A 72,089-nucleotide genomic window follows, 5' to 3' on the forward strand; every position below is an offset into this window, starting at 1 on the left:
TAGCTAAAACCCCAAGAAAGTTTAGGCGACTAAATTTTAGTCGCCAAAACATAAAAAAAATCATGGGCGACTAAACATTAGTAGCTGAAGTTTCACTATTAGCGACTAAGAATATTGCCGCCGTAGATATTGCATTTTTTAGCGACAAAAACATTAGTAGCTAATAGTTGAGTTAAAATATTTAATGAAAGGTTTCGGCGACTAAAGTTTTAGTCGGCAATGTATTCTATCAGCGACTAAGAATTATTTCGTCGCCAATACCTGTCTTTTTGGCTACTAACATGTTAGTCGGTATTTTGTGATACTTATGGCGACTAAATGAATTTTAGTCGCTAATGCTTTCGGCGACTATGTATGGCCGACAAATCCAACGACCAAATTATTTAGTCGGGAAATACTTTCGGCGACTAAAATATGTACTTTTGGCGACGAATGTTTTAGTCGCCAAAAGTGTATTTTCTTGTAGTGTAACTTGCCAAACAACACCTAAGTGTATCATAAGAAATTCAACTAAAAACAACACCAGTATTACAAATTGATATACCTGGTCAGGATATATAAGACACGAAATACAAACATGAATAAAAAAAATAATCTAAATTAAGCTTACAAGAACACAAAAAATTTACGTTCACATTAAAATAGGGCTATACTCACGTTGCTGTTTCAATATGATCAAAAGAGTTGCAATACAACATAAAAAAGTTTGCAATTCAACTATGATAGGACAAGATTGTGAAATACTAGAATAGGAGATTACATCCACGATAAAGTAATTAGTGTTCATGAGTTATTAGGATTTACACGACACAATATTAATGTACTGAAATCAATTGAAAAATTATTTAGTGTAGTATGTGACAATGTCACACACTGCATCCACGTTATACAACACTAGCATTCCTAAATCAATTAAAAAATTATTTAATGCGACAACGCTACATCTATACCATCTATTGATGTTTGAGCCTACACAAATTTGGTATAGAACTCGTATCAATGAAGGGTGTGGATATAATGTGTGGCATGTTATGTCATTAAACCATATATGAGTATTTGCAATATTGCAGACATTTCACCAACTAATTTGCTTGTCCTCAAACCCTATCATGTGATTATAAAACACAACAGTCCTTGTAATCCATGGTGTATCCAAACAACTTGATTGTTGACAGCAACGACATTAGGTACATGTTTCACTACTTTGCCTACATGTGATATATATAATCTTCATTAATTATTTCTTAATTTTATGTTCACACCTATCACAGTAGCTTGAGACACAAGACAGAAATATTCCTAAATTGTTTGAGTTTCAAACAAGCCATCTTTGCTTCCAAATTAAGCATACTATAGTGTTTTTGTCAAAAATGTGTAGGGTATTAAAATAAGGTATCACTGTGCCTTTCGGTGTGCAAATAATTTTTTAATTGAAGCTTGTCTATGGATGATGTCTTCATTAGGATTTTTTTTTTTTAAAAGAAAAAAAAAGGTGATTTATATACAAAATGATATGATTATATTGGGACTTATCATTTTAAAATAAAATGTCTATTAAATTAATTACAAAACAACATTATTGTCACAAAAGTTTCTTATTTATTAATATCATTGAAGTGGGGTGGAAAAAAAAGTAAAAAGAAAAAAATTATATTTAATTTCTATAATTTCAAAATGCATTAGTTTGTAAAATTTATTAGTTCATCTTATATTTTTCCCTTTATTTATCCTCTGACGTGACACACCCATAATTATCAGTACAAGTCTCATATTTTTATTAATAATTAATTATATGTCACATTAAGTGATAACTAAAATCCAATAAAAAAATATATAATAAATAAAAGATGTTATGAAAATCATGGTGGTGGGTTTAAGGATAATTATATATATATAAGTAGTGTTTTTTTTTTTTTTAAGTGGCATATTTTAAAATTTTACTTTTTTTTATAAAAAAAAAAATCACATTGTTATCATGCATTTTTCATTACATATAAAGTTTTACATAAATTCAATTTCAATTATAATAACCAATTTTTTTATGAATTCTATTTGAGAAATACTTGTTTTTCATATATTTTTCATCGTGTATTCAGTTTTGTCATTGTCAGATTTCTTTTATATAGTTGATATTTTAATTTAATTATTATGATATTTAAAAAAAAATTATCTTGATATACAAATAAATAAGACAAAATATGATTAATTATATACATTGCACTGATTAAATTTATTTTCTTTTATATTTTATATTTTTTGTTTATCTTATTAATATTTTAATATTAATTTATATTTAATTTTTTATTTGACATAAAATTATTTATTAAAAAATATTTATATTTAATTTAAATTTTATATACCTATATACAATATGTATGAAAAATTCAAAAAGAATATTAAAGAAAAAATCAATACTCTACATAATTAATTTATGTATTTTCTTCTTAATCCAATCACAACATATTTGTATTTAATCTTTTAAATAAATTTTGGGTAGTTCTATTTCTACATATTTTTATTTTTCAAATAAATATAAAAATAAAAATAAAATTAAATAATTAGAATCACTTTTAGTTTTATATTAGTAATTCTCTTTCTAATTTAAATATTATTTTTAATATCAAATTGAGTGTTTATTTTATTATCTTATAATTTAATATATATCATATAAAATCATTATATGCTAATTACACTTTTATAGCACAATAGAACTAAACTTATCAAAATAAACAAATAATTTAACTAAATTTATTATATTTCAACTAACACTTTTATAGAACGATAATGTTAGGATTATTAAAATAAATAATTTAAATTTAAATTTTATTTAAAATTAAAATTAAAATTATTCTTTTGTAATAATATAATACACCATGAGTTACAACCAAGTTATAATTTGTATATTATAGAATTTTTTGTTATTTTTATTTTTTGAAAAAAAATATTTTGATACAAGTGGAATTCATGATTTTTGGTAAATTTGATTAACACAATTGAGGATTTGATTTCAGGTTGAGAATACACATTTTTTTTTTATAAATTTGAAAGAAATTATTTTTATGAGCTTTTTACATAAAATCACACATGGTGACAAAAAATTTCATCAACTATTAACAAATCTGTTTATATTTTTAAACATAAAGTATTAAGATTCAAAATAAATTTTTCATTTTAAAAATAAATTTTCGTGCGTCACACGAATCACCTACTAGTTTAATACCCATTTTGAAAACACTTTTAACCTATTTTGGGTCACATCACCTCTCACATGAAACAGTAAAAAAATTAAAAAAGTCAAAAAACTAACTTTTAACTATTTTTCTAAAACATCATAATATATACAACAATTGTACACACAAAATGGACACAAAATAATTTTGGTAGTATTAGAAGGCAGAGTTCATCATAAAAAAATACAATTTCACTTTAAATTACTATTCCCATATTTTATGTATGCTTCATTGATTCTATGATTGATTTTATATTCGTAAACTTATTAATATATATATAGAAAAATGTTTAGAAATTCTAAATTATGAGCTCTAAAAGAGCTCTAGAGAGTGGGTTTCATCTATTGATGTGATGTTTTGACCTTAAGTTTTGTTTTTTTTTTTTTTTTTTTTGAATTTCCACCTGATTAATACTTAATTATAAATCTAAAATTAGAGAAGAATTATTGTTGATATATATAATGATAATAAAACCAAAGATTCTATTCTACCAAAAAGAGGAATGAAGAAGCCAAGAATGAAAAATCATATACAAATCTCCATACAGCACACAGGTCACCTACTAGTAGTGTAATACAATATATACAACAATTCTACACACAAAATGGACACAATAATTTTGATAGTATTAGATGGCAGAGTTCATCATACAAAATACAATTTCACTTAAATTGCCCTTCCTATATTTTATGTATGGTTCATTGATTCTATGATTGATTTTATATTCCTAAACTTATTAATATATATATCTATATATATAATGACAATAAAACCGAAGATTCCACCGAAATGAGGAATGAAGAAGCCAAGAATGAAAAAACAAATACAATTCTTTATACAGCATGGTTATGCTTAGCAGTTGTTGTGATGGTGATGGGGTCTTCATCCTCATTCAAGTTTCAACTACTCCTGTTCTTATTTTTATAAAACAATATCTTTTTGTTCTTTAATTTGTGGACCCATTTCTACCACTTATTCCCGACACGACATCAACACCTCACATAAGATAAGACAATGTTTAGTAATAACCATCTCTCTCTCATATCTTGTGAGAGATTATTTAAGAAAAAAAATTATTTTTACATAAAATATTTACAAAAAAAATTGATAAGAATAATGTGATAATGTCATTATTACAAATAAATTTATTTTCAACGATATTTATTTTAAAATGAAATATTCATAATAAGTCACATCATTATATATGAAATTTATGTCTAATTTTTTTTATCTGTATAACATTACTGTATATTTAAATGAATAAGTGTGGCTAAAGGCAAAAAAGTACACCTCTTGAAACCACTTGATCATGACTATTGTCGCCACAGCATTAGTCTGGTAATTAATGCCAAATTCAAGATAATCATTATAAAATGAAGTATTAGACCCAATAAATTTAAAATTATTCATTCTCCTTGACTGACACCGTATTACGTCAAACACTTATATTGTGTTTGGTTAGGAGATTTGAGGATGGATTTGGAAAGGGAAAGAGAAAAGTTAGGTGAAATATAAATAAAATAAATCTATATTTCACCTAGTTTCACACACCTTTTTCCTTTCCTTTTCCACATCTCTTCCTAAATTCTCCAACCAAACACAATATTAAGGGTTACTCATCTGTGTGGAATTCATAAAAATGAATAGCTTAAATGTGTTTGGAGCATGATCTCGTCAACGCCATTGATAGTACTAAATGATTATTCCACTAAATTAATTCAATAATCAATAATGACATTATGATAATATTTTAATATTTTTTTGACATATATATGTGCATTTCACTAAAATTATTTTTAAAACGTTTTGCTAATAAGTGATTTTAGGGCATAAGGAAAAAGAAAGAATATGAGATATTTTTTACTAATAATAAAATATTTTTTATTTGCTTTGAAATATTTTTAACTTCCACTTATTTCTAAAATATTTTTCACTTTAATACTAAACAACGCATCAAGGGCATTCTCTAGCATTCAGGGACTTAAAAATTACTACGTTGTTATACTTGTGTCTTTTTTTGTTGTGTTAACTTCATTAATACTTACAATAATCTAAATGTATTGTATCATTTGAGTTCAACTTGATTTTATAAAAATTAAAATGTAGTTTGAAACTCTTTCAAGATAGAATTAAAGGTGTGGAAAAAAAAACCAGTCAAACCGATAAATTGATTTAATCCAGTTCAATCCATCAGTTTGGTCGAGTTTTTTGGTTCTAGTTTTGAAATTGTGGACCATTCAAATCGGTGCGGCTTCCGATTCCAAGGCTTTGGTAACAGTTACAAACCGAACTAGATAGTAATATATTTGTTTATTATTTTTTTATATTTATATATATATAAATTAAAATATAATTTTTTTAAAAATAAAATTTGAGCATTAGTCATCATGGTGAAATTGATAAACTCTAACTAACTAAACCAAACTAATTATTGTTAATTTGTTTACTAACGTAAAATTCGTATCATATTTATTGTTATATAAAATTCTTAAAATCATAAAATTGAACCGGACCGATTTTTATGATTTAGTTTGGTTTGATTCTATAGATTAATAGTTCAATTATGATTCAATTTGTTTAGAATCATGAGAATCGATTCAATTTTTAATTTATTCTAAAACTAAATTAATCCGAACTGTATACACCTAAATAGAATTCACAAACTTCATGGCCTTAAAATACTCAAAAACTAATTGTAAAAATTTGTGGTGAAGGTAGGGTTGTGATTGTTTGTAGTAGTTGCCAACCAGGATTTAGCCAAAAAAATTCAGAACTGTGAACAACCAATACTTTGGACTTAATAGGATTGGGGATAACAGAAGCTTCCTCAAGTGACTAGATTCTTTGAGTAACTAGAGCTTGCGGAAATGAATGTGTATGACATGTCAACTTCAAAATGATGTAATGGCCCATCTCTCTCTCTCTCTCTCCATATATATTTTTAGGGAAATTACATAAAGATAAGAGAAGGGAAAAAAATTACTTGCACTCTCATATGTACAATCTTTCATTTATATTATATCATGTTACTTGCTCTCCCATATATACAGTCTTTCATTTATATTCTATCACAAACATACTTACAATTTTATATATTGATAATTTTTTTCCTTCTTCCATCTGTATATATTTTTTTTATATTTATTTATTTCTACACTTGAAATATTGAATCAATATTAAGAGTTATCATTTGGTCAGAAAATTTATGACTCGGTCAGCTTAACGAGCTTTTATCCGGCCAAGCTTGTACCTTAGATGGGCCTGAATAAAGCTTGGGCTAGGCTTGATCTACTGTTTGAAGCTTGAGCCATTGGCTTATAATAGGCGGCTCCCGGTCCCATCAAAAAAATATGAAACAAAAAGGGGGAAAAAATGAAAATAAAATCCAAAAAGGGTAGGAAATAACCCTAAATCTTGGATTGTCAAAAAGAAAAAAAATTAAGAAGAAGCATGGTGGCGGTGAATTATTCGTTAGAATTCAACCCAACTCACAACTGAAAGAATTACTCGTTAGGGTTCAACTCAATAATCCATCCACATAAATTTGTTCTTTTGAACTCTAATTTATAAAAATAAAAAATATGTTTTTACAATAAAAATGTCCTATATTTTTTTTAATAAAGATATTTTGAATATCTCCTACAACTGATTGTGAAATGCGAAGAATAAGATTGATGAACGTCTTAATAATTTGGGTGAGAGTGAGGGAATTATTCATATTGTTGCCCCCACGCCTAAAATTGATATATGAGGAGAGAAAATTGAGGCGATGATGATAATGACCTTTGCAGCTCCAAACGCATTAGTTGGAGATAAAAAAGAGTTTTGGAAAATGTGCTTTTGGAGTGTTATTGGTCTGTCATCAAGTCCCATGATTGCGAGCCTTGGTTTGACAAACAAATTGCTACCACCACCACACTAGTCCAGCATTTGTGTCCCTCTCTTTCATTTTCAAAATCCTTTTCTACATCATTTATTGACCCCCTCCTCTATATATAAGTTTTCAATTATTCAAGTATTGATATTGCTTCTCCTTGTTAAATTAATGGATACATGTATGTATAGATATATTTAACTCAAAATTAATTGATATTAGTTGAAGGATGTTTAGATTATGTTAATTTATTTTGAGTGGTTTGTAGAGGTGATACGTGATAAGTTTATCACTTTCTCGTAATGTAATCCAGTCACGTGTAAATGACAAATAGAGGAGCGACAAGAAAAATAAACTCAATTGAAGATTTTACTCATTGAAAACCAGTCAAGATTCTTCTTTACAAAGTCAGAATTATTAAAGATATACAATTCAAAACTAATCTATACTATATATTAAGCAAAAGGGGATTTTTAACCTCAAGTCTTGTGAGAGCTCCAATCTCTCAATCTAAATTTTTTGATTTTAAAAAAAAAAAACCTTAGCATTTATTAACTTCTCCCAACCCTCAAGTCTTACCTTCATAATAACACTTTAATGCATTAAGAACAAATATAAAAAAAATTCTTTGAAATCCAACACAAATGAATTCCTTGAAAAGTCTCAACACATATGATTATTATCCCTCATAATAACACTTTAATGCATTAAAAACAAGCGTAAAAAAAAATCTTGAAAAGTCCAACACATATGATTATTATCAAAATATTAAACTTTAATATAATATAAAAAAGAAAAAAAAAAAAAAAAGACATTTAAAAATCGCAATTCACATATATAGATAATTATAAACACAATCCGTGCATAGCACGGGTGATATGTTAGTTAGTGTTAAGTAGAATAGCATTCAGACTTCTAAGCTTGGATAGCTTATAAAGAAAATATCGACATGTTTGATAAGATTACCTCAGCATCAACAGCTAACTCAGTCTCAAGTTCTACACTAGCTTACTCTGCTTCAGCTTAAGATAGTTAGTTAGTAGTTAGAGTTTGTTAACTCAAGATTAGTTAGTAGTTAGAGTTTGTTATAGTTTGTTAGGAGGTTGTTACATCATCTGTATAAATATATACTGTATCTGATCATAAAGAAACAACAATGAGAGATTCAATTGTTCATCAATGTTTTTATCACTCCCTAATAATTTCCATTTTATTCTATTTGATTTTTGTTTTAATTTTTTAAAATTTATATCATATATGCATTGAGTATTATGGTGAGAATGATTTTGTGCAAACACGATGCTAATTTTACAAGGGTCATGCTATGGGTTAAGGTAATAAAAATGTCAAAACAGTTATTATTTTATTGTATTTTCAGATATTTATACTTTTTACACATTTTTATACCCTTTTTACATGTACATGGAGCCTAATAATTACTCATTGAATGGTTGTCATCTTCTTATTGGATTAAGTTTATTTCATATTTACATCTCCACATGAAAGAACTTGATAAGTTCATAGAACCTACCATAAGTCTCATTTTGATAATTTTTTAAAACTTCTTGAGTAAAATATTTATATAAAAAATCAAGATAATCACATATGCTATATGTTTCAATCAAATTTGTATTACAAAAAATTGATAGTTATTCTTGAAATTATATTTTTTGTTTATTTTTTTAAAATAAATATGATTCAAACATATAGCTACTGATCTCCAATCATCTTTATTTTTTTATGAATATTTTACTCAACGAGTTCAAAAAAAATTGAATAGTTTAGATCACGAAAATTAATTTCACATTTAGTCTACAAAACCCAAACGCCCTCTCAAGTTGAGATGATAATTTGGCAAAAGCCAAATGCTTTTTTATTTATTTTTTATATGATTGAAAAAAACAGCTAATTTGATAGATTTAGAGAGAGTTCCCAAAACTTTTATAATCATTTTTTTTTTTTTAATCTCAAGAGCCTTTTTTAATGTTTCCATTGAGCTTTTATGTATATATGAGTCAACCACTAATTAAAATGAATTAGTTTGTTACTTCATAATTAAATTGAAAATACAACTTACACATTTGTTAGAAAGTTAACCACAAAGAATTTTAGGGTTTCTATATGTCACGATGCCAATAAACTTAGACATTGTCTACAAAGAAACTTTTGCGGATCAGAAAAAAAATATTGCCCACTCAGTAAAATTTGTAGATTAGCTAATTTTAGTGGAAAAAAAATATTCTGAAAGAAAAAGGAGAGTAAACTTGATTCCAAGCCAGTCCAATTCTCTAAGGAACTCCAACTTGTACAGAAGCTGACTGTAACTTCAATTAACTGAAACAGTTCATTTTTTTATTTATTTATTTTTTCAATATTATAAACCATATATAACTTCCAAGGCAAAGCCTTTATTTTTTTTTTCAAAAAAGAAAAAAATCCGGTAAGTAATGAGATTTGAATATAGAATTTATTGTTTGTTAAAGAGGAACGACTTTATTATTTATATTTTGAGCATGTCCACGTCTCTCACGTGTGATCAAATTTCCTTATATAAGAGGGCTAAAATATTTTCAAGTAGGTAGCATTAAACAACTTTATTATTTAACATGTGTGATCAAACTCGCTTGTATAAGAGGGGTTAAAAATATTTTCAAGTAGCTAATAATGAGATTTGAATACAAAACCTATCGCCTATTAGAAAGAGATAAATTTATTATTTAGATTTTCCAACAAGTTTTCTCACATGTATTTCTCGTTTAAGGAGGCTAAATACTTGCAATCTATTGCCTGCTAGAGAGACGTAACTTTGTTTGCAAGTAATTATAATTTTCAAATAGAGGTGAGAATGTGAAATTCAAAAGTAGAATTTATTAATTGCTTTGATACAATATTAAATGGATAAATTGCATTGATTGTTTTTACATTTTGCCTCTTGTATTATTTTAGTCTATATTATTTTAATTAGTTTGATTTTGATTATTAATTTTAAATTTTTTATAAATTTAGTCTAATTGATAATGTCGATTAAGATTTTTGAAAAAAAAAATTACTAAATTGATTAAGGTTAACTCACTAAATTAAATAAATTTATAATTTTATTTATAAAAGTATATGACACATACTGTTTATGTGTAAATTTTCTAAAAAAATAAAAATTATAATCTATTAAATCAAATTAAGACAAAATTATAATTTCAATATCAAAATCTTAAAATATAAAAACTATCATTGTAATTCGTATCATCATTCAATCTAGATGCTCAATCTAGATGCTACAGAAAATTGAATTTATTATTTATGTTCCCACCATTAAACAATAAATCAACTTTATGGTGTCTCCTTTCAACTTGGGTTGTGCTACATTTTCTTCCTTCCTTTATTTTTGTTTTTTGACTGAGCCAATAGGTGTTCGACAGTTGCAAATAGAGATGAATCGGCTTTTTCTTGAAATCAGAAGGAAATGTCATATCATGTAACTTTCTTTTGTAGACAAAATTAAAGTTGGTTAATTCCTAGGCTTGGAAAGCATACCTAGCTCATGGTAAACAATATAGGGAGAAAAAATTAAAATACTATGTCCTAGTCTAATCTAACTTTATCATCTTAGAAAGCAATGGTATAAAGCATGTTGACTCTTGATCAATGTTAATTGTTAGTCATTTTTTTTCCTTTAATTTCAACTCATATCCATGCCAATATCTTCTCTTTTTTTTTAGATAATAAAAAAAGTTAAGACAATATCACAAAACGGAATAAAAAGAGAGTTAACACATCGGGAGGGTCATTGTAGATCCCTAAGGCCCCGTTTGTTTTGGGCTATAGGGAGGGTATTGGGACTAGTAATACCAAGGTATTACTAAAGTCCCTGTTTGTTTGCAGAGAAAGGGTTGGGACTATTAGTCCCTTGGTATTGCTAATACCCTTGGAAGGGGGATTGGTAAGGAGGAGGTAGAGATGGTATTAGAAAATAGTGAGGGGATTAGAAATTTTTTTATTTTTTATATATTGGGAATTTTTTTTTAAATATAATGTTTAATTTTTTATATTTTTTTATTTGTTTTATTATTTTATATAAAAATAATTTAACAATTCCTCATTATTAATCCCCTCACTATCAATCCCCTCACTATTAATCCCCTCACTATCAATCCCCTCACTAACAATCCCCTCACTATTAATCCCCTCACTATCAATCCCCTCCATTCTATCTCCCAAAACAAACGGGCCCTAACTCTTCCCGTTGATCTGAACCAATATATTCGAAAGGCATGAAAAAGCAAGCACTAGATATTGGGTGATTACTTTACATACACATATTAAATTAAGTTTGTTACCATTTAATCACATAATGTATTTATTTATATAATGTTATACACTAGATCATCTTTATTGTTTTTAGATATAGGATGAGTTAGTCTACAAACGTGCTATTATGAATGTACACTTTAAAATGATATTGGGTTCTCTAGAAAAATTTTCATTCGTTGATGTTCTCATTTAAAAAAATAAAAGTGAGCTATTGTCTTATCGGTATGCTTATTCTTAGTACTTTTTTTGTGGTTTAATTCTATACATGAATTTAATTGCATGTGTAAATTATATACAAAATGATATGGCAAACTAATAGACTTAACATCACTTTAAAAAAAACTCATTAGGATGTTTTTAATATTAAATTTGTCACTGACACAATATTCTAGTGAATGATTTTATATGAAAATTATAGAAAAATAACATTTTCCATTACCTTTTGATCTTGGGTAATGTTATATAAGTAAAATTTCTTTTCATAAATTATATATATGTCATTTATATTCCTTTTATTTCAAGCCAAGATATCCAATATTGTGGCTAGGGTGTGCATAATGTGGTTCAGTGTGATTTGAAAGTAAAATTATAAGTCAAACCGTGAATAGTGGATTGACAAATAACCAAATTGCGGTTTGGACGGTTTTAATTTGCTAGTTGATTGAAGAATAATCTTAAATAATTATTAAGCATTTATATAATATATAACACTCATTTGCGTAATATTTTTTCACATATATAACACTAACTTAAAACAAATTTCTCATCTTAAATTTCTCTCACTGATTTTGATTTTAATATCCCATTAGAGGTTTAAAAAAATATATGTATTAACTATAATGGAGTGGAGCAGTTTCGAAAACAGATTACAAATTTCAAACTGCGGTTAGCGAATGAATCGATGCGGATTAATTGAGCGGTATTTTGCACAACCTTGTGGCTCAAAAAAAAAAAGAAAAAAAAATTCCCACTGTCATATGTCATTCTAAATATATTTTTGTACACAAATTTTATTTATAAATCATTTTCCTCTTATGATAAGACTATTACATGTAATGTAGGGTTTTTTTATTATTATTTTTCATACCTCTTCTCCTTTTCTGTGTTGCACCTTTTTTGATAGTTTTTGATTCATTTTCCCATTTGGTTGAACACAAATTGTTGGGCATGGATAAAAGAATTGAGGGATGGAGAAAAAAGAAAGGCTCACTATCATTGATGCAAGCATTATGTTCTCTCTTTCTGTATTACATTTCATAGCTTTAATTGTTTTTTGTCATCATTAGTCAATATTTTATAATAATGATATTAGCATAACAAATCATCACATTTATTTTAGTGGTTGTCAGGTTGGCATTCTTTTCTGAGCTTTCAATTTAAAAATAATTAACTTTCACGAGGACCATTTGCTTTTTCATGCACTCCATGACCCTCTTTCTTTCTTCTCATCCTTCCTAGCACTGCAATTCTCAAATATATATGTATATATTTTTAGAAGAAAATTCTAGCTAATTATGGAAAAATAGGATACCAAAAAATAAAAAGTGCATAGAAAGTGTACTGTATGGATGAAAGTTATTTTAAATATGATCTGCACCACAACCAAAATGAATTTGAGTTACAAAGGATACTTATATGCCAATTCTATGTATCTGACACTAATGATAAGTTTATATATATAAACGTATAAATTCAATCCAAAGAAGAAATTAAATCTATAAAATTATTATGTTATATCCGTTGTTTCTTTGGGATTGTAGTTCAATTGATCATATCAAACATTGAGAATTTGAGATAAAATCTTAACTTGATCTACTATAAGAAATTACACTTTTTGGCGATTAAACATTGAGAACTTGAAAGCTATTTTTAATGACTTCAATTTTTTGATTTTTGATTTGCACTTGTTCTCATGCTTTGTATGACAATATTATAAGAAAAAAAAAATAGTAAAGTCATAAAATTAGTATATTACTGTTTTCATTTTTTCTTTTTTTTTTTTGAAAGAAAAAATTAATGAAAAGTTTGCACAATTCATGTTTAGTTTTTGTTTTCTATCATTTTATTTTTTTCGTGCAAAAGAAATTTGTGATTGACTTCAATTTTTTTTTTTTTTTATTTGCTCTTGTTCTCATGCTTCGTATGACAATATTATAAGAAAAAAAAATTAGTAAAGCCATAAAATTTATTGTTTTCATTTTAGTTTTTCATTTTTTTCGAAAGAAAAAAACGAAAAGTGTGCAACAATTCATGTTTAGTTTTTGTTTTTATCATTTTATTTTTTGTGCAAAAGAAATTTTCACATATCCAAAAAAACGTCTTCAAAAACAGTTTGTTAAACAAGTTTTGCATATCTATTCTGTTTTTATATTCTTGTGATGCAAGAAATATGAATAGATTGTTTCATATAATCTCATCTAAAACTCTAAGAAATGAAATCCAATGTAAAAGTCAAAATTTTTGATAAATACAAACAAATATATAACAAAAACCCTAGATAATTAATTTGCCTAAGAATTGAGTTTGAAGCTTCTTTCTTCTTTTTTTTTTTTTTTTCTTTTTTTTTTGTGTCTAAAAAAATAGTATATGGTCCCAATGTCCCGAATCTTAATTATCAACCATATCCTAATTCAACAATGCTACGTAGCTCAAATTTTGTGACTCAAAAGTGGCTCAAATGGCCAAAACGATGTCGTTTTGAGTACAGAACAACATAAAAAAAGCCAAAACGACGTCGTTTTGACCATTTGAGCCACTTTTAAGCCACAAAATTTAAGTTACGAGACATTTTTCATCCTAATTTTGCCTTAGGAGGCTTTCACTATCTATAATAAGAAAAGTAAAAACTAGAAGGCAAAAGCTTCACTTTATGTGAATGTTGAATTGTATTTATTTTTAGGGGTTGTTGTAGTGTACAATCAATCATACTCAACACTTAAATTTCCAATACCGAACTACTATTTAGCATTGACTTATTCAGATCATGTAGCATCATGAGAAAATAAAAATAAAAAAATAAAAAATATCAGTTGCTAAATTTATTGGGCGGTGTTGTAGCTGTCGCACATAAGCTACAACTAGGGTTGTAAGCTATAAATATAAAAATTTTAAAAATTGAACTTTTTTTATTTTAAAAAAAATTATTGTAAAAAATATTAAGAGACTAATTTTTATTGTCATGAGAGTCATTACTAAAAGGTCGTTTCGAAAAGTAAAAAAAATATCTTGAGCGACAAAATTTGAATACTGTTGTTAATAATTGTAGTTTTAGCACAAAGATTTATTTATTGAGATGAAAATTTTGATCCCAAAATGATAGTATTTATTACTAAATGCTCAATTTTGTTGCTAAAAGTACAACAATGACACTTTTGATAACTAAAATATTTTGTTTTTAAAAAGTGATTTCGTTCTTAAATTTTTATTTTAAATTCTTTAATTTATTGTAATGGTATTTGGCACCTCAAAAGAAATTTCATGATCTAAAAATTGTAATGCAATTATCAAATTGATAATTTTAAGCTAAAAAATCAAATTCAATGAAGAACTAACTTACATGAATATAGTGAAAGAGAAAAGTTTGGTCTTGGCTATTAATGAATGTATTATTAGGTGCTATATTTAGGTGTCACTGAGGTGACATATTATGTTCGAGTTAATGTAGTAATCTAACTATTTTATCTATTAATATCCTATTGTTGCCCAAAAAAAAAAAAATTAATCAATTAAGCTAACTCAATCTGTTTCTCATATTCTCCTACTAATTAAAAAAATACATAAAATAAATAATTATATTGTATTTAGATCGTTGACTTGTAAATGAATATGTAGTCGGAAAAATGAAAGAGTGATATTTCCCCCCACCCCTTCATATATCTATCCACAAAATACAATGTCCAAACACATCCTTAATCATTCATGACCTAGATGTGTTTTATCAAAATGTTGTGTAGTCCAAACTTCTATATTATATTTGAATTTATGGATATGAGGAATGATTTTAACATCACTCATTTTAAGTAATATAGCCTTCAATTCTATTTGAGATCTTGATTTCAAGAATGGATTGGATTACTTTAGATTGATGGATTTAAAAATAATTTGAAAATTATATATTTAATTGAAATCCTTCCCATAAATGATCGTACTTATAGAAGGATTTTAACAAAAATACTTAACTCTCCTACAATTTTACAAAGTTTAATCTCATCGCTTCGTTTAAATTCACTATATTCAAATATGATTATAGAGGTTAAGTCAATTACATGTAGTTTTTTTTTTTTAATTTTTAATTTTTAAGAATCCATGTCATAGCCCAAACTCTTAAATTCATAATGGCCCAATGGGCCTACCTCTATAATGGATCATTCCAAGGGTCACGGGTGATTCTATTTGCATCCAAATAATAACTCAGTACACCTAATTAAAATTTTCAAATTTTAATTCCTATTATACCCTAATACACCTTAAACTCTAAAATTAAAAATTATTTTTTTCTTATGATACACCCAAACCACTTATATGTATTATTTATCTTTTTTTCCCCATGTTTCAATTATTTTTTCATCATTTTGTTCATCACTCCAAAACTCCAATCCACCCTACCAAAACTCACAATTATCATTAACATTATTATTTTTATCGGGTTGTTACTTGCAAATAAAAAAAAAGTTTAAACTAAATCAAATAATGGATAAGTATAATAATCAAAAATGTTTTTTTTTTTCAAGCAATCCATCCAATAAGTCTCTTTGGCACCCTCTTGCTCTTACCATTTGGCTTTGATGGCTTTTGATTTCTCACCTTGGTTATCTTCCCATCGAAGAATCCTTCTTTGCACAACTAGAAGTGCCAATTGAGAAACCCTTCCAAGGAATGACTTAGCATGCCACTGTTTTTTATACGGAGGAGAATTATCATCATCGGAATTGTATTGGAATTGAGAAAAAAAAAAATTGTTAAAAATGTTAATGATTATGTGAACAAAATGAATAGTTGTAATGAGAAATTATTAAAGGGTTTTAAAAAAAAAAAATTAAAAGTGGTATAATTAGAATTTTTTATTTGTTTATTATTTGGGTGTATCTTGAAGGGTAATTTATAAATAAAAAAATAAAAAATAAAAACATAAGATATATTAAGAGTAAATTATTATCTTAAATAATTTAATAAAATATACTAAAAAATTTGACGGTTTTTAGGTGCAAAAAAAATCTCCAAGGGTCACATTTAAGAATTGAGTTTGGTCTATAGTTATTTTGTTTTGGGCTCAGTCCAACATTGAATCACACCATACCAAGCATGCCCATTTATTTATCCTAATGATATGTTCGGATCAATCATGGGTTTATCAAAGGAATCGGAAAATAAAAAGGAAATATGAGAAATAAATTTGACAACTTTTACTTCATTTTCTTCTCACCTCCTTCTTCTTCTTCTCTTTTTGTTTTGGAAAAATTAGTGAAACATCATTCTCTAATTTTAAGTAGTAGGAGAGGTCTAATATATATATATATATATATTTTTATAAGTTAAGGTGCCTTGATAAAATTTTTCTATGAAATCAGAGAAATTTTTTTTGTGTTAGAGCGAAATTTCTCTATATCGAATTTTCTTTGTAAAAATGTTAACGGACTTCAACTACTATGAAAATATTATATATCTTTTATTTTATAAAATCTTAATATTAGATACCTTAAGAAAATCTCCTTTTTTTTCTTTCTATCAATAAATATGTTTACAAATTCGTAACTTATACGCAACATAAAATTCAAAATTTGAGAGTACTCCTCAATTATTACATGAGCATATTGATTTGGATGAAAGACAAAACTAACTCCATCCTGCTATTTTATTTTATATTTTGAACGATAACTCCATCGCAAGTACAATATTCACATAAAACAGTAATACAAAAAAATAAATAAATAAATAAATGAAAAAAATCAATCAATCTCTATTTTCAGAAATAGTTCTAACTACACTATTTGCCCCTTCTAGTTTGTTTAACCATTGTACAACTTTAAAAAAATAGGATATGAAAAATTTTATTATCAAATTACAATAATTATTTATTTATTTTTGTAAAAAGTGTGATTGCTAGCCACAACTTTGTTTTGAATTACTAAGTGCTACATTAAAATAGAAAATGTTTTTAGTTTTAACATTTTCATTAGCAAACAATGAACGTTTTGTAATAATATGTAATAAATTAATGTTAAACATTAATGAAAAACAAAAATAATATTATTTGTGTTAGCAAACATATTCTTAAAATTTTATCAGTGTGTTTGATTTTCATTTTCTGAATTCAATTTTCTAGAAATTGAATTTTTTGTTTTTCATATTTTTTTTATATTTAGTGAATATTTTTAAAATTTTAAGCAATTTTTTACTTTTTTGAATGTACCTTACTTAGATGTATCTAAATAGTAAAATATTTGTGAAAAAATATTTTAAAAAATTAATAAATACACAAAAATACGAAAAATGTATTGAATTTTTATTTTTTTAAATATATTTTTGGTATTTAGTGAATTTTAAAAAAAAATCACTAATATTATACTTTTTAAGTGTATTTATATTAGGTGTGTCTAAAAATGCGGAAATTACTCATAAATCCTATTTTGATAAATGTTACTCTAATTATTCCTGAGTGTTTTCCCTTAAACCATTTAGTCCTTTTTATTTTTAGTATGATATATATTTTTGATATATTGTATACAGAGTTTACATTTTTACCCCTATTGATATCATTTTGCAAGTCTCCCAATCTCTCCATCAATGGTAGCTCCGTCACCGGCATTCAAGTCCACTTCATTCTTCTACAAAACCGGCCTCATCTAGCACGATCTTCGAAATTTCAATCTCGCCAACACTTGCTTCGAGAAAGCCACAGATCTCACCTCTAGGATCAATATTGGGGCTGTAATAGACAACAAAGCGCGAAAACTCCTACTAGGTCTGAACATCGCGAGATCGAGAATGGCTTGGGAAATTTCAGATCGAAATCTGGCGATTACGTTGCTAAATCGAGCGAAAAGTTTACTCTTCGGATGTGCAGAGAACTACAAAGCTTTAGCTAACCAATACTTGATGTTTGGAAAAATTGTGCTGTCGAAGAATGAGGTTTGTGGTGTGAACAAAGGGTTGAAATTGATGAACGAGGCTTTAGATCTGTACGAGAAGGGGCTGAGGATCGTGAAGAGGCAAGACGAAACCCTAGTAGTTGATGTTGATGATGTTTTGCTGATGTAGTTGATGTAGATGATATTTGATGGTGTTCATGATGTTGATGATGTAGTTGATGTTAGATGCTATTTGATGATGTTCATGATGTTGATGATGTAGTTGATGTTTGATGATGTTCATGATGTTGATGATGCAGTTGATGTTTGAAGATTTTGATGATGTTCACGATGTAGTTGATGTTTGATGTTGTAGTTGATGTTGCTGATGTTGATGATGTTTTGATGATGTTGATTTTTTTATGATGTTTGATGATGTTGATGATGTAGTTAATGTTTGTTGATGTTGATGATGTAGCTAATGTTGGTGATGTAGTTGACATTGCTGATGTTCGAAAATGAGGGAAATCATAAAAAAGCCTATAGTAAACTTTTTGGGTAATTTTGTCATTACAATATCAGTAAAAACTTACATTTGCACTCTATAAAAAAAAATTACGTGTTAAATAAATGGGTATATACGTAATTAACATTCAAATATAACTTATTAGTCTACAAAATAAAAGGCAGGACCAAATGGTTTAACAAATTAAAATTTGGGATTTATTGGTGTTTTGCCCTCTAAAATTTTTAAAAATCACTTAAAATATTTAAAAAATGGAGATTTTTTTTAAGATCCCTGGTATTAAGATTTTATAGCATAAAAAATATCTAATATTTTCATAATGTCTAAGGTCTTTCAACATCGATTAAGAGAAAATTCGATCCGGAGAATTTCTCTCATGGGAATTTCTCTAGACTTCTTAGAGAATTTCTTTGCAGACAATATACATTCAATGCAATTGATCTACAAAATGTGGAACAACAAAATCTTCATAGCTAATCATCACTAAATGTATTATCGTAGAATAACAAAATTACACACAGTGGCAAAGATTTAGAGAAAATACAAACAGTGAACAACTAGAGAAAATTCACACGGTGGCCAAAATCCAGAGAAAATTCACACAATGGCCAAAATCTAGAGAAAATTCACACATAGCCAAAATCCAAAAAAAATTCACATAGTGACAAAATCCAAAGAAAATTCATATAGTGGCGAAATCCAAAGAAAATTCGCACACCAAAACTCACACAACCCAAGTATCAAATCAGGGTTACAGTGAACTTCGTATATATAACTCATAATAGCATCGCAAAAACTAGTTTGGTTCCAAATGGTGCCGTGTTTTTTAGCTAAGGTTTTGACCCATTCCTTCCATCTTCTTTGATGTTGTTTCTAGGCTCTGAAGAGGACTTTTGAGGGCCATTGTTGAAGATTGTGAAGAAAGATTTTAGACGAGAGAGGAGTGTTTGGAACATAGATTGCTTGGTTGATTAGCTTTGCGCAGGGTTTGAGAAACCTAGTGATTCTCATTGTGGATTTGGAGGAGTTTTTCTTGATTTGTAGACCAAAGTTTGATGTTTTTCTTCTTCATCCGCCATTGTTGAAGCTCAGTAGTGACACATAGTACACACACACACACACACACACAGAGAAATGTAAAAGGCACAATCGATCTGCATCATCAAAATAGGTATTTTACAACCTAAAATAACATTGAGGGACCTTAGGTATCAAAAAATATTATTGTGGACCTCTCATCCTATTAAAAGTCGGGTAGGGATCTTATACCAATTTTCTTTAAAAAAATTCAATGAAAATAAAAAATACACAAAACAAAAAAGTAAAATTTTCTGAAAAGTGAATTTTGAGAATAGAAACCAAACAGAGTGATTGTTATTTGTTTTGAGAATAGCATATACCAACACATTTGTTTTGTTTTGGGTAAATTAAATTAACCTCCTTTTAGTTTTAAAAAATAAAAATAAAATAAAACAAAACAAAACAAAAAGTCCCATTTTCGCATAATTATATTAAATTCTTTTAAGATTTTAATTTATATAATACTTCATTTTTATCAATAATTCATTTGTCACGTGGATGAAAATGAGATTGTCATCTTGTTTTATAGTGAAATGTATATTTTTGTGCCCTGGCTCTTTTTAACCATATTAGGGGTTGTATGATAAAAGTCAAAAAGTTACAAAATAAAAAATAAAAAAATTCAAAAATTCAAACCCCAATATTAAAGGGCTATATTATACACATCAATCAATCAATTTTTTACTTATAATTACTTATCAACTAGAAAAACATTCCCAAGCACATGAATCACCTTGTTTGGTTTTCTTTGATTTTTTTAAAATTAAATTTTTTGTTTTTCATATTTTTTCGTTTTAATAAATTTTTTTAAATATTTTAGGTAATTTTTTTACTTTTGTAGATACACCTAATATAAAAAGTATAATATTTGTGAAAAAAATCTTTTAAAAATTAACTAAATACAGAAAATATAAAAAAATACAAAAATTAAATATATTTTTATATTCTTGTGTATTTATTATATATATTTTTTCACAAATATTTTATTTTTTTAGGTGCATAGGTTAAGCGCATCTAAAAATTAAAACAAAAAATACTTAAAATATTAAAAAAATTACTAAAACTAAAAAAATAATGAAAAAAAAATCAATTTCAGAAAATTAATGAAAACCAAACAAGTCAATTAACATTTTTCACCTCATTAAAAAAAAAAAAAAAAAGTCACTAAAAAAACTAAGTTCCCAAACAAAGCCTTCCATTTGATTATATCAAAACTATATAATTGCTTGTAATTTCTCCAAATTTCAAGAAGGTCGGTGTAATTTATTTATTTATTTATGTTTTAAAAAACAGGTATTAACATTTTGGATAAATTACAAATACACTCCTTGAATTTTGTCAAAGATACATATTCCTTTCTCACGTTTTAGGAATTACAAATATCCCATTATTAAGATTTTTTTCAACTTTATAACATAAAAAATAAAATTATTTAAATACCCTCTAATACCAAAATAAAACTGTTATACTATTGTCATTCCATCCACTTATCACCAAATCCCTCTCTTTACACTACTACAATATTCTTCAATCCTTCTTGGCAACACATCAAACACTTCTAGACAATAAAAACGGTAGTGATGATCAAGGGTGAGAGAATGTGGTACAATGGTTGGGGTAAAGTGATGTCACTAAGAGCATCCATAATGGACACACTAACCTGTGTGTTAGTGTCAAGTGTTAAGTTTTGGCTAACTGAGGGTATTGTTTAGGGCTGCAATGGAGCTGTTAGTGTGTGTGTTAGTGGTGTGTGTTATCTGCAGCTAGCGTTTTAGCTAGCAAAGGAGTGCGTGTGTTTGTCTTACCGGTTGACCGGCCGGATGTTCGGCCGGCTGACCGGTCAACAGCAATATTTTTTTTTTTTTTAACTTGTTGGGATTTTTTTTTGGGACTTCAAATTTAATTTTGGACTTGAAATTTTTATTAAACTAAATTATTTATTTATTTTATTTATTATATACATATATATATATATATATATTTAACACATACCTTAACACACCCCGTAACACATCCATTGCACCACCACTCATTCTCTAAAATTAACAAACTCTTAATACATCTTAACAAACATTTTTGGGCCTCACTTTTATTACTTTTTATCATATAACACACACCTTAATATACTTTTTTAGCCATTCCATTGCGGATGCCTTAATTGAGAAAAAATAAGGAATAAGGAAGGTGATATAGGAAAAAGAAAATTGAAAATAAAAAGTGTAACTTTATAAAAGTTAATACATGTATTTTTTAAAAAAAATAGTATAAAAATTATTACTTACATTATACATTTTATTAATTTGACTTGATAGTTGATTAAGGAAGAAAATTATTTCTTATATGATTATTAATCTAAAAAAGGTGAGATGTCATACCTCAAGCACAAGATAGAATCTACATTTTTAATAAATTTGAAGATGTATTTGTAATGTAACCTAATATTTTTTTTTGGAGTAAAATATAAATATACTATTTGAGATTTATTTAAAATATGGATTTTCTTCTATAATTTTAAAAATTACACAATGTCAAAAATTTGTATTTAATATAATTAATTGAAAAAATAAAATTTCAAACTACTCTCTTACACAACAATAATATTAATTAAATCGTTAATTGAAATATATTTCTGACATTTATTAATAAAAGAAATCATTTGTTATTGTAACGACTCCGATCCATAATTAGCTACTAATCCGTATTTAATGATGCTAATGAGAGGATTAAAATAAATTGTGTGTTTATTCTGTATTTTGCATGATTTTGGCTTTCTATCTGTTACTTGTAGAAATATCTGTCTCGAATTTCGCTGCGATATGAAAGTTAAAAGCCTTATCGGCATTCGAAATCGAAATTGATTACATCAATATGTTATTTGGAATTTTTAGAACACTATGGCAAATTTTATTAAAAATTGGTCCAGAATGATTAAGTAGGTTGTGTTTGGTTAACCTAATGTTCCAATTAATGCATTATATCATCATAACTATATATTCAACACATTTAGCTCATTCCTCTCATTCCTTGAGTGCAAAATTCTGGAGATTCATTTTAGAGAGAGAGAGAGTGCAATCCTAGAGAGAGAAAGGTAGAGATTAAGGAGAAATAGAAGGCTATAGCTTGAATTGGTCAAAGATTATGCAAATATCTAGCTATTGAAGACTCTATGTAAGGATTTAAGACTTAATTATGAGTTCTAACCATCAAGTCGATCAATTCAAGAAGAATTTGTGATTATGTACAAGAATTGGACCAAAAATGATGAATTTAGAGTTAATTCATACATGCATGCTTAGTTTAGTTTAATTTCATCATTTTAAACATGATTCATATCATCCATGTTTGAAATATCTTGTTGATCACTTGAATTCATGTTTTGGGAAGGAATTTCTTACATGCATGGGACTTATGAACTCAAATTGCTAATTTCATGTGTTTTGGAGCAAAGAGATTGAAAAGTTTTGCATGCATGTCTATTCCTTTACAAATTGAACATGATTTCCAAGAATTTTCTCATGCATGTTTGAAATTCATCTTAATTATGGGAAATCATCAAGTTTGAAGTTGTTTTGGAGTATTTGATCATGTTTTGGGTGTATTTGATCATGTTTTGGGAAGCTCAAGATCAAGAAAATCCATGCATGTTGTGTTCATGAAACATCTTTAAAGTTTAAGTTGAAATTGTGAGCTTTTGGAAAACTCTTGGGCCATGATTTTATGAAATAATCCTTAATTCATCATGTTTTACAAGTTTACTATGTTATCTCAAGTTTTGGGGCCCAAGAGATGTGTTTTGAAGATTGGAATTCGAGTTTTGAACTTGGAGGTGCAATCTGGAAATTCCAAAATTTGCATCTACGCTCAAGCGTGGGAGTTTACGCTAGAGCGACCACTCTAAGTGCGTGCACTTCCGCTTGAGCGACCAGAAGTCCGCTCAAGCGTGAAATGCAAGCTCCTAGAAGTTTCATATCTTTGCAGATCGCTCGAGCAAAGGAATCCGCGCTCGAGCGACCATCCACATTTTGCATGTTCGCTCGAGCGAGGAAAGCTACGCTCGAGCGGGGACCTTATTTTCAGAAAATTTACCAAGTGTTTCAATTCATGTTTTAGCATCCTCATTGCATCTTAGGCATTCCTAAGACTTACTTAAGCCATGATAATAAGGTTATGGATTAGAAACACGTTAAGTAAAGAATGTACTAAGTTACGAGACTACAAGTGTATGTGTTTTAAGCAATGTGCCAAGAATGAACAAGAATCAACGTAACGGAAGCTAAGCCGGAATGGCCACATGAATGTGTAATGATAAAATATGCTTGTGTTATGTATTTTGTGGTTGTAGGTCAAGACTCGAGGGTTGATTGACCCTTTACAGGAAACCACTGTGAGTAACATTTCTGTAAAGATATGTTGCTATGAATTATGTTCCAAATGTAATATGTCAAGTTATGATTTTTGAAATGATATTGTTTACATGAATGAATGTCCTATGATTGAAATCTATTATGGCATCCATAGATAGTCCCAAGTCATGGGGGACGACATGTAATTGCGGGTCCATGACATACATGTGATTACGAGATCTTGTTAGCCACTTCATTGTGGTGATATGTGTTTAATCAGTATCCAGAACCGATTACTTTAGTCGGAAGATGTTATGTGATGTGTTTTATGGGATGTACCATTACTATGTTCAGATACGAGAATGATTATGTTATGATCTGTTTTACGCTTATGAAATGTTCGGATTTTGTTCACTAACCTCTTTATCTTAATGTTAATCACTGGGCTTTAGCTCACTGCGTGTATATATATGTATAGGTGAGCATTCTGGGGATCGAGCTTGAAGGCTTTGTCTGGACTTGTGTCCTGTTGTCAGCTAACCATTGCGCCTTACATGGAGGTTCCTGAAATGTCCTATGTTAAAGTTCTGCTGCTTCTGTATATGAGAGTTCTTAGTTTTGTTGGTTGTACTTGTGATGTTATTGCTAACTGTGTGGGTATAATGAGAAAATGATTTTTGGCTATGTATATAAAGTTTTAAATATTTTGTTTCATGTAAGTCTACACAGCTCATTGGACAGCTATATTTATGTATTTGCTTCCGTTAGCCCCTTAATTTTGTTAATCAATTCAGAGGCCTTCGGTAATCTAAGGATTACTGGGCGGTTACGATGCTAAACCTATAGGGGCGGGTTTAGGTTGTGACAGTTATATAATTATAAAAGGTAAATTACATGTACACCGCTTGAGGTTTACCTTTAATACAATTTCTCCCTTGACGTTTTAGAAATTACATTCCCCTCATTGAAGTATTTAATTACATTACAATTTACAAGTATTTAACTACATTACAATTTACCCCTTCTATCAACAAACTGTGAAAGTCAACTAATGCATTTTGCTGGCATCATCAATTATTTTTTTAAAATAACAATTTTACCCTTTTGAAGATTAAAAAAAAGAAAATCTCTTTCAGAATCTCTTTCTTTTCTCATAATACCTTATGTGGGGATATCTTTTTAGGCTGCCCACAGGGCTGAGGTGATTATCCGAAATGCCACGTGTATGAGTCGTGTTACCGAGGTTGTTATGATATTGTCGAGATATGGTGCGGTAATACCGGAATCTGAGATTGTCAGACAGATGACAAGAGTCCTAGGTAAGTTTAGGCTCTATATTTGGATAAAGATGATGCTCTTAAGAGGGATCATTCTTATATGGCTGAGAGTTCGAGATAAGTGTTATGCTTGAGTCCTATGAAGTGATACTTCTAGGAGACGAGAGCACTATTGACTATAAAAGTAAGATACCTCCGTGGGTTTAAGGTATACTTTTATTTGTGAGTTAAGTACTTGTGTTGATATCTTGTGAGATAAGTTACTGACTTGATCGTCGGAGTGCCCCAGATAGACAAGCCATTGCAGTATTTCTTACTCTCTTATGTGCAGGTGTTTAGTTTAATCTATTCTGCCGTGTGCTCTCTAACTAAGTTCTTTAGATTTCGACAGAGAGATACGTTTGGTTGTGAGGTCAGAAATCAACACCCGTATTATGTATTGCACAACACACTTTCAGATTGAACAACATTAAAAATGGAAAAGGCAGGCGAGAGAGAAAAAGAAAGAAATGAGAGGTCAACAATGAGACCCCACCGTCGGAGCTTGTAAGTGAAGGAAATGAAGCTTAAGTGACGAACTTGCTAGGCAAACCAAAATGATGAAATGATCACCGGATAGATTAAAATAGTGAGATGAAGGACTTTAGGACATATTGAAATGGTAAGATGAGGGACTTCGAGCAGATTGAAACGATGATATGATGGATTTCAAGATGTGGTTGTCTTTCTTGTTATAGCAGGAGACGTCTACGAGCTTGTAGATGACGACAACGGAGGTGTTGAGAGGGGGGGAGGGAAAGCTCTTTATGTAGAGTATTTACTTATCAATTGTGTTATTTTGCTTTGATTTTTTCTTCTGTTTGTGAAAGTTTGGTGGTTGACTTCGAGGCGTTCCTATTTTATTGTATGGGTTTTGATTTTGGTGGTCAGTGGTTTTGGTAGTTATAGTTGATCAAGGAAGTTAAGGTCCCATTTGTTTGGCCGCATGAGCGGTTGGACTGGAGTAGAATGGTTATCGATCCCACTCACAGCATGTTTGGTAATGATTTTGAAAGAGTTGATAGTGTGAGCGGCTTACTAATCCCCCTTAGTAAAGGGATTAGCTTAGCTGGGAAAAGCGTGGGATTAGGAAAGTAGTGAGGGGATTGGGTTTACCAGGTCGTCTACCCAGACATCCTCCCGGACGACCAGTTGACCGGAACAATTTTTTTTTTTTAGGCTAATTACATCCTATTAAAAGAACATTTTATATTTGTTTTTATATATTTTTTAATATATAAATTATTTTTTTTAGATTTTTTTAAAAAATAATTTAACAATCCCATCACTAACCATCTTCAACACTATATTATTCAAACAAACACACTTTCACCTAATTTCCTCACTAACAATCCATACAGTAACAATCTCTTCACTAACCGTCCCCTTACTAATAATCTCATATAATCTAATCTGCCAAACAAACGTGGCCTAAAGGTAACTAATTTGCATGCATATATATATATATATATTGATGAACTACTTTGAAAGATGTATGCATTTTACATATTTTATTAATTGCTTTAAAAAACTAATTGATTGTTGAATTTGTGTTGTAATGATTTTGTTTTTGTTTTTGTTTTTTCCCCTTGAATCAGTGAGGTTGTAATGGTTATGCTTGTTTGATTATTGGTAGTCTAGTAATGATGATTCTTGAATTATTACTGGTGCATTAATGGGGTTGTAGCGATGCTTGAATTATTATTGTTAACCTATAGTATTAGTTACTTATAATTATATACACAAAGTGACAGATGGAGAACTAGTATGAAAGTGAAGATAGGGGGGCGATGTAATGATGGGTTGCTCTTTTTGTTTAGTTATGGAACCTAAGTTTCCTGTCCCTTCTTGCACTATTGTTGCTCGTGATTGTCTGAACTTATTTCTCGATGAAAAGCAAAAATTAAAAAAAGTTCTAAGGAAGCAACGAGTATGCCTAACCACTGACATTTGGACATCAATTCAAAATTTAAATTATATATGTGTCATCGGTCATTGGATTGATAATGATTGGAACTTGCACAAAAGAATTCTTAGTTTTTGTATAGTTTCTAATCATAAGGGTGAGACAATTGGCAAACAATTAGATAAATGCTTGCAAGACTGGGGGATTGATAAGATTTTCACTATTACAATTGATAATGTAAGCTCTAATGATGGTGCTATTGCATTTTTGAAGAGAAGAACCAAAGATTGGCCTTCCACTATCTTAGCAAATGAGTTTTTGTATATGAGATGCTGTGCACACATAGTGAATTTAATTGTTTGTGATGGTTTAAAAGAACAAAATCACTCAATTGCCAAGATTCAAAAAGCTGTGAAATATGTAAAGTCATCTCCAGCTAGACTACAAACTTTTAAAAATTGTGTGGAGTATAAAAAGATTACTTGTAAAAGTTTGCTATGCATTGATGTTCCAACAAGGCGAAATTCCACCTATTTGATGTTGGAGGTAGTCGAGAAATTCCCAAAAGCTTTTAAGTGTTTAAAAGAGGAAGACCCATGATTCAAGTTATTTTTCATGGAGAATGATGATGAAAATGAGAATGCAAATGACAATGATGGTGGAAGAGGCAAAGGGAAAGGAAAAAGATTCATTTCATATCCTAAAGAAGAAGATTGGGAGGTAGCTAGAGTTTTTGTGAAATTTTTAAGACTTTTTTATCATGTGACTTTGCAACTTTTAGGATCTTTGCATGTGACATCTAATGTTTTTTTTTCATCAACTTGGATCGGTGCAATCTAAATTAGTTCAATTGAGTAAAAGTGGAGATGCAGTGTTAAGTACCATGGTTGATAAGATGAAATTGAAATACGACAAATATTGGGAGAATCTTGATAATATCAATTTCTTGTTATATGCTGCCGTTGTGTTAGACCCTCGCTACAAGTTGACATATCTTAAGTTTTTATTCAATAAAGTGAATGAAAATGACAAGGTAGAAATTTTAGTGGCGAGGGTGAAGGAAACATTGGAACGCTTGTTTGATCATTATGTTGAAAAGAATAATATTGGTAATGTTGCACCTTCATTTGCAAGTAGAGCTCCTTTAGTGATGGAAGTTGATGAAGATGAAGAGGAAGATTCCATGACACTCTTTGTCTCTCAATATATTAACCATTTAGAGTCGGAAAAAAAGTGTGGAGAACAAATCAGAGTTGGAAAAATATTTGGTTGATGATTGTGTAGGCCCAAGAGTTCCAAACTTTGATATTTTGAATTGGTGGAAAGTTAATGGCTATAAGTATAGGGTTCTTTCTCTAATAGCAAGAGATGTGTTGGCTGTCCCAGTTTCTATAGTGGCCTCTGAGTCAGCTTTTAGTACTAGTGGACATGTGCTTGATCCATTTAGGAGTTCTTTGAAGCCGAAGATGGTGGAGGCTCTAATTTGTATACAAAATTGGTTACAGTCTTCATCAATTCTAATCAATCTTAGAGAATGTATGGATGATGTTGAACAATATAAAGAAATTAAGTCAAGTAACTTTTTTGATTTGTGTTTATTTTAAATTAATTATTCAATATTAATTTAAGCTTTTATCTAATTTTGAATAACATTAAAAGTATTTTTTATTTTTCAGAATTTTTTACATTATCTATTACACAAGAAGCAACTATTGTTGAGGACTAATTTGTCTCCAAGTTAGTTTGGTTTTAAAGTTCTTGAGGTTATACTTCATTCTCACTCTTGAATATTATTTGTTGTATTGGTTATTTTTTTATTTTTTATAATGATTTTGATGATAGTTTTTTGTTATTTATTTATGTTTTCTTTGCTTATGTCTACAGATTAATGAAGTGTTTGGAGTTTGGTTGAAACAATTCTGAAGGATGGACGTTATTATGGAGTTTGATGAGTAGATTAACTTTTTGAACTTTTGGATTGTTTGTGAACTTTGATTAACTTTTGAACTTTTATAGAACTACATTGGATGTTGGACTTAGATGATTAACTTTTTGAACTTTTGAATTGTTTGTAAACTTTTATTAACTTTTGAACATTTTTTACAACTATGTTAGATGTTGGATTTTGGAGGCTCTCCAACAGGTTCCTCAATGTTGGATGATGTTATGTTTTTTAGTATTTATTGGCTTGTTAAATTGTTATTGTATAATTTGTTTGGATTGTTGGATTTTTAGTTTACTAGTTTGTTAATATTTAATGTTATATTAGATGAATATTTTAATTTTGACTATTTCAGTTAATTTATAAATTAGATATTTTTACTCTTTGATTCTAGTTTTGTAATTTGAATTATATTTTGTTATAAACTGCCAATCCGCCCGAATCGCCAAGGCAAATCAGACATTATTTGGCAATTGAACCGCTGATTTTTGGTAAGAAAATTGACAAATTCTAATGACATTTTTATCAATCCGCCACCCGCCATGCAGTTTCTATTTTTCTTTTAAACCTCAACGACCTGCCCTGCACACACCTCTAATGGTGGGTAGTGTTACAAGATATTTGATATTTGTATTAGTGAAGGAATGCCGTTGATTGGAAAGAGGAAAAAAAATGAGGGCATGATCGTAATTTTAATCTTGTATTGTAGGATTAATTAGGTACTTTTACTTTTTCTGTTAGGTTTGTTAAAAGGCAAACTCTGATTGAGGGTTCAGTATAATTTTCAAAATGTAAGAGGATAATTTATGTTATTTATAAATTTTAAGGGGTGTGGATATTATTTATCCAATTATAAACTCCCAAATATAATTTTTAAAATTATATGAGATAGGTGGTAACGTAGTTAATCAATTTATTCCTTCCACCATACACGATAGAGGCTAAACTTTACTGATATATATTTATTATTTAAGTAATATTAGGATATTAAAATTGCTATCAAATATTTTATTAAATATCTTACATGATATGAGTCCACATAAGTATAGAGTCCACTTTCACATTTAAATTTTGTTTGAAATTGGCTACGGTAACCAATTTTTTTGTATTGAAACTTTTTTAACTTGACTTTTTTAATTTCGTTTGGTTTTTATTTTTGAAATTTTTAAACTTTTATAAGAAAAAAAAATATAATAATTATGATTTAGATGTGACATTTTATCTTATTAATTTATATAACTTATTTTTACTTATTTATTTATTTATTTATTTTTTCATGTACTTTTTTTAAGTCCAAAATAAAAACCAAACGAGGACTTTAATAACCTAACATTTTCCTTATGAAAGCAAAGCAACCAGACATTAATTCAAAACCGGGTCCGTAGTAGATCTGATAAGAGAAATGCAGGCAGCTCCGGCACCGCATCAGGCGGCGGCCCACTCGCCGGCGGAGTCGCGGGAATCAACGACGGAGGCGCCGCCGAAGCAGGTGGCGCTGGCGATGGACAGGCTATCCCACGCCTCCCGTCTCATCGCCGACATTAGGCTCGGTGCTGACCGCCTCCTCGAAGCCCTCTTCGTCGCCGCACAGCCTCACCACTCCAGCAAACCATTGGATTTGATCCTCAAAGAAGAGGCCTCCATGCGAAAGCACCTCCAAGACCTCCGAAACATCGGTAATTTTGCTCTGTTTCTCAATTTCCAGATTTAGGGTTTTGAATTTTGTATGATTATATCCTCAACCCTTACTTATATGTTTTTCTTAGAACTCGAATTTGAGTAAAATTGCATGTTTCATGTTTGAGTGGAAGCTATGGGTTGGAGTAAAGGACATTAATGGGAATTTTGGGTGCCAGTGCGAAGTTTTGAGTTTGGATTGGATTGGAATTTGAGTATTGGAAATGGGTCTCCCTTGATTTGAGTAAAACTCAATTTGGTGCAACTTTGAGTAAAGCGGTGAATTTTATTGATTTTTTAGATTTGAGCAAGGATTGGAGATATCCTAACAGTATATTATTAGGTTTATGCTAGTATTTTGATCTATGTCTGTATGTGCTTTTCCTTTATGATCAAATTGATACAAAACACATTTGTTGTGATCTATGAAACATAGACACGGACACGATATGCCAAATTTAATAATAAAAAAGTGTAGGACACAGACAAGGTTTGGACACGCCCAAAATAATTGTTACTTGATAGTATATTATCTGGGAATATATTGTGTTATATAGTTATATATGTGTGTAATATATATAAAATTAAATAATTACTTTATACTAAGTAAATCTTGTATCTAGTCATCTTACATGGATTTTTAGACCTACTCGACCATAGTAGTTAAAAATCAAACACACGCCAGCTAACATATATACTCGAAACATTTCCCTGATCTTCCTAAGCTATCTGTTAATACATTTATGTATCTTTTTCTTTTTCATTTAAATTTATATGAAACTTCTATAAGATTATTCTTAATACTTATACATTTATTAAGGCTAAATTTGAAAATCATGCGTTTGCAAATGTCCAAGAAGTGTTGGTCTCATGTTTGTTTTTTTTAGTAATGGACACATCACAAAATGAATGTCGGACACATCTTCGAAATTATGATTTTTATTGTTAATTATGGATATGGTAAAAAGAGTATTGGGCACGTGTTTGAGAGTATCTGAGAAGTGTCGGTGTCCAACATGTGTCTGACACAAACACGTCACCTTCTTAGGTTGTTATGAACAATGGTTCACCAAACTTATAAGAAAATGGCAGAAGTTTTAGAATTGCTAGAAGTGATGTGTTATTTTGGTCTTGGATGTAGTGAATGCTAGTTAAGGTTCTTGTGTGCATAAGTTATTAAGTTGTATTTTGATGCATGGGTTTGGAAAGCAATAAAAATGTTTGAGGAATAGCAACTTGGAAGACTTAGTGTTTTTGAATAGTCACAATTTTTTTTGAAAGTATAAGTAGGAATTTTTTTAGGTGCATGAACAAGCAAAGTGTTTAATGCTGATGTGCTTGTATTCTTTTGGAAAATAGTAGTGTGGAGCAAAAGGACGATGATTTAGTGCTGCGCATGAAAACATATTAATTGGAGAAAGGAATAGTTTAGGAGAGGATAGTTAGAATTTTGGTGGCAAATGATCTTATAAGCGCTCGTGCACACACACACTTCTACAGCCAGTGGAAGTGTCTTTTATCTGAGTGACTATCCTTGCACTAGATTATTGATTCGGGTAGAGTAGGTAATATTACGCAATGGTCATAGGTTCTAAGAAGCATAGACACTTCTATGAAGGTAACATGTTCGTGTCGGACACTTGTTTGACCTCGGCACATGTCAGACACATGTCCAAATGTGTTTTATTATTTCTAAAAAACATTTTGACCTAAACTCGCTTTGAACACTTGGTGGATATAGTTGTTCATTGCTTAGACATACAAGAACCAAATTATAAATTCGATCAAAATAGCTTGTGATCCAGTGCTAAAAGAAAAAAAAAATGTAGATTTATATATATTAACCCCTCATCATTTTTTTTTTTGTTGATAAATAAGTAAATTTTATTAGAAAGTATTAAGTCGATGTAAAGAATTACAAAAAAAAGCTCACAAAAGGACTAAAGAAAACTAACTACTCAACTCCTCCACAACCTTAACAAAGACCAAAACATTGGGATCGACTGTATCCGTAACCCAACTATGCAACACCATTAACAATCGGCGCTTTAACCATGAGACAAAATGACACTCATTCTGGAACACTCGCCTATTCCGTTCTAATCAAACCAACCAAAGCAAACAGTGAGAAGCAAGCATCCAAACCTTTCGTTGCTTCTTTCCTACCCTAACCCCACCTAAACTTTGTAACACTCCGAGAACCAACCCCGGTTGCACCCACACTAAGCCAAACAAAGCAACAATAAAATTCCAAAGCCGAGATGCAACTGGGCAATGAAAAAGCAAGTGATCCACCGTTTCCGCAGTCCTACCACACATACGACACCAATTCACCAACACATGCCACTGCTGAATCAAATTATCAATTGTGAGGATATGACCCAAAGCAGCCACCCAAACAAAGAAAGCAACCTTAGAAGGAGAACCGATTACCCAAATACATTTCTAAGGAAACACACCCACAACACCCCCTGCAAGCACCCCATAAAATGACGATACGGAGAAAACGCCTTTAGAACTCCGGACATCCCACACCAAAGAATCCCTCCCATCCCCTCTATTCGACAACCCATACAAGAAGCCTAGTAGATCCACCAATTGGGCTAATTCCCAATCCTGTACATCATGACGAAGATGTACATTCCAAACCACTGATTCCCCGTGTTCCACCCGAACCGAAGCAACCAGCTCCTCCCTATCCGCAACAATAGCAAAAATGAAAGGGAACATGGTCGCCAAAAACAAATCATTACACTATCGATCTTGCCAAAGCGAACCTGATCTCCAACCCCCACTTGAAACCGAATCCTCTCCCAAAACCCCTCCTCCCCCAACCAAATTCCCTTCCACAAACCACAACCATGAGATTGAACCACTCTCTTCAAGCACCAGCCCCGCCGCGCCTCCCCATACTTAGCTACCACCACCCTCCTCCACAGCCTCTCCCGTTCCCTCACAAAACGCCACAACCATTTACTCAATAAAGCCCGATTAAACACCACCAATTTCCGCATGCTCAAACCCCCCCTCTCTTTCAAATTACAAACCCTCTCCCAAGTCACCAAATGATAATGAAAACCCTCCCTACCTCCACTCCACATAAAATCCCGCTGCAACTTCTCCAACTGCTTAGCCACCCTTACAGGAATCACATGTACAGACATAAAGTACGTCGGAATACTGGAAAGAACACCTTTGATCAAAGTAATCCGCCCCTCTTTTGACAAGTATTCCACTCCACATGCCGCCCAACCCATAACTTCCGTACAAACTCCGACCCAACAACCTCTATTTTTGTCTCTTGTAAACACACCACATCTGCCCTCGCACTCTTCAATAAGGACTTAACCACCATTCGTTTACCTTGATCATTTAGACCCCGCACATTCCAAGTCAAAATTTTTAGACTCATGGTAACAAAAGGGGACTACCCCACTCCTTTCTGATCCGTCGGTCTCCTCGGCTTAAATTTTGATCATAATTCATTGAGCACTTTAGTCATCGCATCGCCCAAACCCCTTTAACAGTTTGACCAACAACACACCCTTCCTGAGCACCCAGTCTGCCCCCTGTCCATGATGCCTCAATAGTAGAAAATAACTTCAGTGCCTCATCCTTATGACCCTCAAATGATACTCCCAGGAATTTACTAACCTCAGAAATACGATGTAACACCCAGTCAGATACCTGTTCAGAAGATGGCAGCTGCTCCATATCAAAGTCAACACCCAGCATTGTCTCATCCTCTAGATCCAAATGTGGCGACCTAGAAACCCCATCTTCTAGCACCTCAGGACGAAGCACCAAGGCCAAATTATCGTCGGAATGTGCCGAACTCGCCTCCGATGATGTAGCTGATGACCCCTCCGCCCTTGAATTAACCCACGCTTCCCTATGAAGCTCCTCTCGCATCAGAGGTAACGAAACATGGCCCAGATCCTCCATCGGCAACTTTCCTGGACTTCGCGACACGAGAACCACTGACCCCAACTGCCTAGAATCTCGGCTGGCTGTTGGCAAAATGACCTCTTCCAACGAAGATCGCGCCACCACTCCACCGTTTTGCAACGCACCATTGCCATCAAGAGGTCGACTTGACCCAACGCTGTCACGCAACGTATCGACAATCCGAACGACAGACGGGTTAATCTGTGCCCCGGTTTCCAGTAGTGGGCTAGCGCTGACTCCTCCTTGTGGGTGTGGGCTTGAAAAGGGAGAACTCAGCCCACCAAACCCACGGACCAACTGCCACAACTCCTTCTTGAAATAACCCCTTGGGCCAGGGGTCCCCAAATTGCTCCTATGGTCCATCCCGCTTATTTTGATAAGGGCCCAACTTAGTCGAAGCCCAGCCGCTCGCCCTCAAGGCTTGACGTCCGCCCTGAGGCCTAAACCATTGAGTATCTTCCCCAAATCTTTGATTAAATCCCTCAGATCCCCCAGCCTATGAAGCACGGACACCTCTTCGAGGACTCCGTACCAGTATCGGACACGTGTCGGACACGCAATAGAGTGTCCAATTTTTTTTAAATTTTTTTTTGAAGTCGGACACGTCTGGGACACGTTATGGACACTTTCGGGACACGCACAGGGTCAATTTCATAATTTACAAAACATTTTTAGGGTCGATTTCAGAATTTACAAAAGGCGAAGATAACAGAGGAGAAAGAGAACCTGGTCGCTCGTCCGTCGCTCGTCATCGCTCGTCGCTTGTTGTCGCTCCTCGGCTGTCGCTCGTCGCTCGTAAGGTACACCTTCTTCTTCCTTCCTCGTCTTCGGTCTTCTTCTTTCTTCTTCCTTCTTCTTCTGGTCTTCGTTCGTCAGTCGATGTTTCTCTCTCTCTCTGTCTGTCGACGTCTCCTCTCTCTCTCTCTGTCTGAGTATATTTTTGTTTTTTATTTTGTTTTTTCGCGTCTTTTTTTTTTTTTTTTTTTCTATTTTCATTTTATATTTTTTTCCCTCTATGTCTTATTTCAGAATATATATATAATTATTAATTAGTTTTGTTAATATGTCTTATTTCAGTATATATATATATATATATTATTAGTTTTGTTAATTTTAATAATAATGTGTGTTTATTAATTTTATTATAGGAACAAATTTGTAATTCTGAAACAATGGCTACTACGGGTGGTAGTTCTAATGATATACCTGATGATGATTTTGATGAGAACAAACCATTGTGAAAGTATATAACTAAATTAGCAAAACCTGGGGAAGGAGGAGGAAATTGCCAATTACGATGTAATTTTTGTAATAATACCTTCAAAGGTTCATATACAAGAGCAAGGACACACCTATTAAAACTCCTAGGAAAGGGAATTGGTGCTTGTAAGAAAATTACAAGTCAAAAACTTTCACAATTGCAAAATGAGAATGATGCTGCTGAATTGAGAATTAAAAATGCTCATCCCAAAAATGTACCACTGCCCCCTTCTAGTGTATCAATTGGTAGTAGTTATGTTTATGAATCAAAGAAAAGGAGAACATGTGCAAGGGGGAGTGAGAGTGGGAGTGGAAGTGCGCCTGGGAGTGGGAGTGCTATTGAGAAAGCATTCAACGTGAAGGATAGAGAGCAATTACATTTTGAAATTGCTAGGATGTTCTACTCGCGGGGAGGGGGGGGTACCATTTAATCTTGCAAGAAATCCTTACTATGTTAGCTCTTACACATTTGCTGCAAACCATAATATTCCTAGATATTTGCCTCCCGGTTATAATTTGTTACGAACCACATTACTTCAAAAGGAGAGGGCAAACATTGATAGATTGTTGCAATCAATTAGGGGCACATGGAAGGAAAAAGGGGTGAGCATTGTTAGTGATGGTTGGAGTGATTCACAAAGGAGGCCTTTGATTAATTTTATGGCGGTGAGTGAAAGTGGGCCTATGTTTATTAAGGCAGTTGATTGTTCTGGAGAAACTAAAGACAAATATTTTATTGCAAATTTGATGAAAGAAGTGCTTAATGAGGTTGGGGCTAGTAATGTTGTTCAAGTCATCACGGATAATGCTCCTAATTGTAAGGCAGCTGGACAACTCATTGAAGCTCAATTCTCTCATATTCTATGGACTCCTTGTGTAGTGCACACATTAAATCTAGCTTTGAAAAATATTTGTGCGGCAAAGAATATTGAGAGGAATGAGGTCACATATGAAGAGTGTAGTTGGATTAGTGATATTGTCGGAGATGGTTTGATGATTAAGAATTTTATCTCTAATCACTCAATGCAATTGGCTATGTACAATGAATTTGTGTCATTGAAGTTGCTATCGGTTGCCGAAACATGATTTGCCTCCACTATTGTGATGCTCAAGAGGTTGAAGCTTATAAAACATGGGCTTCAAGCAATGGTAATTAGTGACAAGTGGAATTGCTATAGAGAGGATGATGTTGGGAAGGCAAAATTTGTAAAAGAAGATTTTGGATGATGTGTGGTGGGACTATATTGATTATATTCTTTCCTTCACGGGTCCTATATATGACATGCTTAGGGCTTGTGATACGGACAAACCTTGCCTTCACTTAGTGTATGATATGTGGGACACAATGATAGAGAAAGTGAAGATGACAATATATAGGCATGAAGGGAAAAGAATAGATGAGGAATCTACATTTTACAATGTGGTACATCAAATTCTCGTGGATCGTTGGAATAAAAACAATACTCCTCTCTATTGTATGGCACATTCATTGAATCCAAAGTAAGTATCACATTTAAATTTGTTTTAGATATTTCATTTTAATGGACTTATCTAATTTTTCTTGAAATAATTATTTTTTCCTATTTTGTATTGTAGATATTATAGTGATGAGTGGCTCCACGAGGATCAAAATAGAGTTCCTCCGCATAGGGATGAAGAGGTGACACGTGAGAGGAACAAGTGTTTTAAGAGGTATTTTGAAGATATCACAGAGCAAACCAAGGTGATAACTGAGTTTGGAGAATTTTTGGGTTATGTTGAAGCATTCTCGGAGTATGATTCCATTGCACCATCTCTTCAAAAACTAGCTTTGAGATTACTTGTGCAACCCGCCTCTTCATCTTGTTGTGAGAGAAATTGGAGTACTTACTCCTTTATTCACTCAGTGAGAAGGAACAAAATGGTCCCTTAAAGAGCGGAGGACTGGGTGTTCATTCATAGCAATCTTCGTCTTTTATCAAGGAGCTCCCAATACTTGCAAGGAGAGACAAAAATGTGGGACATTGCTGGAGATAACTTTGACTCACTTGATGATATTGGAATGCTTGGGATAGCTAACCTCTCACTTGATGAACCGGCTATGGAGGCGGTCCTATTTATAAATGAAGGAGAAGATGGAGGTGGTGGTGAAGATGTTGTAATAGTTTCCTCTACTTAAATTCACATTTTTTGATATTTATGGATTTCGTAGTAGATGATAGTTGTTGGTACATTGGATAATTTTATATTTTGTGGTTTGACTTTCATGCATTTTGTAACAAATGATGGTTGGTAGCTTCGAATGACATGTTATGTATTGATGGAATGCAATTTTATGTTATTTCAATGTTTTTTTTAATTTTTTTTATAATTATTTTATGACATATAATAAATAAAATTAATTATATATATTGAACGTGTCCCCAGCGTGTCGTGTTCCCCATTTTTTGAAAATTTGTGTGTCGGCGTGTCGCGTGTCCGTGTCTATGCTTCATAGCCCCTAGCCCTAAACATTCTCCTATCATCATGCCACTAAATCCGACCTTTCTTATTCGACCGACTGCTACCGCGCATCTACCCCGCCTGTCGGATCGCCTCGATCGTTGGCCCAACCTCCGGCCACAAAGGTACCATATATTGCCAGGACTCTCACTGGAACCTAACACGGCTTGGGATACTGCCACCATGGTGAACTTGCAATCGGACCACTCCTATGTCTGCCGACAGGGCATCGACATCCACCAAACCCCCACACTTCTCCCCGATGGCCTTATACATCTCTGCCCCTTGAAGATGTAAAGGTAACCCCAGCACTCTCATCCACACCGTCGACCCCATCCCAGATTCCTTCCCCTTTGCACAGAGAACTGCTGGTGACCACCATTGTAGACTCAAATCCCGGCCTTTAATAACCCACCGACGCCGCAAGACAGCTCCAGCGTCTCGTTGTGAAGGGAAGACAGAGAGAAAATCTTGGCCCCCAACCGGTCGAATCTCCACCAGGTCTGACTTCTTCCACCATCGGCCTACCCATTCCGTCATAGCCGAAAACCCCACACCCTTACCCCCACCTGACGCACTGTACCGACCAGTGCCCTATTCAACAAGCCAAACCACCCCTCTTCTGCCACACCTTGAATCAGTTTAACACTAACACCTATGGAAGCTAGACCTCCTCCAATCGATGGGCCACCCCATTGCACCACAGGAGCCCGGTTCGTGACACCTGTCTTCGAGGCGTAGCCCTCCCGTTTGGCAAAACCCTCCATGATTAGAGTCACTCCCTCCCACCCATCCCCAAACTCCGACCCAGGAAGAAAAGTTTGAGACTGTTTGGCATCAATGGTGATCACAATCTAAAACGAAACTCCTCCATCCTCCTTACCACGAGTCCACATTGCCACACTTTGGCGCTTCCCATCTAAATAACCTAGAAAAGATTGACTCCCTAAGTGACGCGATGCCACCCGTAACTTCTGAACAATCAAACCCACTTCAAAACCGATCAATACCACTTCCCGCCGTAAGCCTGCTCCACGTTCCACAATTCCCAAACGACTATGGCCTTGTTGATCCGCTGGCTCCTCTTAGAACTCAAAAGAACGTCCCCCAGGAATAGAATCCTTCTCCGTGGCCCAATATCAGTCCTCCCGGAGACATCACAGGTACATCGGCTTTTCAAAAGTATCTATTAGCCCCTCATCTTTTAAACTTTAGAAGTTAGTGCTATGTTTAATTTTTATATTACATTTAAATGAAATGTTTATATATATATGACATATTAAAGATGTATTAAATTATATATTTTGCTTGTTCCTGCATCTTTTAAATATTATGATGTCGGCATCACTGTGTCTTGTTTGTGTCGTGATGCGTATCCATGTCCGTGTCAGTGTCTGCACTTCATAGCTTCTAAGAAGGTGGCATGTCTGTGTTGAGTTCACATCTAGTTAAATGGAAAGTGTTGTACACTACCCATACATTTGTTTCTTATTTTTATTTTTAATTGCATCCATAAATCTGTCTTCTTGTTTTTGTTAGGAAGGCAATTGGAAGATTCTGGGGTTCTTAACGAGTCACTTCGGTCACGTAGTAATTCATGGGGCCTCCACATGCCTTTGGTTTGTCCAGATGGTGCAGTTGTTGCCTATGCATGGAAACGTCAACTTGCTGGTCAGGCTGGTGCATCTGCTGTTGATAGGACCAGGTTTGTCTTAAAATCTGGGTGTATTGATACATCTTTGAATTCTAGTTTTTATTTATTTATTACAATTAAGCCTCTTGGTGAGTTTTGCCATTGGACTTTGGCGCTAAACTGTGGTTTTCCTGCATTGGAATACTTGTTGGGAGGGTCAATCACTTGCTAGGTACAGTGTAAGACATCATGTTTGATAAACCTTTGTTTTATTAACAGAGGATGTATTGAATTACCCAACTCTAATTGGAAATGAATTGTAACATTAATATGTGTATGATGATCACAAATATTCTGTCTTAAGCCCTATACTCTGTAATTGTGTTATTATTCTGCCTAAATACAAAATTTGTTGATACAAACTTCTAGGGCTTGTTTGGTTTGTTTTTGGGAGAGTTGTTTTTGAAAAAAATTTTGGGGAGAGAGTTTAGAAATTTTTTTGGTTTGTTTGGTTATATATTTTGGGAGAGTTGTTTTTTTGGGAGTTTGGGATGATTTGATATTTTTGGAGAATTTGAGTAGATGTGTGTGAGAGCAAAAGTGATTGAGAAGGAGAGAGGAGAGAGAAAAAGTGATAGATTGATGTGTAAGAGAGAGAAAGTGATTTTGGAAATTTTTTGAGAAAAACTCAAACCAAACAATTTTTTAGAATTTTTTTTCTAAAACTCATCTTCCAAATGCAAACCAAACATACCCCTAGTGTTTTGAAGTTTATTAGGAGGAATCTACATGTCGGAAGAGCATACTCTTGGTAGGAGCAGTATTAGTGAAATATTGCAATGCTTCCTAAGTCATTGCCACAATAAATAATGGAAGAACTTTTTGACACCAGAAATTACACCCACCAGTCTCAACCAAAGTTAATTTCAACCAAAGTGGGACTTGTGTTTGAACCAAACTTCTTTTTTTGGGGTTGGAAGGGATCTGCTAGTAGTACACCCTGATTAGTCTCCATTAATAGGGTTTTGGGAGGGGTGAACTGAGTACAGACCTGACCTTTATCCATGCAAAGTGGTAGCTCTCATATTTGAACTCACAACCTCAAGGTTATTGGGCTGGATTTGAACCATTAAGCAAGTGGCTCGCTTGTTTTAAGTTTGGTTTAGTTAACTCCAATTTATTGGGACACGACGTTTACTTTCCTTTTGTTGGGTTGTGTGTGTGTGTGTTTGTGAAACCCACTACCTATTTCACCTTCCAGTGCAAAAAGGCTTCTAACTATTGTGTGTACCAGTATCATCATCAGCATCCCTTAATTAGAACTATCCTGAAGTGGTGGTAAGGCCTCTAGTCAACATCAACATTGGCCAGACGAACTTCTTACACAAAGAATCATAATTGAATCATTTTCATGATCACCTTCCAGTGCAAAAAGGCTTCTAACTATTATTATTATTAAAGTTATTATTAATAATAAACCGTTATTTGGAAGAATTCTAGAATTTTCTGAACTCAATTTTTGAGGGTTTTCAGTCATTGTGCGATGTTGGTAGGACTTGTTCTATGTTATCATCCCATTTCAAAGCTACTCTGACTTGAGATTGACTGATTAATAATCTGTCTTGGGCAGTTACCTCGTAACTTTGTAGTTTGATAGGTACTACATACTAAGTTCCTGGCTATTATTTGTTTCCCTATTCCCAATCATTCTTTTTGGTATTATTTGTAGCTCAGTTCAACAATATTATGAGCATTAAAGCTCGTCACTGTAAGGGGATTGATTAGTCTAGTGTTTTTATGTACAATAATGCTATACTTACCATCTTTTTATATCACATTTAATATACCATCTCATGTGGCACAATTATAACCGTTGAATATTAATGGATCTCATGTGGTACCCATTGCATTAACGGATGTAACTGTGGCACACGAGATGGCATATTGAACATGGTATGGAAATGGTAAGTTTAGCATTATTGTTTTATGTATTGGTTCATGTCCAAGGGTGGGACATGTCTAGGACTTCTTTGAAGTAACATGGTCTCAAATGTGTGAACTGGAAAAAAATCAACTTGAAGAAGATCAATGTCCATGATTTGTTGTAAAACAGCCCTGAAAGTTTCCAAGTGTTTGGTCGGGGAACTTTAAAGGTTCCTTCTCTAGTCAATTGGAGGGTATCCTTGTGTTGTGATGTACTGAAATTATCATTACCAAACCATAATGACAAGCACTAGAGGCACTCTACTTTACATTTTACTATCAGATAATGGTTGAAGACATGGTTAAGCAAACTGTTGTATATTAATAGTTGTCATGCCAGAAAGTGCTTTATGTGCTACTTAGTAACTGGTAGAGCTGTTCACTCCTCGGTATCTTAGCTTATAACAAATTATGGTGTTGATTAGTGTACTGCCTGTAATGACAATTGTCCAAGGAGTTCTTGAACTTCACATGTATTTTTCACGCACTTAATAAGGTTATGAATAAGAATGCAAGGGAGTTAGCTGATAAGTCATGTGAAACACAATTTAAACAAAAAATGATATATTTCCTGACAATTTTATGTTGGGACTTGGCTCTCTCTGTTTACTGAACTCCATTCAACTTGTGCAGGTTGGCTCTCAAAGCATTTACTGATCAGAAAAGGCGATTTTTTCCTCACCTTGATGAGGGTGCTGGTACTGAATCAGTTTCAAAGAAAAACTGTGGTTCCCAAGTATCAACAGTGAGCCATGAAGAAGAGCTTAATGACTATAGATCAATGCCAGATATTTTATTGCATATGGAAAAGGAAGTGCCAAATGTGAAAGTTTTTACTTACGAACGGTTGGATTGGTTAAAACGAGCTTCTTCACTTCCCTCTTTGGCCAATGAGAGTATCATAGAATCATCAAAAGAACATAATTTTCATAGTTCAAATAACATAAGGCAAGGAACAGTAGGCATTGTTGCTGCAGAGAAAGTTGCTGTAATTGAGCTGTTGTTTCCTTCTGTTTTTAGGGCTATAGTATCACTGCATCCTGCTGGTTCCATCGATCCTGATGCAGTTGCTTTCTTTTCACCAGATGAGGTAATTTATTTATCAGTTTCAGCAGCTTTCTGATTTTCATCCTTCGCATTATCTTTTCAAATATGCTAAGTAAGTTCTGTTGTTGCACTTCTAGATTATTGTTGTGTATGACTGTTTGGTTGCATCATATTATCATTGAGCTTCGTAGCATGTATGTTAAAATTGAGCAATGCCTTATTGAAGCATGAATTTCCATGAATTCAATAAAACAAGAAGGTGGCTTGATGTTTTTTGGATGCGGAAGTTGTTTGGCTTGTCTCCATCAATATGTTATGGATTAGGCATTGGCGTAAATGATTTGGCTCAGGCCTTGTCACCTCAATCAACTTTAGTGGACAAAGTTTGAGCTTGTTCCTAAGTCTGATCAAGCTTGTGCATTAAACTCAAGTAGGAAATTCTGTAGTCCAATCGGTTTTGAGTTTGACTGGGTTCTACTAGAACTACATATCCTTTCAGCTTAGATCCAGATTTTGGACAGACACACTTGTTCAAAACTGAGGGCTTGTTTGGTTTGTATTTGAGAAACATGTTTTGAGATAGAAAGTACGAAAATTTGTTTGGTTTGGTTTTTTCTCAAAAGATGTTTTGAAAAATTATTTTGAGAGAGAGTTTTGAAAAAAGTGATTGATTTGATGTGTATGAGAGAGAGATTTGTTTGGAAAACTTGTAAACCAAACAAGTTTTGGAAAAAAAAATTGGAAAAATTTGTTTGGTTTGATTACTTTTGAAAACTTATTTGTAGAGAATTTTTCCCAAAATTTTTTGAGAAACACAAACCAAACAAGGCCTGATTTTTGAATTTGCACCTTTCCTTTGAGTTTTATTTGGATTCTATCAATGTATGTTTATAATGAACTTGATTTACTTACGGAAATAATCAAACCAAAACCAAATCAACCCTTAAGTGCCATTAAATGGGGTCGGCTTCATGAATCTTTCTTCTCCACGTGGCTTTATCAAAAGTCATTTCGTTACTTAAATTAAGTAGATCCATAAATCTATTTACAATGCTAGCCAACGTTAATTTAGGCTTACCCGGTCCCCTACCACTTCTAGCTACTGTCATTGCATCGCATCTTTTCACTACTGCCTCTATTAGTCTCCGTTGAATATGACCAAACCATCTCAATCGATTCTCTCTCAACTTATTTTCTATCGGTGCCACTTCTACCCATTCCCAAATACACTCATTCCTAATTTTGTCTTGTCTAGTTTTGTCACACATCCACCTTAGCATTCTCATCTCAACAACACTCATCTTATCTACATGTTGTTTCGTGGTTGCCTAACACTCTGTCCCATATAACATCGCTAGTCTAATAGCCGTTCTATAGAACTTACCTTTTAGTTTAGTGGGTATTCGTTTATCGCGCAGTACTCCAGACGCACTTTTCCACTTAAGCCATCCCGCCTTAATCCTATGGGCCACATCCGCATCAATCTCCACTGCCTTTGTGATAATCGACCTTAAATAACGAAAATGTTCACTCTTAGGCAGTTATTGATTCTCAATCTTCATTTATCTTCTGCTTTCATTGTTACTGTTATTAAATTTACACTCCATGTACTTTGTTTTAGTTCTGCTTATCCGGAATCCTTTAGATTCAAGTGCTTTTCTCCAAATCTCCAACTTTGTGTTAACTCCTTCTCTAGTCTCATCCGCTAACACGATATCAGCTGCAAAAAGTATACACCATAGCACGTCATTCTGAATATTTTTTGTCAACTCATGTATAACTAACGCAAAAAAATAAGGACTTAAGGTAGATCCTTGGTGTAATCTTACAGTGATAGGAAATTTATTTGTCTCTTCAACAAGCGATCTAATAGTAGTCACCACCCCTTCATACTTGTCCCTAATCATATCATTGTAATCTTTTGTCACCTCTTTCTTCTCTAACACCCACCATATTATATCTCACTCACCATATTATATCTCGAGACATTATCATATATTTTCTCAAGGTCGATAAACACCATATGAATGTTTTTCTTCTTTTCTTTTCTTTTCTTTATACTTTTCTATTACTCTTCTCAACAGGTAGATTGCTTTTATTGGTGAGTCCACACAAGCATAAATTCAAATTGATTCTCTTAACACCTTTGTTATATCTTGCAATCGGCGTTCCATCACCCTCTCCCACAATTTCATCATATGTCACATTAGCTTGATTCCTCCATAGTTGCTGCAATTCTGGACATATCCTTTATTCTTATAAATTGGCACTAAAATATTCTTCCTTCACTCATTCGGCATGTTCCTAGTCAACAAAATTTTGCTAAACTACTTAGTTAACCAAGCAACCCTCTTTTTACCCAAACACTTCCAAGTTTCAATAGGGATATCATCGGGTCCTAAAGCCTTATTTGATTTCATCTTCTTAAGTGCGATATCCACTTCAAAGTTCCTAATCCTGCGATAGAACCTATAGATAAAATCTATAATCTTGGTTTATCATATTATTGGTTATTTCTTCCCTTATTGACGTATTTCCATGTTTCTCATTTAATAGTTTTTCAAAATAGTTCTTCTATCTCTTACTTAATCTCTTCATACTTCACCAATACGTTAGAATCCTCGCTCTTGATGCACTTAATTTGATTAAAATCTCTTGTTTTCTTCTCCCGTATCTTAGCAAGTTTGTATATCCTCTTCTCTCTTTCCTTACTATCTAGTCCAGTGTATAAGCCATCATAAACTTTCAACTTAGCCTCTCTCACTACTTTCTTGACCTTCTTATTAGTCAATCTATAGCTCTTAAGGTTTTCTTCAGTTCTATCCTTCTGTCACTTTTTAAAGTACTCTTTTTTTGCTTTAACTACAGCTTGCACCTCTTCTCTCCACCACCAAGTTTCCCTAGAGCTGGGTCCCGTTCCTTTCGACTCTCTAAGCACTTCTCTTGAGATTCTTCTCATATAATTAGCCATCCAGTTCCACATGGTGTTAGCATCGTGTTCCAAGTCCCATGCACCTTCCTTATCCATTCTATTTTTAAATATTTCTAGTTTATCCTCTTTTAGGTCCCACCATCTCGTCCTACAATGCCCACCATCTTTCCTTGCTTGGTATTGCCCTTTAAAACATAAATATAGTACCAAAATCCGATGTTGAGAGGCTAGGCTCTCTCCAGGAATCACCTTACAATCACTGCATTTTTGGCGGCTCACTTTTCTCCCTAAAAAGTAATCTATTTGGCTCTTAACTGACCCATTCTTAAACGTTATCAAATGCTCCTCCCACTTCCTATAGAGTATTGGCCACTATCAGGTCAAAAGTCAACGCAAAATCTAAGATACTCTCTCCAGTCTCATTTTTAGCACCAAAACCGTATCCACTATGCACCATTTCAGAACTTAGTTTATCTATGCCTATATGACCATTGAAATCTCCACTTATAATTAGGTTCTCTTTTACGGGTATCTCCTGTAAGATCTCATTCATTCGCTCCCAAAAATCCCTCCTAGTCTAATCATCTAATCCTACTTGAGGGGCGTATACACGAATAACGTTCACTATATTTCCTCCAATAACTAGTTTAACTAACATAATTCTATCCCCTTTTCTAATGACCGCCACTACATTTTTCATAAGACCCTTGACAACTATGATTCCTACTCCAGTTCTGTGTCTATCCTTACCGCTATAATACAATTTAAAATCGATATCCTCAATTTCTTTAGTTTTCTCACCCGTCCACTTAGTTTCTTATACGCATGCTATACTCCTCCTCTAAGAAGCATGGACACGGACACGTGACACGACACGAGTACGACACGGACACGCTGACACGTTAATTTTCAAAAAATGTAGGACACGACGCGTGAGGGACACGCATGAAATATGTAATTTTATATATTTATTATATGTTATATATATGAATATATCGTTAAAAAGATAATAAAAAATACAATATGATACTAATTCCTATAAATTTATATAGTTTTTGTTTTATTATTGTATCTTAAGTTGTTTTGTTCAAACTTATAATTAATTTCACATATGTCTAATCGTTAGACACTTATATTTAAGCGATGGACACGTATGTCCTTCAAGTGTCCAAAGAGTGTCCAAGTCTTTAAAAAAATTTAAAAAATAGGACACGTTTTGAAGAGTGTCGGACACGTGTCCTGAGAGTGTCCAAAGAGTATCGGTGTCCGACACGGATACGACACGAATACGTCACCTTCTTAGAAGTGTCCATGCTTCTTAGCTCCTCCTAATCATAACATCTACCAATTCTATTGTTTTACCAGTTAAACAAGTGGCTACCCTAAACCTATAGTCTTGGACTAGCTTTTTTACCTGTGCTCGTCCAGAAAAACGCGGGAACCTTTGCCCATTTTTCACCGCACTTAGGCATCGATGCGGCGCCCTCTGCTCACTTTTCGAAACACGTCATTTGAGGGGAACGACCTAGCATTTAATCGATTCAAAGTAGGATTCATTGTCATAAGGGATTCGAGCGGCTTTTTTACGTGTTGGCTGTCGGCTACCTAACACACAACCCCCCTCCTTTACTTGGGCTTGGGACGGGCGAAGTTGTTAACCACCTCGGCGGAGTTTGATTTACTTACGGAAATAAATTATAAATTTATTTACATATAATACACATTTAATTTAGAGTTCATATTTGTTGCACCATTAGTGGAAAGGTTGTTTCTAAGGGTGGGTAACAATACGCTTTTGACAGGTTATTTATTGCAAAAATTTGCATCTATCTAACAGTATACAATTTAGTCTCCTTTCATGGTTTAACTATTTGTTAACCAATTATTTATAATTTTTTTTTTCCTAGTACTTTGTTTATGAAGGACGTTTGCATATGTTTGATGGTGTTGAATTGTTAATAGAAAGAATACACAAGGAAGCCCTTCTTCTTTGAAATATCAAATATGAACATTGCCGTTCAAATATCCGATGCTTCTTTCTTTGTGTCGTGATTTCTTAAATGAAATGTTTCGGTGTATTGATATACAATTATTCTGGATGTGATGTGATGTGATGTGCAATTCTCAAGGCCGTAGGCAGTATGAGTATGGTATAGTTACTAGTGAAGGTGTTCATTCATTGTTTTCTGAATTGCAATCTTGTTGAGTTGTTTGGAGCTTAGTTGCACGAAGTGGAAGCGGGAGCGGGAGCGGGAGCGGGAGCGGAGAATTGTAGTCATTCCAAGAATCGTTGGTAGGGAGCGTTTGTATATATATTAAATAATATAATATATAAAAATATATTGTAAGATTATATATATTTTTTTCTCTAATGATAATGAAAATAGATGTTATAAATTTAAAAAAATATATATATATATATATATAAAATCATATAAATAATTTAAAAATAAATAACAAATAAACATTCATTTTAAACATAAATAAATATTCTTTTTAAACATTCATTTTTTGAGCTGGCCAACACAAGATAATAAATTAGTTAGGTGGAATTTATATATATTTGTAAAATCACAACCAGTAAGGCAGATTTCATTAATTGTAAAAAGAGAAGGGTTAAATCAAAAGTCATTTTGTATAAGCATGACATTAAGACACAACTAGAATTAAATGAAAAGATGTTAAATTTATAATATAAAGAGTTATGCTGCAGACCCCAAATATTCTACCAAACCTCTCACATGGGTGTAGGATCCACATACATGTAGATTTGTGTGAGTCTCACCCCATGTGAGAGATTTGGTAGAATATTTAGGGTACATAGCATTTCTCTAGTATAAAATCTAGCCCTAATCGCAAGTCCTCCAGATCAAGTTTTTCTTTTCCTAGTGATTCTCTCTCTCTCTCTCCCTCTCCCCCTCATCGTGTTAGAATCGTGTCCCAATTGAGATAGAATTGCGAATCTAACTGGATGGGAACGCTCAAGCTAAGGATTTGTGTTTCACGGCAACAACAAAGAAGGAGAGAGAGAGAGAGAGAGAGAGAGAGAGAGAGAAGCAAATACATGGAAGAAGACAACGCGATCTCCACTTTCTCCAGATCAGGTTTTTCTTTTCCTTGTGATTCTCTCTCTCTCTCTCTCTCTCTCTCTCTCCTCTTCTTCTTTGTTGTTGCCGTGAAACACAAATCCTTAGCTTGAGCATTCCCATCCAGTTAGATTCGCAATTCTATCTCAATTGGGACGCGATTCTAACACGATTCTTGCTACGAATCGTTGAATCGTGATTCTAGATGAAAATCGTCTCCCCTTCCCACGAGTCCTGCTACTAAGGTTTGGAGTCCATATGCACTCATTTTGGGGGAACAAGAGTAGAAGATGGAGAGTAAAGAAGGGGCAATAATAGTTGACTCTGTTTTGTAGGGAATTTTCAGCTGTCTAGGTGTTTTGTGATGTTACTTCTCAACTCCTACATGGTCTCTTCAGGTGCCTGAAGTGGGTTAAATCATTCACTCTGTTAAACATAATTATCTATAGGATTGGGATGTGTTCTAATATAACTAAAGTAAATGACGATACTGTGTTTTAAAAGGGGAAAATTTCATCTGAGTCTACAACTTCAAAAATAATTACAAATTAATGGTAGACTTTATCAATATTAATAATTAAAATTATCAAGTTTTTCATGCATATGTAATAATTTTTTAAAGATCCCACTGAGTTAATTTTTCCCTTTTAAGAAGGCGTTACAAACAAAACCAAACAAAACCAAACCAAAGAAAACTAAGCCTTTTGTCCCACTCAAGTGGCGTCCCTGTCAAGAGTTATATGCTTAGCTAAATTAAATATGCATCCCCATGTTAGTTCAAGTCTTTCCATTCTTACATTTTCATTTATGATCATATCACACTTATGTACTGCTACATCGATATGCTTCATTGTACGTGACCAAATCATCTTGGTTTGTTCTCTCTCAACTTATCTTGGTGCTACCCCTACCATTTCATGAATATATTCATCTTTAATTCTCTTTCCTAGTCTTACCACACATAATTTGGATATTATAAAAAAAATTTGTGAAACCCTAGCAGAAAAGTTGCTTCTCGACGGGGGGCAAGCTTTGGTATACATTATGTATGCGATTTAGGGTGATTGCAAAGCTTTCAGCTATTCCTTGACTGTTATCGCATAATAATTGACAATTGTTCTTATGAATGTGAATTTTGTTTTTAGGTTTGTGTTTATCTTTTATCTCTAGCCACCCCAGAGGGTGAAGTGCAGGGTTTAAAGGCAATGACTGATTTTTGTCTTTACTTAACAGGGAGGCAGCTATGTACATGCAAGGGGCTTTTCAGTGTATCATGTATTCCGACACATCACGGTAACGACTTTTGTTTCCTGTTAAAGTCTATGTTGCAAAGACTCTTTAAAATGAATCGAATATTTGTGTTAGACACCCGACCCTTGGACAAGAGTATGGGATATGTCCAATACTTTTCATTGGACACGTCTTGTATATTTATAATTAAAACTATCATTTTATGTGTATATTGTTGTGTAATTGTTTTAAAATGAGTAAAATGCTTAACTCTCAATGTTACATAGATTAAAAATATAAAAGTATGATAATTTTTTGACAAAGTAGGCGTATCCTTAAATTTGAGGTTTGATGACCCGGCCTCTAGATACACACCTACATCTGACACCTGTTCATGAGTCCGTGTAACATGGGTTTATGGCCAGTAGTCCAGGATATTCAGAAGGTTTTAAATTAAAGCTTAGAAGTTTTTATTAGTCACCGTATTGCAGGAACATGCTGCTATGGCTTTGCAGTATTTCCTTGGCCTGAGAACCGAAACGGCTCTACTTTCTCTTTTGGTATTGTCTCTAACTTGAGATTTACCGTGCCCATCTCTACGTACAGAATTGCATTTCAAGCATATACAAGTTTCTCAAATGTTTTTATTTGGTTTTGCAGCACTGGATCTGCAGCTATCAAACTCTGTTCACAAAAGTTTGCAGGTACAACCATCTTCTTTTTATTAATGATTTCCTAGAAATTTCATTTGGGATTTGAATTTTGAGAGTTTGTGGTGCAGTAAATGTAGACGGTTACTGTCAATGGACACACAATTGGCTTTACTGTTGCCTCCAGTTCATCGCCCTTACCGGAACTTTTCTGGTGGAAAGGCCTCATCAACCCAATCAAGTTTGTCGACGAAGGATCAGAGCACGGACATTACGCAGGCCTATCATGTTGGCTGCTTTTTAGAGGAATTGTAGTCATCCTTTGTCGCAGTTGTGTTCAGTTGCTGATGATATCTTGTAAGGTTATGTAGCATACTTTTTTCTTCTCTCTTTTTGGCTCAGCAGGAGGTAGGATAGCAAACATTCTAGGGCTTATTTTAGATTCAAGTCATAGCTGTGGTATTGGATTAGAGAATTTTTGGTTCTTTTTCTACTTTGAGGTTGTAGTTTTCAACTTGAGGCAGCCATTTTGTATAAATAATGTCAAAAGTCAAGGCTGGCTACACTTTCTTTTCATTTGCAAAGAGTATTTTTGGTTATTGGTTCAATGATTAAAATTTTAATCTATTTACCTGTGGGCTATTCTTTGTAGACGTTTATTAAGGGGTACTAAGTTTGGACTTTCTTATCAATAATGTTGGATGCAGTAACTCGTGTGCTAACAAATATACAGTTAGAAACAATATTAAGCGTATCTCACATTAAATGTTGGATTTCAGATGCGTGTCTTGTGTTTTAGTTAGTATTTTTGTTAATATATTAGTTAGTGTTTGGAACATAATTGATTACTTATAGAAGCCTATATTCTTTATATATATATATATATATATAATAAGTAGAGCTCTAAAATAGACATTTACATTATTTATAGAAGCCTGCTTATATCTATCTATATTATTATCTATCTATATCTATATTATTATATATGTGAGTGTATGACTTGGTATCTAATAGTGTAATAGCTTCTTTTTCTATCACGTGACAAATTTTTCTATCTTAAAATAAAAAAAATGTTATTCAAAGTATGAATAAAATTTGAACACAAGATTTTAGATTTCATTAAGAACACTCTTATCATTTAGATAATATATATATTATGATATTAATTTTTTTATTATTTATTTTTGTACTTACTTATCTAAATTACATACGCATTGCGTGTGTCATCTATTAGTATCTATATAATATATATAAGCAAATGTAATAAATTTTCAAAAACTTTCAAAGTTTTAGCTATGTCTTCTCATTCAAAGTTGACTTTGGCCTATTTTGGGAAGTGAGATATAATCCACTTTCCAAATTATAACCTATTTCCTCTCTCACAAAAAAGTTACTTATAAATAGTTTTTTTATCAAAAAGCTGATTATAACCATCTTTTCAAAATAGCCTTTATCTTTCTTACCTGACAAGCTCTCTAGTCTCAATTGCTCTTTTTCTAATTTCTAATTATTTATTGCATAAATAAATAAATAAAACTATGGAAAGATAAATAAAAATATTTTTTATCCAATCTATTTCAATATTACAATCAAATAAGTATTAACATATATAAGATAATATTGATTTTTAATAATATCCTTTAAAAACCAAATAATTGATTGACTAGTAAAATAAAAACAAACAAACAAATATTACCCTTAAAGAATTGAGTATTCAACTTTTAAATGATAAAAGTTATTCTAGATAAAACAAAATCAGATAATTATAATTTTAATATACCAGATAAGTATTAGCTTCTTTATATGTAATATATAATGTATCATCTTAATTTATGTCTCTCCACCTGAACTTTCCATAGTTATATCAACTTGAGAAAAAATAAAAATTGTAAAATTTTCAAACTCTAGTGTATCTCTCAACCAAAACTTTCTTCTTCACCTAAACTTAAAGCTTATATCATGTATACAATTAATCTATAACTCTATTACATGTTTTCATTTATTACAGTTAATATATTTACAGTGATGCTCAATAAAATTTCATTAGAATATGTGATCTGTTTATTAATTTAGAGTAATTAAATTTAATGTATTTACAGTGATGCTCAATCAAACGCTATTAGAGTATGTGGTTTGCTCAATAAAATTTTGTTAGAGTGCATGATTTGTTTATAGGTGTAGAGTAATTTAATATTTTTACAGTAGTATATTTTCATATTTTCACATTTCACTTTTATTTTGCTTGTTCATTGAAGGTGCACTCAAAAGAAAGAAATGTTATTCATATACTTTTAATGAAAAATTGTATTCATACAAAAGAGTATTACAAGTATGTAAAATTAATTTAGAACTTAATTTAGGGTTATAATTTGGAATAGCTTTAATAATGAGTTTTGCAGATTGATACCCACATATTAATACTTAGAATTTGATTTAGAGTTAGTTCTTCACATTACAATTTGAATATATATATATTGAATAACACCATGAGTACTTTTTTTTAGCCCACAAAGTATGTAATTAAGTCCACGTGTGCCTAAGATTTTTAAAGTAATTTTTTTGTTTTTTTAGGTTAAAAAAACCATTTTGTCATTTTTCAAATATCAAAAAGTAAATAAAAAAAACTTATTTCATACAACAAGCTAAAAAGTAAAAATTTTAAAAATTATCACAGTTTAGTCCCACCCAAAAAGAAAATCTTATTCCTTTTACTCCCTAACTTAATTCATCATGTTGAAATTTTTTCAAAATCTATCTTTTAAAGAAAAAAAAAAAGGGTTACTTTAAGTTACACAAAATTAAAAATAAAAATAAAAATAAAAATTTCATTCAGTTTCTTTCTTTTTTTTAAGAAAAAAAAAATCATTAAAAATGAAAAATAGTAAAAGGAAAAAAAAAGTCTTCCTAAATGAGAGTTACAAACAAAAAAAAGTTTAAAAAACAAACAAAATTACCAAACAATATGACTTATTTCACCGTTAAAAAACTAAAAAAATGCAATCTGCTATAACTTTAAAAAAAGAAAAAAATTAATATGAGATTATCCAATCCTTTTAATAAATAGTGTTGTAAATTTTTATTTATTTATAAATTTTAACAAAGACTGTTTTTAGAGTTTTAAGGTCTCAAACTACAATTTTTTTTTAAAAAAAATCTATCGTTTATGCCATTCAATTCTAGATGTTTGTAACTTAAAATTTTCATGATAGAAATCCTTACAAATAAAATTTAAAAATAAATGTCTTACACAATTATTTTGTTCTTTATAAAGTTCTTAACTTATTCTATTCACTATGTTTGGTTCCAATTTTTTTGAATTATTTTTTCAAAAAGTGATTTGAAAACTCTACGTTGAAAAATGATTTTTGTTTGGTTTTTAAAAAAATGCATCATTGCAATTCCAAGTTTCCCTCCAATTTAAAGAGAGAGACAATTTTGAAGAAACAAATTTGTCACATTAAAAAATACTCTCATCTTAATTATATATATATATATATATATATATATATGAAAATATAATTTGGTATGTAGTCATTTATGGGTACACATCTTACCATTAACTGTGTGATTTTATCATAAAATTTCCACTCATTTCAACTACAAAAAAAGTAATTTTTTTTCCCAAATTGGCATTAAAAAAATTATTACATAGAATTAAATTTTCATAAATGTTATACAAACAAATTATTTTATCACACAATATCGTAGCATTAACACAAACATGTGTAACCTCGTTTGAAATTAACATAACAAAATGTCCAAATTTTTTGTACTTCATGTTGCAAAAGTTTGCAAGTTAGTTACAATTTTTTTTTAATGCCAATTTGTAAAAAAATTATGTTTCTGTGGTTGAAATGAGTGCAAATTTTATGATAAAGTCACACATTTAATAGTAGGATATGTACCCATAAATGACTACATACCAAATTATATTTTCATACATCTATAGCATGTACATATATATATATATATATATATATATAACACTAAGATAAGAGTATTTTTTGATGTGACAATTTTTTAAAAAAAAATTGCCTCTCTCCTTAAATTGGAGGGAAACTTGAATTTGCAATTATTTTGAAAAGTGTGTTTAGTTTTCTGAATAACCAAACAAGTATTCTAAAATTTTCAAAAGATTGAGTTTGAAAAATAACAACCAAACAAAGGGATTAATTTTAAAATTTCATTTAATTGAGCTCTTTAAATAATATTTTTAATTTTTAAATAGCATGAACACATTTTATAAAATTTTGTACTTTTTATTTTATTTTAGTAAATTGCACATATTATTTATACATTTTAAAGGCAAAAATATTGAATGTATGGGTTGGGGGAGAGAAAAATAATAAACCAAATTATTTATTATTATATTTTCAAAAAACAAATTAAAAAATATATTGATTAACGACTAAATGTGTTTGGGTGGGGAGTGGAAGTAATTAATGTACAACTCATAAATTTATATTTAATTTTTTACTTATGCACAGTAAAAGGAAAAAAAATATTAAATGTAAATAATATGTATCTTATTAAAAAATTAATATATTATATGTTAGTAAATATATGTGCACTCGTAAGGATTAGTCGGACTTTGATCAAGATACAACAGTGTCAATCAATATATATATATATATATTAAGTAGATATCAAATATATATATTAAGTAGAGCTCTAAAATAGATGACACAACGATTTAGGAAAAATTTCTAGTAACACTTTCTTTCAAATTATCATAAAATCTTGTTTAAACAGTTAATTCTTATTTTTGTTTTATTTATAATTTATCCCAAATTTTTTGAAATTCTTTTAATAGCATACTTTATTGCACTTTTACCCTTCAGCATGTTTACAAATTTGTCCCCCTTTTTTTTCATTTTTTTATATTTATTTTTCCTTCATACCAAACATGGTGTAAAAGTCCATCTGGGAAGCATATTTGTCATAATTTTTTTTGTAAATAATTTCAATGTGAACACACAAAAATAAATAGCCGAAACTTAGAATAAAAAAAGATTGGACTTGCAACAAAAGTGTAAATGTTCAAAGTTCAAAGTTCAAATTTCAAACCCCCAGAATGGTTCTGAGCAAAATAAAAGTGTAATTTGGCGCAACTTTTCTTGGCACATTCCAGTAGTAATTGAAAGCAACAGGAGTACTAGGATTACTTTTCTTATAATAAATTCACAACCAAAAAAAAAAAAAAATGAAAGAAGAAAAGAAACAAAAAAGATTAAAATAAAAAAGAAAGATAAAAAAGGGTGATGCAAAAAATAAAACAAGAAATAAAAAAGAAAAAGCTTTACTTGTAACTGTAGTGTGTCTTTTCTTTACTTCATTCCCTTGTGGTTCTTCATCAATTGATTATTTATTTAATTTAATTTTTTACTTTTTATTTTTGGGTTTAATTGTTAATCCTAGTGTTCCTTCTTTTCATCTTCTTTGAGTGATTCCTGTGTGTTCCTACCATTGATGCTAAAGGAGTTTGAAAATCACTAATCTATTTCCATTATTTTGGTTTTACTTGCTTCTTCAACTCGTTACATATTGATCAAAAAATTAGATTGCTTGTCACTCATAATGTCCTCTGCAGCGTTAAAAACTAATTTTTTTAAGCTTGTAAATTCCAATTCAGTATACGGGTTTCTCACCACTGCAGAGTCTGGAAAGAGTTAGATGTATATAATTTTATGCCTATATGCAGATAAGCTATGTACTTAGCCTTATCTCTACATGCAGAGGGATTATTTTTGTGTTTTAAATCCATGATGTTTAAGTCACGGATTGTTATCTAATAGTGAGTATAATGATCTTTTCTAATTTAAATTAATTATAAATTTGCATTTATATTTAATAACCATTAGATATGTAATGAAAATCTATTATATATATGGAATGGAGAGGATCAAAGTCCTCAAGTCACAATAGAATAATCTTACCACTATGCCAATACCCACCCTATATATGTTTGTCACACTTAGATTAAGAAACAATTATTAGGTACTCTTATAGTATCATGAGACATTTATCCATGTGGTGCTCCTAACAAATGAGGAGTCGCATAACACACTAGTAGGTCATTCCTTTAGGTAATTATTCAAGAGTATAGAAGCACTGTTGATTTACATTTGTTGGATAATTAGGAGATAAACGATAAATCATTTAGTGTGGGTTGCGATTTATCGTTGGGTACGAATACTACATAAATAATGTTACATGATATTGTGAGAATATATCTTTTAACTACTTAATAAAGTTGAGCCAGAATTATTCTTTAGATAATTTTTTCGCTATATTAATATTTGAAAACACCACGTAGCCACTATCACGTGATGTTCCGAAAGTACCGAATAACCACACCAGAATATTGATCCCTTGGTAATTAGAGCTATAGCTGGCTTGATTCCTTCTTGTGAGGCTTGCCAAAGCTCAAAAGTCTGCCAATTTAAATACCAAAACCAGCATTTCAAGCAATCCCAAGAACAGAAACAAAGGTATAGCTCTCTTTCAAGCTTTTTAGAGACATCTATAAAAACCCATTTGAACACAAACTGATTTTAAAAAACAAAAGCATTCAAAAAACATTTCATCACCCCATCTTTCTCTTCCATTCACTGAACTCAAAACAAAGCTAGGGTTTGCCTCCAACTTGCCATGGATGGATACAATCAAAGCCGATATCTAACACCAGCCTCTCGTATCACTGTGGTAGCACACTTGTTTGGTATAACAGCTCTTATTCTCCTGCTTGTTTGGTTGCTGCATTATCGCACCGGCTTCGATCTTGATTCTAGCCACCCAGAACGTGTTTTCAATGTAAGATAATCAACTCTTTAAATAATCATCTTGTTAGGGTTTTGCAAGAAACATGAATTATATATTTCTATATGTACTAGTTGTTCATGTCAAAAATTTTGTGTGCAGCTTCACCCATTTCTCATGTTCTTTGGATTTATCTTCTTTGCTGGTGAAGGTACAAGTTTATATCCATTTTTTGATTTTTTTGCTTACTTTTTCTTATAGTTTAAATTAGGGCAAGTTTCATTTTTTACCGTGCATGTTTCACTTGAATTTCATTTTGATCCACCACTTTTCAATTGCAACAATGAGTCTTCAAAGGTGAACTTTTGTTTCAGATCACCATTTTAAATTACTATATTTTTACCCTTACAATTCCAACGTCCTTAATATTGGTGCCACGCATTATAATTTTTTCTTATAACGGCTCTAAAATGTGCTGACATGGTTATCATGTGAATGCTTTCTAGCTAAATTTTAAATGGTAGATAACCACTTTGAAACACAAGTTGAAATCTAAAGATTATCATTACAGTTAAAACGTGAAAGAAAGTGACAATTTGGTGAAATTGAAGGATTAAAAATGTATTTTGTTCTTACAGAGTGCTACAAAGAGCCCATTTTTTCCTTGAAACCCCCACTCCATGTTTTTTAGGGCAAATTACAAACACCCTCTCGAGCTTTGGTAAAAATATAGATTCCCCCCTGAGGTTTGAGAAATTACAAATTACCCCCTGAGAGTCAAATTTTCATAACAAATTAAGAAAAATTAGGGGGAATCTATATGAAAATAAAAACCTCAGGGGGCAATTTGTTATGAAAATATAAACCTCGGGGGGTAGGATGTAATTTCTCAAACCTCAGGGGAAAATCTGTATTTTCACCAAACCTCGAGGGGGTGTTTGTAATTTGCCCTTTTTTTTAATTATAATTTAATCTTTTCATTGAAATCCAACTTTATTTCCATTTCCTAAACTCCCAAATCACCACCTAGCTCCTCCTCCCATCCCTAGTTCCGATTACTCTCCCCAGCTCCTCTCTATCAGTTCCATATCGTCTATCACCAACTCTGGTCATGCTCTCCACCCTTCTCAAGCCCTTCTTTACTCTCCCTTGGCATTCCCCATGCTCCCTCACCCTCTTTTGCCACCTTTAAACCCCTTTTTATAACCCTCAGCCTCCTTCTCCATCTTCGTTTCCCTAGATGGCCTCTAGCACCCATCGTGGCTAGGGTTTCACAAATGGGCGAGTTTAGTGTAGGTTGAGGATGTGGGGTAGCAAGGGGAGGGCTTGTAGTTGTTGGATGGGGTTGTGGTTGGAGGATGGTAGAAGAGGATGAAAAGGGGCTAGAAAGGGTAGGGAGGCTGGAAAGATTGGACTACTGGTCGAGAGAGGTGGTGAGGAAATGTGGGGAGGGTAGTAAAGAGGGTTACCTGAGGGGAAGGTTGGGAAAGGGGTTGTCAAAGGAAGGAGGTGCCTCAGGATCCTCTATCCCTAAATATCTTTATCCCCTTATCCTAAATCACTCACAACTATTGGATATGTCTTAAGAGCCTCAAATCTTGAAATTCTCATATGATCCAATGATTGTGAGTGATTTGAGACAGGGGGACATGAATATTTGGAGACAGGAGATCCTTGCTCGAAGGAGGTAGTAGGGATGGGGGTCCAAAGAAGCAGGGGTGTAGTTGGGAATAAGGTCGATGTTCGAAAAAAAAAAAAAATGAAATTATTTAGGTAGGGTTCGGTAACGTTTACGTTTTTTATTTATGCTTAAATTTTGTTTATAAACTATTTTTTGTTTATTTTTAAAAAAACATAAACTACAAATGCATTTAGTTTGAACAAAATATTTAAAAAAAATTAAAAATATAAACTAAAAAATATGTTTGTTAGAATTTCTATATACACTCGTCAAATTTCTAAGCTTCATTTTCCTTGGGAATTTGAACAAAACACTTAATGAATGCATTGATTGTTGTTGGTACACGTACAACATGGTGATGCGAGCAGCGGCAATGGCGTACAAGACAATAAGAGCATCGAGGGAAGTGCAGAAGTTCTGTCACATGCTTTTCCACCTAATAGCAATTGTGCTTGGGATTGTTGGAATCTATACAGCTTTCAAGTTTCATAATATGCAACATATAAGTCATATGCATAGCTTGCACTCTTGGATTGGCATGATCACTTTTTGCTTCTTTGGCTTGCAGGTAACAAACAACAACCCCCCTCCCCCCAAAATTACTTATCTTTATTTATTTATTCAATTCTCTCTAGTTTTCACCCTTTCGCCATTGCGATCACATCTGGACTTGGTGGTGATGGGTTGTGGGAGTAGTACGGATAAGGTAAAAGTTGTGGTAGGTGATACTAAATGTTCATAATGACGTGATATCATTGTTACACTCAAGTTTTACTTATGAGAGTGAGGGTAAACTTGGTATTAAGTGATAATTCAACTAAATTATATCCATTCTACTAATAATTATGTGATTTTTATTTTTGCAGTGGTTGTTTGGGTTCGCGTTGTTTATGTTTCCGAAAGCTAGACCATTTACAAGGGAGATGGCAATGCCGTGGCACATAAGCGGAGGAAGGGCACTGTTATACATGGCAATTTGTACTGCCGAGACTGGTTTAATGCAAATCGAACCATTGACCAGCAAGTTTAGTTTAATCAACTTCATTGGACTCTTTATCCTCTTCTTTGGCATCACTGTCGATCTTTCCATAGCTCTTGGTCATTATGTCTAACCTAATTAATATATATATATATATATATATATAAGATACAACTTTAGCTTGAAGAATACTTCGATTAATGTTGGAACTGTACTTGCTAGCTATACAAAATATTTTCACAGAATGAATCGTAAAATAGACACAGTGGGGTAGGTGGGGAAAATGTTTGGTGGTCCAAATTTTTTGTGGTTCGAATGTGCCAAAACGACGTCATTTTACATCCAAAACGACTTCGTTTTGAGTGTTTTGAGCCATTTGAGTCATAATTTTTCGGGCTAACTATCATTGTTTGGGATAGGTGGGCCTCACCCTTGTGTCTATTTGTTATGTGAAAAATGTTTTGTACGATTGAACTTTCCTTTGTTTGTGTAAATGAATTTATTTATTCATTAATAGCTTGAGTTTGGTTTGTATAAAACTTGTTCAATACTAACAATTATTTTTTTATTAATTTACTCTTTCAGGCTAATGTTTGGTGTTTGTGTGTTTTTGCGTTTTTGCATATTTGATTGATGAAACTTATTAATAAATATAAGCATTGTGCTCTTCTTCTTTTCTCCTTTTGGAACCGTTGCCCGTTTGTGCTTCTTTTTCTCTATTGATTGATGTATCTGGGTTATTGGTTTCATTAATAAAGTGTTTTTTTTTTCATTATAAATAAAAGTAAAATAAAATAAAAAAATAAAAATAAACATTGTTTTAATGTTTTGCTTATCATAATTTTTTTGGTATTCTCTTAATATGAAAATTAATTTAAGTTTGATTTGTTTATTTTCAAGTTTGAAATCACCTCATTAACATAATCAAGTTAATTTTGTCTCTAAATTTTGGTTTCTAAAACCTTAATTTTATGTAGTGTAAGCTTGGTTTGGTCGGCTAGACTTGTTTATAGCCCCAGTGGTTTTGTTAGGTTATGTTATCTTTATGGACTCTTGCACTGTTTTATCTGTTTCAATGAAAAATATTTTTTACATAATACATTTTTCGAAAAATATCTTCTATAGAAATTTTTATATTGTGTTTTGTTCGACCTCAAAACTAATATGCTAGTTAGTTTGGTAGTGGTAGTTGTGGTGGTGGTGTACGGTGGTGGTGGTGTCATGGCAGTGGTGGTGGTTTGTTGATGGTGGTATGGTGGCGGTAGGGTGATGATAGTGGTGAGATTTATTTAAAAAATTGACTACTTTTTTTTTTCCCCGAAATAAACTCTTTTTTTTTTTTTTTTTTTGTTGATTATGAAAACATTTCAATTGATTTTTATTTTCTATCGTGAAAACATAAAAAAACAAATTTATGCCAAAACAAAAAGAGCTTTGATGATGTTTCAATTCACTATTTACTAAAGAAACAAAAGAGAGATTCTAACCCACTTACCGTAATTAAAAATAAATTAGTAAATGTTTTTAAAGGAGAGCTGACTAAAATCTCCAAGATTTATATTATTCACATGATTACTTAAAAAACATGAAAACAGAAGTGTTGAATAAGGACTTCAAAATACATTATTATGCAATAACAAAAGCACAAATCCTACAGATTATGCAGCACCATTTCAATAGTTTCTCATGTCAGCTCTTTTTCCTCGTTGCTCAGTTTCAAACATGGGAAAGGATTAATGCTTAACCACTAGCTACTCAGCTTGGGAGAGGATCCTTCCGGGTCCATATAGTAGATTAGAGTGTGTTGTTGGCTTTGTATGGCCTTTGACCGGTCTCACTTTGACAATCTGACCTATAAAAGTTTTAAAGATTAATTTTTTTTTATCTTCAAAAATAAAAATTTTGTTGCAAACAAATTAGGGAACTAAATCTTGTTGTCGCAAGAGTCGTCAAAAGGTAGGACTAAACTTTGGTCCCCAAAAATAAAAAAATTTGTTGTAAAAAATATTAAGAGACCAATTTCTGTTGTCGCGAGAGTTGTTGTTAAAAAGTTGTCTTAAAAAAAAAATTAGCTATAAAATTTAAAAAATGTCGCTAATAAATTCACTTTTAGGGACAAACAATTTGGTGCGAAATTTTTTACTTCTTTAGACAGAAATTTTGACCCCAAAAGGATACTAATTAATCACGAAATGTTTAATTTCGTCGCTAAAAATACAACAATAACACTTTGGACAACTAAATGTTTGGGAACATAAAAATAACCAAAAAGTCAACATATAAAGTCAATTTATTATCTCTACTTTTTTACATGTCTTTTTTTTAAAAAAAAAAAATGAAAAAAAAAAAGAAGAAGCTAATCCCAAATGAATGGAGAGAAAATATGAAGGGAAAAGAAGAGAAGGGGAAACAACATTCATATGAAATGAATTGTGGGAAGAACGAAAGAAAAAGAAACATGGATATCATCTCATTTTATGGTCATACAATCTTTCTTTATTAATAGCCAAATTTTAGAGGTAACAATGTAATTAATTTTTTTTAATAAAAAATAATGGGTGTATGTCTCTTCTTCTTCTCCTTCTTTTTTATATATTTAATTTTTAATTCAGTAAGAAGCGAATAAGGGAAGAGAAGTTCCGCTTGCAACAATAAGACTCATACACATACATCACAATCGGTAAGAAAATGCCTCTTCCACCCTGCCAACCCCTGGTCTAACCTCTCACCCTTTACTTCAATTCAATTTTGTGCGGGTTTTGGTGGGCAGTGAGAGATTTCTCCCTCTTACTTTTCCTTCATTTTCTCATCCTCTTAACAAGTGCATTTCTTCCCTTCCCTCCTTAGTGTAAAAATCTATTTCAGAAGTAAGAAGCATGCTTGCCATCTCTTCTTTCATAAATAACTTCATTGAGAAAACATAAAAATAAAGAGTTGAACTTATTAAAAAAATGCAAGATAAGTTCAAAGTTCAAAGTTCAAACCTCAGTGGGTGGTTTTAGAGCAAAAGAAAACACTACAACAAATTGAAGTTTTAGACATAAAATTATATTTTTTGGAACGAAATATTTTTGTTACAAAAAGTGTCATTATAATTTTAGTAAGGAAATTGGACATTTAGTGATTACTATTAGGGATAATTACCAACTAGTCTCATTAATTAGACTTAAAAACCATTAAGTCCTATTGACTTTTTGAATACTCCAATAAGTCCTACAATACCCGTACCTATCAAGTTCTTTCATTTTCTCTTCTACTCTCTCTCTCTCTCTCCACCATTTTTCTAAAAACTTCACACCTTAATTGTCTAACACTGTCACTGTCGCCGTCCATCTACCACCGTCTCTGCCACCGTGGCCATCTATTTACCACCACCACTGTCGTCGTTGTCCACCTATCATCTTCTCTTTTCTTCTCTTTCTCTCTCTCTCTCTCTCAACCATTTTTCCAAAAGCTTTACACCACTATTTGACTACCACTACCATCGCCGTTGCTGTCCACTTGCCACCACCCGTTGTTGCTGTTGACATCTACTCAGCACTACCATTGTTGTCATCGTCCACCCAGCACCATCACCGTCATTATTTGGATGCCACCATCGTTTACCAACTATCTCCACCATCATTGTAGATCGACACTCTACCGTCGCCGATCTACACTTTATCATTGTAGATCTACACTCTCCCGTCACAATCACCATATTACTACCGCCTTTGTTTTGATTCAAATTTATTTTTCAGTGATAAATTTATCAGTCTATCTTGCTCTCTGTGTATGTGGAAGATGATGGTGAATTATTGTAAGTTAGGGAATGTGAGTAAGGTTTGTGGATATTAATAAATAAATTTAGGGCAAAAAGCACTTAACCTAGGGGTGCAACTTGGGCAGGCTCAACCCGAGCAACCCGAACCCAGCCCGAATTTTTTAGGGCTTGGATAAGATATTTTCAAATTCGGTACGGGTTTAGACAAAAATTCATAAATCCGAATTAAATTTGAACGGGTTTAAGCAAAGATATCAAACAATCCCGAGCAACTCGAAACCTGAATTATACATATATAAATATATAAAAATATTATATATATACATATATAAATTATTAGCCATTACATGATATTAAAGTAATTTGGATTATTAAATCATATTAAATATATATTATATATACAAATAACATAAAATCTTATTCTTTTTTTTTATAAATATTTTCACTAATAAATTGTAAAGACTACTATAGCGGCATCTCTCTTACAATAAATAAATTATTTATTTTGATGGTATTAATGATTTTCTATATATATAAAAAAATATAAATAGGGTCAAATTTTAATAATTTAATAATGTATCTGCAAAATATATATATATACAATTCGGACAATTCAGGTTTAACTCGGGGCGGGGTTGAGCAAACAACCTCAGGTTACAATTTGGGCTTGGGCGGGCCTGGGCATATCTCAGCACAACTTGGACTGGGCTTAGACAACCTCCCAACCCGTCCAAGTTGCACCCCTAACTTAACCCCCTGTTATTTTGGGTTGTTGCAGATGACCCCTTTGAGGTTTGAAAATATGCAGACACCTCTATTATAATTTTGGACTGATCTGCAACTGTTATTTTTTTCATTCAAACAAATGACAAGTGGGTTGCACGCACCCCATTTGAATATATTGGTCCATTTGATAGTTTTCCCTCCAAAAATGGTTTGACCAAAAGAGCAAAATGACCCTATCCTTCACTATACAAGACAATGTTATGAAATGGATGTTATACTCCATCCAAATTGGAGGAAAAAGTGGAACCATCCTGGAACATTAGTACTCCCTCTCCATTTTATTTTATTTTGTTTATTTTTTAACTATATTTTTTTTATCTCCTATTTTTTTATTTTTTTATTTAATCAAATATTTATTTGTTTAATTTGCCTTCCACTCTATAGTGTCTTTTTCATTTTTTGATTTTATTGTTTAATTATCTTTAAACTTTATTATATAATTTATTAGGAATATTGCAATGTCTTTTGCAAGTAACAATGGAAGGGAAACACTTGATTATATTTTATTAAACTTTATTATACATTTTTTTTTTCTATTATATTTTTTATCTCTTATTTGTTTTATTTTTTTATTTAACCAAATATTTATTTGTTTAATTTGTCTTCCACTCTATAGTGTCTTTTTTATTTTTTTATTTTATTGTCTAATTTTCTTTAAACTTTATTATACAATTTGTTAGGAATATTGAAATGCCTTCTGCAAACAATATTAGAGGGGAAACACCTGATATATTTTATTAAACTTTATTATACAATTTGTTTATAGAATCATAGGAAAATGATCTTTTCTTTAACAAATTACTTTTATTTTTTTTAGAAAATAGAAGACATAATTCAATCAAATATGAAGAATTGGTTATTTTTTTCTTATGATTCAATAAAAAAAAGATCATTTTCTTATGTGTGACTATTTTTTTTTTGGTTATTTTTAGTGAACTTTTTTTGTATTAATTTGTATTATTTTTATTGTATGATTTGAGTTAATAAAAATATAAAATAATATTTGTATGGTTTAATTATTATTATCTGTATTATTATTATTTTTTATTTATAGAATTTAAGTTAACATTTGTGTATTATTATTATTATTATTATTAATTTTGTGAAATTTGAATTAATATTTTTGTTATTAGTCTTTATGTTTTTTTAGTAAATAAAAAATAATATTTTTCTGTTCAAAAAATAATTCTAAATAATTGTTATTTACATTAATTTCAAATCATACAAATTATTTTAATTATGTAAGTTTTATATATTTGTTGAATTATTAATATAAATATGTTAAATATTAGTCTTATTTTAATGACTTTGTTGGTATTTTTTTGAATAATATTAATTTTATAAAATTTGAATTTATATATTAAAAGTTATATGTATTTTATTAAAATAAAATTCAATAAGATTTGTTTTGTTTTTTAATTAAAAAAGTGAGGTGATATGATGTGATATGTGTTATGTAGAGAGAGAAAGAAAGAGAGAGGAGAGAGGAAAGTGCATGTGTGTGACGTGTGGGGGGGGTGTTTGCATATTTTCAAACGTCAGGATCATCTGCAATAGTCCAAAATCATAGGGGGTGTAGTGTTTTTTGTGTATAAATTTACAGTAATAAATTTATCAAGTAAATAAGTTGGGTTAATAAAACCGGCCCGTAAGTGCCCCTTAATATTATTATTCTTTTGGAATCAAAATTTTTGTCTAAAAAAATTCACATTTTTTGGAGCAAATTATTTGGTTATTAAAAGTGCATTTATTAATGATATTTTTAAAATTGTCCCTAAAAATCATATTTTTGACTTTTGAGGACAATCTTTTAGCGATTATTTTGCGACGGTAAGAATTGTCCCAAATGTATTTTGTAACAAAATTTTCACTTATTTGAATAAACAAATTTGATTTCTAAAACTCTTATGTGTTATATTCAAAGTTTAATCAGGTGCAATTTTTCTTGGTAGATTCCTGGAGTGATTGATAGCAACAGGAGTGGTACTAGGATTAGTTATAAAGAAAAAGAAAAAGGAAAGAACAAAAGTGATGCAAAAACAAAACAAAGAAATGGTAAAAAGAAAAGCTTTACTAACTGTAATGCATCTTTTCTTTATTTCATTTCCTTGTGATTCTTCATTAAATAACTCTTCTTTTGTGGTTTTTTCTTTGTTAAGCCAAATGTTCCTTCTTTTCTTTTTCTTTCAGTGATTCCTTTGTGTTCATACCATTAATGCTAAAGGAGTCTGCAAATCACTAATCTATTTCCACAATTCTTGGTGTTTATTGCTTGTTTAAATGGTTACATAATTATTCCCTACAATTAGATTGCTTGTCATCTTACATGTTAAAAACTATGTTTATCAAATTTATAAAATGACAATTCAGTGCACAAGATTCCCTCTATTGCAGAATTTGGGATGGATTAAATATATTCAATCTTATCGTATATGTGGAAATACTATCTCAATATGCTAATCACATACTGTCAAATCACAATGAAATAACTTCACTAATGTACCAAAGCCAAACTTGTGGTTTGATTCCTTCTAGGGATGCTTGGCAACCTAAATGCCAAAACCAACGTTTCAAGCAATACCGGGAAGAAAAGAGAAAAATAAAAAAAAATATCTTCAAAGCTTTGAGAAGGGAAATGTTACGGTATGCACCAACTTAAAGGTGTATATTGAATGCACTTTGAATATTGAATCCTTAATATATATAAATATTAAAGATTTTTAGTGACAAATGTTAAGTAATTTTATGGTAGTCTTACAACAATTTGTAATTTCTGAATGATACACGTGTATTTTTATAGTAGTATAACACTATTTCATCAAAATGTTACTACTATCATAAAATTACATAATTGTAAATTATTGTAACATACAATATTTTCACTTCAAAAACCACAAATTATAGTTACATAATTTTATTTTTATTATTGATCATGTTTGATACATTCGACTACTAAGTTTTAAAAATATAAATTTTATTAAAAATAAATGTATAAAGTAAAAGATATAATATTTTAAAATTAAAAAAAAATGACACGTATCAATGCTGCTGTGCATTCGAGAGGTGTGTTACCAAATCCTCTCATAAAGGCTATATATGATTAATTACACCGAACATTCTAAACTATTAAGCAGTATCACTTTTTTCTTTTTCTTAGTTTATGAATTCATATATTTTGACAATGTATTACTTTTACTCTCTTCACAACCTCCAAAAGTGAGTTGAGGAAATCAATCTATATGAATTCATAGATGAAGGAGAGTTAAGAGAGTCTTTGTATAATTAACCTTTAAAACAATTTGAATATAAATTTTAGACTGGTTAAATTGTCGGGATGGGACTTATCCTCCAACAACTTCCACAAATAATAAATAAATAAAAATTCACAAATAAGACTTTTAAATAATTAATTCTTTATTTTATTTCATTTTTTTTCTACACCAAGCACTCGTATAGTAAACTTTGAAATCTAAGAAAAAACAACTGTATATGTAATTGTAATAATAATAATAATAATTAATGGATGAGAGTTGACTAAAATCTCCAAGAATTGTATTATTGATTGTGAAATCGATTCAATCATTTCCATTTGATTCCCACTTACATGTTCGCATAGAATAATTGTCTCAATAGTTTGAAGTAGACGATGATCATACAAAAGTATGAGAGAGAATATTCAATGATTATAGACTAATGTGTGTTGGCAACACAATGACATGTTATTCACTCAATTTCATTTATTTATTTATTTTGATTTTTGATTTTTTAATTTTTTAAGAAGAGGCCATTTTCAATTCCAATTTAGCATGAATCATGAGATTTTTTTATAAAATACAATCATAATATATAATTAATACAAAAAAGTTCTCAAAACAAAAAAATAATTCTTAATGAATATATAAGGAATAAATCCGAAAGTAGGTGAGAAGATAAAACCTTTATTTTTTAATCATAAGACGGATGAAAATAATATGGATGTCTTAATCCCAACAATCTCATAGCCTAGGAGGGAGGTATTATTTATTCCCCATTTTATCTCCGGATAAGAATCCGCCAACCAAATGCTAGACTATTCACATCCGTACTCAAAAAATGGAAGACAATTGTTTGATTCCAATTTTTTTTTTAAAATTGAGATTTTGTTTTCGTGTTCTTTTTTTTTTTTTTTAATTTTTAGTAATTTTTTTAATATTTTCAGAATTTTTTTTTTTTTACTTTTTAGATGTGCTACTTAAAAAGTAAAATATTCGTAAAAAAATATTTAAAAAATAAATAAATACTCAAGAATATGAAAATGTATTAAATTTATATATATATATTTAATATTTTTAATATTTAGTGAATTTTTAAAATATTATTTTCACAAATATTTTCATGTTTTTTTAAGTGCATTTATATTAAGTTTATCTAAAAATTAAAAAATTTGCTTAAAAATTAAAAAAATTTAGTGAAAGCAACAAAAATACAAAAAAAAAAAAAAAAAAAACTCAATTTTCAAAAAAAATTCAAACCAAACAAGTCCTGACTGCAAAAGGGTAAGAGCTAGCTACTCAACATTATTGTTCTGAAAATTATCCCAAATCAATGTGTGGTTTTTTTTATTGATTCATTTTGCGTATGTCTCATCATCCGAGAGTAAAATTTAAACATGCTCATTTTCTCGTTAAATTTTTAGGCAAGAATTCTGGGTACATAGTTTTATGCACTTCAAAATACATTATAAAACAACAAAAACACAAATGCTACAAATTATGTAGAGCAATATTTCAATAGTTTCTCATATCAGCTCTTTTTCCTCATTGCTGAGTTTCAGACATCTTCAATCAAACATCAATTTCCACATCAGACTACAGAAGGTGGAGGATTTTTTTTAAAAAAAGAAAAAAAACCTATTTTACAACAGAAACAATCTTCCAATTTCCATTTGAAGAAACAACCAGAATTCAAAATGCAAAACCGAAAACTAGGTAATAACATACTCGAAGGTAGAAAAAAAGTTATACCCACTGTTGCTTTGTTGCTTCCATTCTCTCCAACAATCCTGCAATCTCAGTTTGCATTCTCATCTTCATCTTGTAGTAATCGAAATGTGAATTTTCCAACGTCTTAACCTCCTCCTGTTTTTTCCTCCTCCTTTCCTCGGTTTCCTGCAAACACAGTTTGGCAAGCTTCTCGGCATACTCCTCTTCCAATTTCTCATTCTTCATCCGCACCATCCGCCTGTAATTCTCTGCTTCTCTCCTCGCTTCATCTGCTCGGTTTTGGAACATTCTAGATTCAACTTCCTTAATCCGCACAATGCTTTCCAAGCTGTCATACCCATCTTTCTTCGATGAGGATGACTTCACGGACCACTCATCTTTGATCATTTTGTCTCCCATGGGGGTAGTGTTCAGATCACTCTGATGTAGATCATGCTGCAACGAGTTCATGTTGTAGAAACAAGACTTTGGAGGCAGTGACTTGGGTGTACGAAGAGGGGCTGCATCATTCCTAGGGTTAGTTTGGTTTGCCAGCAATTCTTTTGGAGGCACACTCGAAGAGGTGAAGTCTGACATGCCATCTGTGTCTACGAATCGAAAAACCAGAAAACAAAAATGGTTATAATCTGTTAGCCTCCGTTTGTCTAGGTACTTCTCAAACTAGTTGCAACATCTCAAATTCTTCCGATTCATTATTTCAATCCTCTCTAAGGAGAAGAGACAGTGTAACCTATAGGGCTGCAAATGAAACATGCTACTTGCAAGCTCTGCTCAGTAAGGGCTTGGTTTGGTTTGTTATGTATACAAAACAAGCTCGAACCAAATTTTTAGGCTCGTTGAATAAACAAGCCGAGCTCAAGCTAGAATAAGCTCTGCTTGTCTATTATTTATTAAAGTAATAGGGTAAATATATTATTTATTTAGTAAATAATGTGCTTATATGTATGCTTCATATAGAGTAATGTTTAATGAGCCAACCAAGCTTGAATATCAAGCTTCACTATTTCTTCATTATCAAGTTTCGAGCTGAACTCGAGCATGATTAGTTCTCAGCTCGTTTGCAACCCTACACATAGTCATCAAGGTTGGAGATTAAACCTTATTGAGAGATATTTGTAATTCTTGAGAAACTATCAGTGTTCATGAAACTACTAAGATTTAAGAATAATTTTGAAATCTTACAAACAATGAATCCTAATGGTTATCCTAATTCCTAAATAATTAATATAAGTGAGAATTATTTGTAATATTCAAGATAAAAATTGAGAACTATTTGAATATGTGAAATAGATTTGAAATTTGTTCAGTTGATGAAAAAGCACGATACGTTTAGGAGATATTCAAAAAAAAAAAAAAAAAAAGGAAAGTGAGGGAGAGAGAATTTTGTTACCATGCACATATAGAAAAGATAATTTGCCAATAGAATCAGTTGAAAATACCTCATATATAATTCATTTTGCAATTATACAGTAGCAAAGGATAAGGAGATGATGCCCATTGGTGCCACTAGCAAATGCAAATTTCTTCTTCTTCATACATCATAACAAATTAAGGTTGTGTTTGGATTAGGAATTTGGGTAGGGATTTGGAAAGGGAAGGGGAAAAATAGGTGAAATGTTA

At 31.5% G+C, this 72,089-nt stretch overlaps 3 protein-coding genes and 1 long non-coding RNA gene across 5 annotated transcripts in view; 3 read left to right on the forward strand and 1 right to left on the reverse strand.

Annotated features, from left to right (window-relative positions):
- The first annotated feature begins 30,852 nt into the window (after nucleotides 1-30,852).
- LOC114265756 (mediator of RNA polymerase II transcription subunit) lies at nucleotides 30,853-52,148 on the forward strand. Of its 2 annotated transcripts, XM_028206584.2 has the most exons (7): nucleotides 30,853-31,268; nucleotides 40,498-40,663; nucleotides 43,208-43,664; nucleotides 50,873-50,932; nucleotides 51,361-51,429; nucleotides 51,530-51,573; nucleotides 51,651-52,148. In XM_028206584.2, exons 1-7 carry the CDS (start codon nucleotides 30,995-30,997, stop codon nucleotides 51,832-51,834), a joined length of 1,254 nt encoding a protein of 417 aa, XP_028062385.2. In that variant the 5' UTR covers nucleotides 30,853-30,994; the 3' UTR covers nucleotides 51,835-52,148. The 2 variants fall into 2 exon arrangements, with proteins under 2 accessions (XP_028062385.2, XP_082749892.1); XM_082893766.1 differs by lacking the exon at nucleotides 51,361-51,429 and having other exon boundaries at nucleotides 30,919-31,268.
- On the forward strand, nucleotides 35,765-38,803 carry LOC145801912 (uncharacterized). Its single transcript, XR_014343774.1, has 2 exons — nucleotides 35,765-37,977; nucleotides 38,074-38,803. It is a non-coding gene; the product is annotated as an uncharacterized LOC145801912 (long non-coding RNA).
- A 5,692-nt stretch (nucleotides 52,149-57,840) lies between the features above and the next one.
- Nucleotides 57,841-61,528, forward strand: LOC114265755 (Cytochrome b561/ferric reductase transmembrane protein family). The gene is made up of 4 exons (XM_028206583.2): nucleotides 57,841-58,332; nucleotides 58,441-58,489; nucleotides 60,328-60,527; nucleotides 60,826-61,528. Exons 1-4 carry the CDS (start codon nucleotides 58,171-58,173, stop codon nucleotides 61,069-61,071), a joined length of 657 nt encoding a protein of 218 aa, XP_028062384.2. The 5' UTR covers nucleotides 57,841-58,170; the 3' UTR covers nucleotides 61,072-61,528.
- Nucleotides 61,529-70,241: 8,713 nt separating this feature from the next.
- The window catches only part of LOC114265754 (protein OBERON 3), a 4,770-nt gene continuing 2,922 nt past the window's right edge, over nucleotides 70,242-72,089 (reverse strand). Inside the window, exon 2 of the mRNA XM_028206580.2 lies at nucleotides 70,242-71,056. Coding sequence (XP_028062381.2) covers nucleotides 70,485-71,056 — 572 coding nt within the window. The 3' untranslated portion in view covers nucleotides 70,242-70,484. The remainder of the gene's footprint in view (nucleotides 71,057-72,089) is intronic.

This window comes from Camellia sinensis, chromosome 11, assembly GCF_055761805.1.
Source record: "Camellia sinensis isolate YWXY chromosome 11, ASM5576180v1, whole genome shotgun sequence".
Classification (NCBI taxonomy): Eukaryota; Viridiplantae; Streptophyta; class Magnoliopsida; order Ericales; family Theaceae; genus Camellia; species Camellia sinensis.

What these genes read in the sequence shown, in the direction of transcription:
- LOC114265756 (XM_028206584.2), top strand. Translation starts at nt 30,995, where the DNA reads ATGCAGGCAGCTCCGGCACCGCATCAGGCGGCGGCCCACTCGCCGGCG. An exon ending in ATGTATTCCGACACATCACG is followed by an intron (nt 50,933 to 51,360) that starts GTAACGACTTTT and finishes ACCGTATTGCAG; the next exon opens with GAACATGCTGCTATGGCTTT. An exon ending in CTGTTCACAAAAGTTTGCAG is followed by an intron (nt 51,574 to 51,650) that starts GTACAACCATCT and finishes TTTGTGGTGCAG; the next exon opens with TAAATGTAGACGGTTACTGT.
- LOC114265755 (XM_028206583.2), top strand. Translation starts at nt 58,171, where the DNA reads ATGGATGGATACAATCAAAGCCGATATCTAACACCAGCCTCTCGTATC. An exon ending in TATCTTCTTTGCTGGTGAAG is followed by an intron (nt 58,490 to 60,327) that starts GTACAAGTTTAT and finishes TGATGCGAGCAG; the next exon opens with CGGCAATGGCGTACAAGACA. An exon ending in TTTGCTTCTTTGGCTTGCAG is followed by an intron (nt 60,528 to 60,825) that starts GTAACAAACAAC and finishes TTATTTTTGCAG; the next exon opens with TGGTTGTTTGGGTTCGCGTT.